A 72,089-nucleotide genomic window follows, 5' to 3' on the forward strand; every position below is an offset into this window, starting at 1 on the left:
AAAAATAACACCGTTCATTTCACTTCACTTAAGTCTCATTTTTACTAATTACTTCTATTCGATTAATTCCTCAAAGTTACTACTATCCTCATTAAATATTCATTCACTTCTAAATTACTAAAACACCCTTCACTCTCAAATTACCAAAATACCCTCAATTCCTCGATTTCTAATACAAACCAATTAACTCAACAATTCAAACACATCAAACAAACAAATAAATAATAATAATAATAATAATAATAATAATAATAATAATAATAATAATAATAATAATAATAATAATAATAATAATATCCTGAAAATCGGAATGTTACAAAAATGACCCTATGGTTACCAACCATGGGTTCGTGCTGATTGAGAATTTGGGATCGATTTCCGACCGAAACCGACCGATGTCCAACCCTAATGAAAAGTAGTAAGTGATAGGGTTTCTAGATGAATGGTGGAGATTTTTTGGTAAATGATTAAATATAATTTTTTAGAGTTTTTTAAAAGATACAAACAAACTCACCATTTTAGAGTTTTTTTTTTTAAGCTATAACAACCTCTAAAAAAAACCTATAACAAACGAACTCACCATTATAGAGTTTAAATGAGACAAGCAAGGGAAAGTTGAAACTTCTTCAAATTAAGTTTCCTCTAATATATGATATGATTCCATTAGAAAAAAAAAACATGATATGCAACTGAAAATTTCTATTTCATTAATTTTTTTACAATAATTTTTAATTCAGTAATAGAAAATGTCTTGCTACGCAACATTTCAAATGATGTCCTTTTGAACTTTGTTAGAGCTCCAAATTCTCATGCGATTAGCTGTTTGCTCTACCTGCAGTTCATATTCCATATAAACTATAAAATAAAATAGCAACAAATATTGTACCAAAAAATAAAATAAAAAAAATAGCAACAAATACTTTAGGATTGAAATTTATGATCAAAAAGTGTAACATTGCTAAACTCGAGTATGTACATCTAAAATTCAGAAAACATCAATACAATGGTTTAAAGTATTTAGTTTAGTTTTAATCCATGAAATGTAGGTGAATTTGACATAATCTCGTAACTACATCTCAAATGGTAAAAAATATGTGATCTACCAACAAAGTGTAAGAAGAGTTGACAAAATAGCTCTACTAAAAAAGAATCTAAATTTGAGTTCTTTAGTCATTAATTTGGGAGCCCTAGTATGAAAAAATATAAGATGTTTTGGTGTCGACTCAGAGAATTAGTCCCACATCAAGTTCAAAGAGTATAAGCTGTTAGAATACCTTAAAAGTGTTTGCTCTCTGAAAGCCCAAAGTTTAAATTATAGCGGGTTAAATTTTAATTTTTTTAGATGATCTATATATATTATAAACACTAAAACATACATCAATTAACAAATATTACCGGGATTAGAACCAAAATTTTATGCTTTAGACTAAAGTTTATTTATTACGATAAAACAAATATATATGCACGGACCAGATCAACAAATTGACTGACCCAATTTAGAAAGAGATAGACACAAAAATTAAGTGGTGAGTTCTACCACTAAGTGAGTCCCACCATCATTAATTATTTTTTACTTTTTTTGTGTCTCTATCTTTTCAAATGGAACAAATGGAAAAAGTTATAAATGGAGAGGATTTAAACCCGTGTTGCATACTATATGCAAGGGTAGAGGTTCGAACTTCGAACACCCCACAACTACACATTTAAAAGGTGTGAGCTCCAGCCACTAAATTACTTGACAAAAATAAGAAAAATATATTGTTTAAACCGTTTAAAAATTGAACATGTAGTGGTGATAGTTTATCGTGTCGGTCTGATTAGGGTCCTCTTTATTTCTCAAAATAATTTCATTTAGAAAAGGATAGACAAAAATAAATTACAAAAGATTTAAGAATAATTAATCATTGAGAGATCCACGTGATTATATGATTTATTATCTATTTTTTGTATCTATCTTTTTTCAAATACAATCTTTAATTTATTTTGTAAAATAGAGAAGATTTTAACTCGTATTGTTCAAAAGTTTCGAGACGAAAATTAGAGAAAAAAGAATTATGTGCAAAACTTGAATTTAAACTAGTTGAACATAATTACCTCATTGGTCCAGTTGGTCTTGTATATAATGACTACGAGGACTAAAATCTGAAGAATATTGCCGCACATTGTGCCTCCCCAAAGACCCTATAACACATAGATGTAAATTTGTAAAAGAAATCATAATATAAGATAGGGTAATGCTAACTTGTGCTCTTAGGATACATGTTAAGAATTTTATAAATTGTAAATATTTATTACAAAACATTAATTTTCAATTTCCAGAAGAATAAATTGGTACAATTTCTTAGATTAAATTTCCACTTTAAACTTCTTAACATGTGCTCTAAGAATACAAGTTAACATTTCTCTATAAGATAAGTTGGACATCAAAGCCATAGTGCTTTTCCAAGCAGAGTAAAGGTAGAATGACAAACTTAAATGTAAATCTTTTAAATAGAAGCACTTTTTTGGGTAGATAAATGATATTTAGGACTCTATTGGAGATTCTAAGGCTCTCATTAAACTGAGAGATATTTGGAGAATTCCATCAAATGCTCTTAGATAGGTGATTAAGAATAATACAAATCACACATTGAAAGGGATATGATTTCAACTTTTAAAAGAGTTTATCAAAACTGACTTCCTTGCATTTTTGTTTATGAAAGGGATTGACTTTCTCACCTTAAAAATCAGTTTTGTAAAAACGAGTTGGTTTTAATACAAAAACTTAATATGATATTTTGATTCGGGTCAACTACCATATTATCTCGGCATGCTTAATATAGCGTGAGTAAGTGTATATATTAGAAAAATTCAAGTATCATAATGAAAAGTAATAAAATTTGAAAGAAATTTTTAAAGTGCAACACTCAACATATTACAAACCAATTTTGTAAGATGTAAAAGACATAATATAGAAACTTAAATAGAAATATAGGCAACTTTAATGATTTTGGGAAGATACAATTTAGAGCAAGAATAACTTTATACCTTCACCCCCAAATGCTGGTTGAAACCAAGGAAAATTCCAATAGGGAGTCCAACAATGTAATAGCATGCCAAGTTTATGTAACCAACCATAACTTGCCATCCACATCCAATTACCACGCCTATATAAATGTCCAAAAAGTTCGATTTTGAATACGAGAGACTATTTTCATTACTCTGATAAAATAAAAGGGATCAAAACTGCAATTAAACTTTTTCTAGTCCAAAAGCAAGTAAATTATAACCTGATATAGTTTGTGAGATACTATTGATAACCATGGTTATACCAAGAAGGTATGCTAATTCACTTGCAGCATGTATCAAATCATCACTGTTGGTAAAGATGAAGGCAAACTTTTCTTTACTCAAGAAAATAACAGTCATGAAAATGGTTCCAATGAGAAGAGACTGAGACATTGCCACCAAGAAAGAGTACTTAGATGCTCTTGGATGTGACATTCCAAGTGTATTAGAGAGACGAACACTTGCAAGGTATTAGAATCAATCATCAACCAATAATTAGTTGGAGCATTGAGAAAAAAAATATGGAAAATTATATAATCAAAATCAACATCTCATACGATCTTATTTCATTTTAAATTTTAACTATTTTTTTTAGAATAAAAGTTTAGATGCCTATGATTATAATGTGTCAACTTAGGGTTAATAGATTTGTCATGTAGCATCAAGGAGGGAAGTTCAGATTCTTTTAATATAACAGTTTAAACTAGTTATTAGTGCTATTTTAGTTAAATTTGGTTGAAGATAAGTAAGTATACACTAAAAAAAAAAAGACAATTTTTTTTTTTTTTATAGTTCTTGAAATAATTTTTAAATAGGTTTTTGAGAAATTGTGACAAAACTATGAATAATGTAACATACTAATACATAAACATTATGCAAAACTACAAGTATGTTTAAAAAGAATTGTAATAAATATCTTAAATACTAATTAAATATAGAAGTAAGTTTCCCAAACAAATATTACTCCCTCCGTCCCGGTTTAATTGACCTACTTTGGTTTTTCACACAGATTAAGAAAAGTGTATAAATAAAGGGGAAAGTGGAATATATTGTATTGGGAATGATAAAAGTAGTATTATTTAGTGTTATATTGTATTGGAAATGATGAAAGTTGTATTGAAAATTGAAATGGGTCAGTTATTTTGGGACACTTTTTTTTAGAAAATGGGTCAGTTATTCCGGGACGGAGGGAGTAACTTAAAATATAGAGAACTGACTCAATCCTAAACAACTAAACATTAGCATGAAGGGTCTTGTTAACGAGTGTCCCTGGGCCACTCTTCAAGAATTCTAAATTTAAAATATATTTCTCAAAAAAATCAAATATTACAAATTTCAATGTATTGATTACACAGATTTTGGTAAAATCTTGCTATTAAAGGTGCTTAAAGAGTGCCCCGAAAGCACTCGTTAACATTTCACCATCATATTATCATATAGTCAAACCCAAAGGGATATTGTTACCTACAATGTACAACTCTAATATATACGTTGAGTTTATAGTCACTCACCTTAGTGCTGTACTTAGTCCAAGAAGCAGCATGGCGTTCCAACCTTGAATATTAAGGCTAAAAATATAAAAGTTAAAATTTGAAGAAAACCAATAAACCAAGATGTATTGATATTAATGTAAGAAAAATATTTTAAAATTAAAATTTGATTCATATAAACTGTCGGTGTAAATATTATTTACACTATCAATCAATTATGATTGTCAAATGATTAAAAATGTTAATTTTATACCGTGAGCTTAACTCAGTTGGTAGGGATATTGTATATTATATGCAAGGGTATGAGTTCGAGCCCCGAACACCCCAGTTCTCCACATTTAAAATGTGTGAGCTCTAACCATTAACTACTCGATAAAAAAAAATCATAATTACATTTTTTTAAAAAGAATCATAATTACTTCTAAAGAGCAAATTAAAGTGTAAGAAGACAGAAACAAAATTTATTATCTTATTCTTACCAAATTGAATAGGAACCAAGAGCAATCACAGGATTATCAAGGTAGCCAGCAAGAAGGATAATGATTGTAGTATACCACTGTTCTAAACAAATCATTACAGATGAACCAAAACTTAGCTTAGTAAATTCCCATAATTCTCTAAATGCCATCCAAGACAATCCATTCCATCCTTCTTTACACCAACCAATGGCATAAATTAGTTGAGCAATAGCAAATCCCCATCCTGTGATATTACTTGCCATAGCTAAGCCAGTTATTCGCCAATCAAATACACTGATGAAGATATAAAGTAGACCATTTTGTATTAGCAATATCACAATTGCTATGTACATAATAACTTTGACTTCACTTTGTGCTTGAAGAAATTTCTGGATGGGTAAATTGAAAGCAATGGAAAACATGCTTGGAATTATAAGAATAGCATATTTGCCAGCTAGGTCAGCTATTTCTTGTTCTTGGCCAAGAAATTTTAAGATTGGAGTTGCATATATATTAATAGGCAAGAGGAGTATACAAGTGGTGAATAGTATAATACATGATCTTTGAACATAAATACCAGCATTTTGAAATTGCCCAGCACCATAAGCTTGGCCACACAGTGTTGCTATTGCAGTTGACATACCAAACTGCAATTTTACATGTGAAATTTAGTTCATCATATATATTTTATGAACAAATGTTATTGGTTAATTTCTATGAGATATGAGAATTTGTTAGCAATAAAGATTGAATCATGAACCTCTTTCTCAAAGCTAAATTAACCCACCCAAATTGACACTAAAGAGAATGGAACGAGAATCGAACATGAGACATTGAGGAGGAGCATACTCCCAGATCCCAAGCCAGTACTACTAGACCAACTCAAGTGGTTTATACAAAATATATATTTTATAAACAAATGTTATTGGTTAATTTGTTAGGTGATATGAGAACTTGCTAGCAACAAAGATCGAATCATGACCCTCTTTCTCAATATACCATCAATGTCCCAACCCATACTATTGTACAACTTCAAAGACTAACTTATCATATACAAATCAAGGATGGCAAAGCGGGCGGGCTCACCCCGCTTAAGGCCGCCCAAAAATGGGACGAGATGAGCCGGGTTAATTTAGTTGATCAAGTTCAAATTCCCACCTCGCATCGCTAAGTGGCGTGTTGTTGGACCGGCCCCGTCAATAAAATAAAAACATTTTTTAATCCATTTTTTCTTTTATAAATTTTGTTGTTATAAAAAACAAAGTTATGAGAGAAATCCAACACCTCCAACAAATTAAACAACATAATTGACAAATTCAACATCATAATTAATAGCAACGCTTGATGAGTCATTATTTAGCTAGTTTTTATATATTATTTAGTTTCGTTTTATTTAGATTTTATTTTAGTTTATTTTAATATTGATTCCTTTTTGAGCTATTTTACTTCAATTGCATATTTTTATATTTCATGAATGAATATTGGATGGAAGGAGTCTTGGAGCAAAATAAAGGAGTCTGGAGCGGATTCAGAGTGAAAATGCGAAAGATTCGGGAACACAAATATATTTCCCCAAGTCAGAAGTTTGGCACGGCTCGTGCCAACATGTGGTACAGTCGTGCCACCTCCCAAAAGCTCTTTTTGCTGCTTTTGCTTAGGGCCCAAGCTACTCTGTTTTAGTTTTACCAAATAGCCCTTGTAGTTGCTTAGATTTAGCAAAATAAAGGAGTCTGGAGCTGATTCGGAGTGAAAATGCGAAAGATTCGGGAACAAAAATATATTTCCCCAAGTCAGAAGTTTGGCACAGCCCGTGCCAACATGTGGTACAGCCGTGCCACCTCCCAAAAGCTCTTTTTACTGCTTTTGCTTAGGGCCCAAGCTACTCTGTTTTAGTTTTACCAAATAGCCCTTGCAGTTGCTTAGATTTTAGGTCGATTGTAAACTATAAATAGAGTAGCCTCCCATCACAAATATTCATCTTTATTTCTTGGAATTCAATAGTGACAATTGTTTTCTTAATAAAGTTCTTTTATTTCTTTACTTTCTTGTTATTTATTTTATGCTTTCTCTCTTCTTCTCTATGTCTACGATGAGCATGAGCGAGTAGGCTTCTTTGTCTTGGGATTGTTGGATAAGTCTAATGACATAATCCGGATCAATCCAAACCATTAAACCTTAATTTTATGTAACCCTAATTTCTAATCTAGATTCACTGTTTTAACATGAATTAACCATTATCAAACTGCAGAAGCGATAGTGGAGGGTTTTATAATTGTTAATCCATTATTCCAAATATCAATTCATAAAACGAAAGTGGTGTTTTGATATTCGAACAAGTGAATCTAGACAAGGATTGCAAAACATGAAAATAGTCCAGCAAACCTTGAGACACATAAAGTTTCGAGCTTCAAGGATTCCAAAGGCAATCACCCATGAAAATAGGTGTGGTTGTTGGAGGAACACACTCACTGAGACCGAAAGGAGATGTGATAGGCCAAAGAGAAACTTGTCTTTAGAAATTAGGACTAACGTGAAATTATAAGTTTAAGGGTTTGTTTGTGAAGGATTCGTCATTACGATGAAACGAATAATCCCAAGACTCTCTTTTTATTATTGTATTTCTTTTTGATCAGCTGAACTTCCTACTTTATAATCTTTCTTCTCCTCTAATCATTCTCTGAAAGTTATTTAAGTTGAACAACTCCCTAGCGGAACGATACTCTCTTTTATTACTACTTCGATAGACCGTGCACTTGCGGTTTGACCTATCAAGTTTTTGGCGCAGTTGTCGGGGAGTTAACTAATTTGATTAACTTTTTCTTTTTGATTAGAATTCCTTTTCTTTTCTTTTTCTTCTTTTACTCTTTTCTTTTCTTTCTGTTACCGTTAACTTCTTGGGTTCTCAATCTTTTATACGAAAAACCAGAAATCGTGTGGTTTTTACATAAAAGAAAGAGAGACGCACGAAATAATATCGCCATGGCCAATCGCACTCTCAAAGAGTATGCAACGCCGTCTACAGCTAAGCCACAAGCTATTATTGTGTACCCAACGGTTGAGGATGACAATTTTGAAATCAAGCCTGCCCTACTTAACTTGGTGCAGCAAAATCAGTTTTCGGGATCCCCCAACGAGGATCCCAATCTTCATATCTCTGTTTTTCTAAGAATCAGTGGAACCATAAAAGAGAACCAAGAAGCCGTAAGACTTCATCTCTTTCCCATTGCCTTAAGGGATAGAGCTAGCGCTTGGTTCCATTCCCTTGAAGTCAATTCCATTACTTCATGGGATCAAATGAGGCAAGCATTCCTTGCCCGATTCTTTCCCCCCTCTAAAACTGCTAAACTAAGGGACCAAATTACACGGTTCAATCAAAAAGATGGGGAATCTCTTTATGATGCGTGGGAGCATTTCAAGGAAATGCTTAGACTTTGTCCCCACCATGGTTTAGAGAGTTGGCTCATAGTCCACACTTTTTATAATGGCTTGTCTTATACCACTAAGATGTCTGTTGATGCAGCTGCAGGTGGAGCTCTAATGAACAAGAACTACACAGAGGCATATGCCTTAATTGAAGATATGGTTCAAAATCATTACAAATGGACTGACGAGAGAGCCATCACCAACTCTTCACCCTCCAAAAAGGAGGCAGGTATGTACGAAGTCTCTAACTATGATCACCTTGCTGCTAAGCTTGATGCACTAACTCAAAAATTTGAAAAACTAAATGTTAGTGCCATCGCTTCTACTTTTGCATCTTCTTCTTGTGAAATCTGTGGCATATCTGGTCATGTTGGTGTTGATTGCCAACTCGGTAGTGCTATTAATGGTGTTGAGCAAATGAACTACGCTCAATACAACCAAGGGATGAGGCAAAACCAAAACTTTTATAAAAACCCTCAAAATCCCTATGGACAAGTAGCACCACCTAGCTATGCAATCAACTAGAGAGTCGCTCAGAAATCTAATTTGGAAATTTTGTTGGAAAACTCATTGCAAATCAATCTAAACAACTTCAAGAACTCAAAAACCAAACTGGATTTCAAACTGATTCTCTTTCCAAACTCAATACCAAAGTTAATTCTATTTCTACTCATTCTAAAATGCTTGAAACCCAAATCTCCCAAATAGCCCAGCAAGTGGCTACCCTTTCTCAAACACCGGGAGTCTTTCCTGGTCAAACCAAAGCCAACCCTAAGGCCCATGTTAATGCTATTTCTGTTGAGGGGAATAAGTTAGGAGAAACTATTGCTAAGGTTAAAAACATTGAGAAAGAAAGTGTCAAGCTTTTAGGTGAGAAAACTGAGAAACCGCTTGATGTGACCCAAGCTCCTTCCCCTTTAAAACTTTCTAAGCTCAACTTGGAGGGTCAATTTAATAAATTTGTCAACATCCTTAAGAAAATTTGCATTAAAATCCCCTTTGCGGAAGCTTTGTCTCGGATGCCTCTATATGCTAAGTTTTTAAAAGAAATTTTTTCAAAGAAAAGGGCTATAGAGCATAGTGAGACGATAACTTTAGCTAAGGATAGTATTGCAATTATCCAAAAGACACCCCCTAAGCTTAGAGATCCAGGTAGTTTTGCCATACCTTATATGATTGGGAGTGAGACCGTTGACAAGGCCTTGTGCGACTTAGAAGCTAGTGTTAGTTTGTTGCCTCTGTCCCTCTTTAAGAGGATGGGGATAGGAGAGTTGAAACCAACCGAGTTGGTCTTAAAGTTAGTTGATCGCTCTAGTATTAATCTAGTCAGTTTTGTTGAAGACAAACCTGTTAAGATAGAAGGGATATACATCCCGGTTGATTTTGTGGTAGTTGACATTGAAGAGGACGATGACGTCCCTATAATCCTAGGTAGACCTTTCCTCGCGACTACGGGAGCTCTTGTTCATGTTCAAAATGGTAGGATTATCTTTCAAGTGAGTGATAAAATGCTAGGCTTTGAGTTGGAGAATGTTTTGAAAGGTCCCGCTCTTTATTCTTGTTGCATGCTTGAAGACCATGATGTGAAAGAACGCTTCATAACATCATCTACACAACATGATCTCTTTGATCCATTCTAAGGACTCTTTCTAACCGTCAAGCTAATGACTCTAAAAGAGCGCTTCGTGGGAGGCAACCCACACATTTATTTGCTTTATTTTGTTTGTTTTCCGCTGTTTTAAGTGTTTTGTAGGTAATTGTCCGAGAATGATTCGAGAAAGTTGAAAATTTTTGAAGCCCCTATGTCCAGAAGGTTGGCACGGCCCATGCTCCCAGCTGGCGCGGTCGTGCCAAATAATAAGCCAAAACATGACCAAACTCCAGAAACTTGGCACGGCCCGTGCCAATATGTGGCACGGCCGTGCCCGATCTCTAGTCAATTATAACCTAAATTTTTTTCATCTTCTTCCTCATTCTCAACCACAAACATCTCTCATCTTTTAAACTTCTCTCTAAAACCTCCATAACCATCCACCTTCATACCTTCATATCTCCCTCAAAACTTCACCAATTCACTCAATTCTTTCACCAAATCATTCTAAACATCATTCTAAACAAAACCCACCAATCAAAAACAACTCTCATCCACCCAAACCCATAATTCACCAAACCCTCATCCCCCTAAACCTAAACCAAAAACCACAAATTCTTAACCCATTTCCACACCTAAACTCATAAACCTTACTAAAACATAAACCCCAAACCTAAACCAACATTTTCCACCAAAATTCTTTCCAAACCCAACCTTCACCAAAACACAAAGTCAACCCAAGGTCAAGGTCAAATGGCTTCAAGGACAAGTGGAAAAGAACCAGCAAGCTCTTCAGGAGGACCTCCACAAAAGAAACGAGCACCAGCTAAGAATCATGGCATCGTCTTCATAGATAACAACCAAAAGGATATGTATAAAGCTCTTATCTCTAAACCTTTACATCCTAGTAGGTACCCTGACTCTCATACTCTGAATGTGTTAGAGATTAGGGACAATGTTTTTGAACTGCTGAATAGGTTAGGATGGGGTGAGATGCTTAGACCTATGAGGGGGTATGAGAACTTCATTTGCGAGTTTTTAAGTTCTATCCAATTCAAGAAAGATAAGGTGAATTTCTATGACCCCGATCATAGAGTCTCCTTCCTGCTTTTGAATATTGATTATGAGATGTCCCTTGAAATTTTTTGCAATGAAATGGGCTTCGCAAATGCGGGGTTCATCCATGACTCTTGGAATCAAGCTCTAAAGCCGGAAGATTATGACCCTGCTAGCTTTTGGAAACGCATCACCGGTTTAAGACAATATGTTTCACGTTCCAACAAAGCTAGTAACATTCACAACCCAGTGCTTAGGTACCTTCAAAGAGTAATGGCTTGTACCATTTGGGGTAGGAAGGAAGTAGGAACATGTAGGACGGATGAACTCTTCATGCTTTCAGCTATGCTTAATAATAATCCTGTGAATACTTGTTTTTACATGCTTGACTACCTTGCCTCCATAGGAACTAAGCCTAATCATATAGCTGATATAGTGGTGGGTGGTGTTATTACATTCATTGCTAGGAAGTTTGGAGTAAGTGAGGATGAGGGGATAAATCTAATTGAGGGCAACAATAGGCTTAACATAGAGACACTAATCTCTATGAACTTCATTAAGCATCGTCCACCATTGCAATATGCCCTTAAACTCGATGTACCTATTCAATTTTTTCTTTCTAACCTATCTCGGACTAACACCGAGGTGGAAGAAAATTTGTTGTATGTTGATAATGTCCAGGTACATGAGGCACAAAATCTTGATGAAGGAGAAGGTGCTAACTTGCACCATGAGGGAGAGCACCATGACCAAGAAGCCGGTGAGCTAAATAACAATGAAAGATGGGCATGGATGCGAACCGAGGTTGAGAGGATAAGCACCGAGCAACAAAGGCAAGGTGTTCAATTGTCGGGGCTAAGGAATGATGTCCAAAGGGGCAACCACTTGAAACAAGAGAACAATGAAATGCTCCGACGAATGATGCAACATCTTCATCTCCAAGGTCCTCCTTATGGACCTCAATGAAAAATTGTGAGCTTTCCTCTTCCTGTATTCCCTTATCTCTCCTCTCATTCTCCTACTCTTTCTTCTGTTCCTCCTCATTCTTCTTCTTCTTCTCCTTCTCTTTTCTTTTAATTTCGTTTTTCTTTTGAATCATTGAGTACAATGCTTCTCCTAAGTGTGTGTGGGGGGGGGGGGGGAGCCTAATAAAGTGTCTAGAGTCGTTGTGTTCCAAGCTCCCTTGAACTTTATTCTTTTGTTTTGTTTTTATAGCGAAAGACATGATTAAGTAGCTTGTTCTTTATTGGAAATTATGGCATAATTTTTTTTTTTTGTTATTGTCTCTTCTTAAAAGGTTGTTTCTTGTACATGAAAGTGATCTCTTGTGTTTTTAGTGTTCTTGCTATACCCACATCATGTTTTACTGCGAAAAATTCTCCAATGAGAAAAAGCACTCAGTTGCAATCTTTGAGTAAGTGTATGAGTAGGTATTTTAAGGAACACGCTCTAGCTTTAATGGTAACTTAGACCCTTAAAAGTCTTCAGAGTAAAAGTAGTATAAGTTTGTGTGGGAAATAATGTGGAGGAAAGGACACCCTCTCTCTGACTTCCTAAATGTGGCGGTGACTCCCTAATTGAACTTAAGTTCCAAATCCCTTAAAAGAGGAAATAAATTCATCAAAGCTTGGGGGAAAGGACACCCTCTCCATAAAGACTTCCTATGAGGATAGATAGCCCCTAAGCAATCTGCAGCCCCTTGTGCTTAATTTGTTAATTTAATTTAATTCTAACTAAATTCCCATCTCTCTTATATGAAATGAAGAAAGGACTTTTCTCGGTTACTTTAGTATTAAGGATAGAACCTGCTCCTCATAATATCTGTCTTATACAGAAGCAAGAAAAGGGTTGGACTGCACACACACACACACTCACTTGAGACTTGATGTTGGGTTGAATAGGTTCACAAGGAATACTTGAGATTGTGATTAGTGTACTTCGAAATAAAACCTTAAGGGAGACATGAGTTTTCAATTGTGTTGCCATGTTAAATCTTTTTGTTGCTACTATGTCTATTGCCTTTTGCTTGAGGACAAACAAAGATTCAAGTGTGGGCGAGTTTGATGAGTCATTATTTAGCTAGTTTTTATATATTATTTAGTTTAGTTTTATTTAGATTTGATTTTAGTTTATTTTAATATTGTTTCCTTTTTGAGCTATTTTATTTCCCTTGCATATTTTTATATTTCAGGAACGAATATTGGATGGAAGGAGTCTTGGAACGAAAGATTCGGGAACAAAAATATATTTTCCCAAGTCAGAAGCTTGGCACGGCCCGTGCCAACATGTGGCACGGCCGTGCCACCTCCCAGAAGCTCTTTTTGCTGCTTTTGCTTAGGGCCCAAGCTACTCTGTTTTAGTTTTACCAAATAGCCCTTGAAGTTGCTTATATTTTAAGTCGATTGTAAACTATAAATAGAGTAGCCTCCCATCACAAATTTTCATCTTTATTTCTTGGAATTCAATAGTGACAATTATTTTCCTAATAAAGATCTTTTATTTCTTTACTTTCTTGTTATTTATTTTATGCTTTCTCTCTTCTTCTCTATGTCTACGATGAGCATAAGCGAGTAGGCTTCTTTGTCTTGGGATTGTTGGATAAGTCTAATGACATAATCTGGATCAAACCAAGCCATTAAACCTTAATTTTATGTAACCCTAACTTCTAATCTAGATTCACCGTTTTAACATGAATTAACCATTATCAAACTGTATAAACGAAAGTGGAGGGTTTGATAATTGTTAATCCATTATTCCAAATATCAATTCATAAAACGAAAGTGGAGTTTTGATATTCGAACAAGTGAATCTAGACAAGGATTTCAAAACATGATAATAGTCTAGCAAACCTTGAGACACATAAAGTTTCGAGCTTCAAGGATTCCAAAGGCAATCACCCATGAAAATAGGTGTGGTTGTTGGAGGAACACACTCACTGAGACCGAAAGGAGATGTGATAGGCCAAAGAGAAACTTGTCTTTAGAAATTAGGACTAACGTGAAATTATAAGTTTAAGGGTTTGTTTGTGAAGGATTCGTCATTACGATGAAACCAATAATCCCAAGGCTCTCTTTTTATTATTGTATTTCTTTTTAATCAGCTGAACTTCCTACTTTATAATCTTTCTTCTCCTCTAATCATTCTATGAAAGTTAATTAAGTTGAACAACTCCCTAGCGAAATGATACTCTCTTTTACTACTACTTCGATAGACCGTGCACTTGCGGTTTGGCCTATCAACGCTCTTCTTACCAGTAAAAGTAATTTTCAGTCTCAACTCTCTAATGATTGGCGCAGTTTGGTGCACAAGGCCGATTGTGATAAACAACAAGTTATCTCAGTTGTTATGCAGAAACATGAGGAGTCGAAGGCGTTTGCTTGTGTTCATTGTGAAAAAAGATACAATTTCATGTTGGAAAATTCCTGCATAATTTTCCTCCTCCGTGAACTCAAAATAGGCATTAGCGGAAACGTCGTAATGACACAGAGAGAATTTTAGCGTGGAAAACCTTCTCAATGTGAGAAAGGGAAAAACCACGGGACCCTTAGGCCCCTTAAAACTTCCACTATAATGATAATTGGAATACAACAACTTCACCCTTAGGTGGATCTCACTGCAATATATCTCTCAATTTGTAAGGAACACTCTCACAAATTGGCTCACTATTTCTCTCATAAGAAAACTCTCTATGAGGATGACTTTTCTCTTGAGCAAGGATCTCTTTCTCTCTTGCCTTTTGTTGTTCTTCTCTTGTGGTGTGTTGTGAATGCTTGCTCATGGTCCTATTTATAGGAGAAGCAAGCCAAAGTTGCCTTACATTCATGAAGACACTTGTCATTTACCTTTCATGCAAAACACCAAGTGTCTCTTGCAATGCATGAACCACACCATGTGTCTCTTGCAATGCATGCACCATGACATGTGTTACTCATACACTACACCATGTGTTACACATATATTACACCATATGTACACCATGCACCTTGATACTTGTCATCACACGCAACCTTCCATCCTGTCAAATGTATGTTGGCCATGTGGCAATGGCTGGACCCACATTTCTCACCCTCCAGCCATAGGGGAATGCCTTGATTAGTTTGGGGTTGCTTCCAATCCAGCAGCTTGTTTGCAAAACTTTATCTTCTCTTTTGGTAGAGGTTTTGTCATCATGTCTGCTCCATTCTCATTGTTGTGAACTTTCTCTACTTTCAACAATTTACTCTCCAACACATCACGAATCCAGTGATACCTCACATCAATGTGATTTGATCTGGAGTGGTATGTTGAGTTTTTGCTGAGATGAATCACGCTCTGACTGTCGCAATAGAGAACATAGCTTTCTTGATTTTGACCTAACTCTTGCAGGAACTTCTACATCCACAGGATTTCCTTACAACCTTCAGTGATTGCGATGTACTATACTTCTGTGGTACTTAAAGCAACACACTTTTGTAGTCGTGATTGCCAAGAGACAACCCCCCCTACAAAAGTAATCAAATATCCTGAAGTAGATTTTATGGAATCTACATCTCCTGCCATATCTGCATCTACATGCCCAATGAGTGATTGATTTTCATTGCCAAAGCACAAACTTTGTTTGGCAGTTCCTCTTAGATACCTCTGTATCCATTTCATAGCATTTTAATGCTCCTTTCCTGTATTGGACAAGAATCTACTCACAACTCCTACCACTTAAGCAATGTTTGGTCTTGTGTAAACCATTGCGTACATAAGGCTACCCACAGCTGAATAATATGGAACCTTGCTCATTTCTTCTTTTTCCTGGTCATTATATGGTGTTAGCCTATATTTTTAAAGAGCTATCAATAAATGCAGTCAAAATGAGTTGACCTTGTAATCGAAGAAATGAAGATTGTCTCTTATTCTTATCAAACTTGGACTTGCTGGAGATGCTCGAAGCACGTGTTTCGGTTCGACAGGCGAAAGTTATCGAAGGGCAGTTTTTGTTTCAGATAAGGTCAAGCAACTGATACTTCCAAAGACACATTCGAAGTTCAAATAGAATGGATAAGTATTGTTAGTTTACTACAGTTATAGGTTTAAATTCGAATCTAGGTAGTTATTTCTATTTGTATAAATAGTAGTTTTTCCCAAGGGAAAAGGGTCACAATCCAATCATACACAAAACTTACACTCAAATTATCTATATGGAAGCGGTAAACGAGTCACAAGTTGCAATGTATGAACATGTGTACCAATTTACATTCAATCAATGCAATTTAACTTTGTTTTCTTAAATGTGTTTACAATTTACTTTTTTCTTTTGAGCAATTCATTTGTTTTCATCCAAACTTTACTTCAATTGAATTCAACCGGGTTGAATTCGAGTTGAATTCGATTGCTTTATTTACTTTTGTTTATCTAGTTCTTCAAGAACAACAATAACTTTCTAGGAAATAATGAAGCACAATATGTCCTTAAGATTTACTGGTTGATCTTACAAGTAACTATTTTTAAAGCAGTGGTTGTTTACCAAAAATCAGTGTAAACATATGGAAATTGTGTCTTACTAAATTTCAAATGACCAGGTAACGGAACATGCACAGGTTTTGCATTATGCATGTTGAACCTTTAAAGAACTTTCTTGATATAGTCTTCTTGTGACATCCACAACATTCTTTTAGAACAATCTCTAACGATCTTCATTCCAAGAACCTTCTTCACTGCACCCAGATCCTTCATAGCAAAAGATTTTCTCAATGCTTTCTTGAAAGCAGCCATCTTTGCCTTATCTTTTCCAACAATAAGCATATCTTCAACATACAATAAAAGTAAGATGGATTCTCCATTTTAATAGTTCTTCACAAACACACAATGGTGTGTTGACGTCTTTGTGAAATTGTGTTGGGTCATCAAGAGATCAAACTTCTTGTACCATTGTCTTGGAGCATGCTTTAAGCCATATAGACTTTTCTTCAAGCGACACACGAGGTGTTCTTTCCCTAGTTCAATGAAACCTTCAGGTTGCTCCATGTATATTTCTTACTCTAGGTCTCCATGCAAGAATGTTGTTTTAACATCAAGATATTCTATCTATAAGTCTAGTTTTGCAGCTAGACCAAGGATTGCTCTAATGGATGTCATCTTCACCACCGGTGAGAATATTTCTTCAAAATCAATGCCTTTCTTTTGATGGCACCCCTTCACGACTATTCGTGCTTTGTATCTAGGATTTGGGTTGTTCTCTTCAGACTTGAGTTTGAACACCCACTTGTTTTTCAAAGCCCTTTTACCCTTTGGTAATTTCACCAAGTCATATGTCTGGTTTTCCTTCAGCCATTGTAATTCTTCTTGCATGGCTTGCATCCAGTTGTCCTTGTCATCCGTCTCAATGGCTTCCATGAAGCTTTGAGGTTGTCCTTCATCGGTGAGAGTGACATATTCACCTGAGAAGTACCTTCTTGATGGTTGTTTGGATCTTGTTGATCTTCTCAATTGAGGTTCTTGATCCATCTCATCATTATCATCATTTTCCATCTGCTCTTCATGCATTGCTTGATCTTGTTCTATCTGATCAGGCTGCTCCATCTGATCAGGTTGTGTTGGTTGATCACGATCATAATTCATCTGAGGAATATCTCCCCATGAGTTTTGTACCACAATGGTATTTGGATTCTTTGATTGAATGTCGTGGATTGTCTGATCTCCATAGAATACCACGTCTCTGCTTCGAACAAGTTTCTTAGTAGCAGGATCCCATAATCTAAAGCTCAGTTCATCTCTTGGTGAACCAAGGTATATGCACTCTTTCGTCTTAGCATTTAGCTTTGCTCTTTCATCTTTTGGAACATGGACAAATGCTTTGCATCCAAAGACTATTAAATGACCATAAAAGGCTTTCTTTCCATACCATACTTCATCTGGAATATCTCCATTTAAAGGTATTGAGGGAGACAAGTTAATTAAATCAACTACAATTTTCACTGCTTCACACCAAAATGATTTAGGAAGTTTTGCTTGAGAAAGCATGCTTCTGACTTTCTCTAGAATCATTATGTTCATCCTTTCAACTATTCCATTCATTTGAGGAGTCTTGGGAGGTACCTTCTCATGTCTTATTCCATGAGATTTACAGTAGGCTGCAAATAGGCCTATATACTTTACACCATTATCTGTCCTTAAACATTTCAGTTTTCTTTCGGATGTTCGTTCTACATAGGCATGGATCTCTTTGAAAACTTGAAGAACTTGATCTTTCCTCTTCAATGGATACACACACACTTTTCTATAGTGATCGTCAATGAAGGTAACAAAGTATTGTGAACCACCAAGGGACCTTTCAGATGTAAAGAAAACATCTGAATGAACAAGATCTAGGATATGCTTTCTTCTTCTTGCATCATCTGATCTTTGAAATGATACTCTGTGTTGTTTGCCTGCTAGACAATCTTCATATGATTCAAGTGGTTGACCCTTGATGGTTGGAAAGATGATTCTTAGCAGGAATATCCAAACCTTTCTCGCTCATGTAGCCAAGTCATTTGTGCCACAATTGATATCTCCTTTGTTTATCGTTCCCTGCATCATAAACAGAGAGCCTTTCTTTTTACCATGAGCAATGATCATGCTTCCCTTACTGAGCTTCCATCTACTAGCTCCAAATTGGTTTATCATCCCAACATCATCTAACTTTCCGATCGAGATAAGGTTTAGACACATGTCTGGAACATGTCTAACTTCCTTCAACACGAGCTTATAGCCATTCTCTGTAACCATAGTCACCTCGCCAATTCCAACAATCTTGCTTGTGACTTGATTGCCCATCTTCGCCATACCAAAATCTTCTTTTTGATATGATGAGAAGAATTCTTCATGAGGGGTTACATGAAATGATGCTCCTAAGTCAATTATCCAAATGCAGTCATTAGACGCTATATTTAGATAGTTCTCCTCTTCAACAAGAAAGAAATTGTCGTTAGTTGCTACGACTGTTGTCGTGGTTTCATCTTCTTTATTCTTATTTGGGTTTATCAAATCTGGATGAACTGTTCCAGCCTGTTGATCTCTCTCTAAGAATTTGCACTCAGGTATTCTATGGCCCGGTTTGTCACAATAATAACAACTTAGTCTTGTGCGGGACTTGGATCTAGCATGTGATCTCCCACGACCTCCTCTTTCATGATTCTTACTCCTTCCTCTTTCATGGTGGTTGAAGCATTTTTCCCTCCGTCTTGATTCTTCACTTAGCAAAGAATCCGTAACAGAATCCATGACATGTTTCCCATCTGAAGCAGAAGAGTAGAAGAGTTTGTAACTCATCATCTATCTTCATGTCAGCCTTCGTTAGTTGATTCACAATACCTTTGAAGGTATTCAAATGCTCGATTATGTTTTGGCCATCTGAGTACTCCAATTTCACCAATCTTCTGACAAGGTGGGCTTTGTTTCTTGGCATCTTCTTTTGAATCAAGGATTCAAGTTTTGTCTATAACACATACACATTGGTATAAGTTGACACATGCTCGAACAGACTTATGTCGATATATTTTCTGATCATGGCTACTGCCTTCCGATTTTGAAGCTCCCACTATGTATCGGTCTTCTTCTCGGGTTTATCCTTTTGGGTGATTGGCTCATGAAAGTCTTTGTAATACAAGTGGTCTTCCATCATTGGCTTCCAATATGAGTAGTGTTTAGCAGTTATCTTGAACATATCACCATCATGGTTGATTGAACCCTCCATCTTGAGTTACGTAGGAAATAGTTTACGGTTGCTCATATGTAGCATTTAGGTTGGGGTTTTGAGGGCATGGGTTGAAAGTGGCGTCATGGTCGTTTTGCTTTTGGGGGTATTGTTGTGTGCTTCTAGATAGTGTTGTTTTTCAAGTTGGTTTGGCTGGTTGTAGGTAGTGGCAATTGTCATATGAAAAAGTGTGTACTATTTGCGAAGTGTACCATCTGTTGACAAAAGTCAAACTTTCCAATCTTGGCGAATATCAAGACATCACATGGAAGAAAATAGTCCCGTTAAAATTCTCTATTTTTGCGTGGAGGCTATTTCTGAATCGTATTGCAACATCAAATAATTTGGTCCGCTGTGGGGTTATTCAACCGAATCAGGGTGCTTGTAATTCAGGAAGCGGTATATGGGTTTTCATTTTGCAGTGAATGGGTATTTTCGATGTGATTCCCTTTCATCGTTTTTATCGTGCTTTAATGCTTAATTCATTGTGCGGTTTTTCTCAAAGAATGAGGGCTACAATGCATGTTATTTGGTTAGCTAATGTGTGGGTCATGTGGAGCAAAAGTAATTTTCGCTTATTTCAGCAAAAGGATGAGGTAATGCCTAAACTTTTAAATAAAATTAAGTTACTCTCCTTCTGTTGGATGAAAGCCAGAAATCCTGGTTTTGATTTCGATATTAATGACGAGTGGGGGAGTGACTTTTGGTTTATATATATATATATATATATATATATATATATATATATATATATATATAATTGCATTTTGACTTGTAAAAAAAAAAGAGTAAATGTATTTAAGTAATAGTTATTTTTTTATTGGGCCAAGTTATGATGGGCCGGTCCACTTCTTTCAATTTTGTCTGACCCAATTAACAAAATAAAAATTAAAAATTGACATATATGTTATGTAATTCACAGACCGGCCCGCTCCGGCCCACATCTGCTCCATTTTCTCAATGAGTTTGGTGCGGCATACCAACTAGATAGGATGAGCTCGATGCTCCAACTCAACCCCCAAAAGTAGCAAGCAAAATGGGCTGGGTTGATGGGTCGATCCATTTTTCCACCCCTAATAATGAGAATAATTACATACTATTTGTCATCACGTGGGAAAATGAAAATTTCAAACCTTTATTTATTTTATTTATTTTTATTAAATCAAATATCATCTGCACGCAATTGCATAAACTAATTCCTAGATATGGGTATAACCACGATGGACAATAAAGATCTCCCTCGTGAGTTTAAACCTTGATGAGCTCGTAGACTTAAATTTGAACAAAAAACCACTAGTTAAGTTGAAAGTGTTACAACATACATATTCAACTAGAGTTAGTTAGTTTAATTAGTACATTGTTTAAGAGGTTGAAGAGTTACCTAGCTTAATTCTTTCTATAAATAAGGTCCTTTGTATTTGTACTCATGTTTGAATCAATCATTATGTTTAATAGTGGGTTTCACGTCATGAATACTTGTTTGCTCTCTTTCTTGTCGATCACTAAGATTTTTATCCTTCCTACCCTATGCTTCATACGAACCATCTCACTGAAGCACTCAATTGATTTTTTACTCTTTCTTGCTAACATCAATTTTCTCTATATAGTGTTTGATAGGAGGGATCGCAGATTCACAATGAAGAAAATAGAAGGGGAGCAAAATTTATCATGAATCAATTTCAACTCGGTTTCAATATAAAAAGAGAAAATAGGATGTAAATTTTTAAGGGTTTATCAAACATGTGAAATATTATCCATGTTAAAGGAATTAAAAGTAGAAACAACACTCAATTATTAAAAAGTTATACATTTAATATAGGCTTAATAGCAGTTTTCGCCCCCTAACTTTCACGAAGTTGTGATTTTGGCCCCTTAAGAAAAAAACTACAAAATCGACCCCTAAGTTTTGCAACTGTAAGAGTTTTGGCCCCCCTAACCTGCATGAATTTAAAATAAAATAAAAATAACACCTGGCATCTCACTTAGGGTGCCACGTCAGCGTAGACCGAGTCAAAACTGCCACCGATTCAAAACTTAGGGGGCTGTTTTGTAGTTTTTTTTCTTAGGGGGTCAAAATCACAACTTCGAGAAAGTTAGGAGGTTAAAACTGTTATTAAGCCTTTAATATAAAAGACACAAATTTTAAAACAGACTTATTATTTTGAATTTCTTAACATGTGTAAATTTATGAATGATAGGAAAACCCCTATTTTTAAATACTTAGACTAGTCTAGTTCTCATGAGTCGATTTTTAAATTTCTCATGAGTCAATTTTAGTACTAGGATATCCTTATGTTAAATGTTAAAGTAAATATTATGTATATAGTTTCAAAATGTGATATGAGTGTATTTAGACGGAGAGTTAAAGTATATTTCCTTCCACTAGATTTGTCTCCTATAGTTCCTTTTATAACCAAGAATAACATAATTAAAATCTCTCTACTCTCCTCTCATCCCATCCATTGATATGAGTATATTCGGATGGATGGTTTTGGAAGACAGAGAAAGATTTGCTTTTCTCTTTTAATTACTGACATTATAAAATACATGTCGTATTTTTGCAATGTGCATTATTGACATGACTTACTTTGACCATATTTTTTAACTAACATATAAATACGAATGTTAGCATGTTAGATGTTGTTCGAGTTGTTTCGATAAATATTTACAAAATATTAAATTTTTATAATATTTTAGATATTTGAAGATATTAACAATCAAAGTTGTACATTGACATGTATATGAAGTGATTGACTGCGACATGTATTTTGAAACGGAAGGAGTACAATATTTTCTATTACCTAATTTTTGGAGTATTTTTAAAATCAATTAAGTGTAATTAAAGTATTATATGATCACTTATCATGTTATTCTTTTAAAAAAATTAGATATATAATATAAAGTTATCCATCTAAAAACTCCCAAAACCCCTCCCATACATAATAATTTGCAATTAGACAAATCTCAAACTACTTAGAATTTCTATATTAAAATGTAGAAAAATATCTACAAGTTGGTTTTAATTCCTAGTACAAATTTTTGAATGAATAAGAGTTATGAGGAAAGTAAAAACTAACCAGCAAAGAATAGATGCAGTTGAGGACACTTTGATAAAGAGAGAAAGAAGAGAGTTCAATATCTCCAAGATGACCAGCATAGATGGAAGTTGAAGTGTTTGTGAGGTACTGAAACAAGTAACACAAAGCCACTGGAAGTGCTATCTTCCATATCTTCATTGCCTCACTCCATAAAACATGTTTAACATCCTTCAAACTTTTCACTTCCAAGTAATCATTTTCTGAAGCAAATCTTTTGGTCAGCAATGGTGTTTCCATATTACTTAGATTCTACTCCACAAATTGATACAATGGAGTAGTATTATTTATAAGATTAGTAGTAGTATTGCGTAAGAATTTGTCTTTAGGGAAATGTAATTGCATGGTCTTTATTTTTTTGGTTGCGTGTAATTAATTGTTTTTTGTCCTTTAAAGTCAAAGTGGGGACTCGACTAGGAAAGCTTTGTCTTTTAATATGTACAATATGAAAAGTCATTCTCAACTTCCTTAATGCGTGTTAAAATTTTCACATGATTGAATGATTCGGTCGTACTATCTCTTTGGTACAAATTGTGTAATTAGTGGAGGAATTCTTTTGTAATCACATACACAAATGAATAATCTTTGGACATACACATTAAAAGATTTTTTAATATTGAAAAAGAAATTGATAACAAAATGATTTAATATTTTATGGAATAACTTTTTTATGTGTGTGTGATTAAATACTATTTATTTGTATTTGTGATTATGAAAGAATGTCTCGGAATTAATGATATTGACAAAATAAAATATCATGACATGTATAATTAGAAAAACCCTTGAAAAAATGTATAATTAGAAAACCCTTTAAAAAATGTCTAATTAGAAAAATGCATTAGTGTCTTCAATTCAAGTTGTTATAATTTTCCTGAGGTATGACTTATGGTGGATCATGAGTTATTTTTTTGGGTATCAAACTCTTGTGAATTATACATTAAACGTATGGATCCTCTCTATCACTAATTGGTCTAGTGGCTTATTTTGCTTAAAATTTAAGGTAGCATGTGTTGGAATAAAATGTGTTTAACATTATCACCTTTAAGTTTTGATGATAACACGGTATCAAAAAGTCAATTGGATATGCTAATATTTGTTCAAATGTGCAGGACCATAGAGAAAAATTTATGTCTTAAAACAAAGTATTGGTTCTGAAAGAACAAAGAGAGCAATGAAATTTGCAAAGAAAGCTTATGTTGCAAGTCTGAGTCTGAAGACCATCCGAGTCTGAAGATTTATCAGAAGCTGACTGCCAGGGTCTAACATTATCAAGCATTTGAAGACCATCAGAGTCTGAAGTTCATCAGAGTCTGAAGTCAAGAAGCTGGAGTTAGTTAAAGTTAGTTATTATGAAGACACATGATTGCCGAAAGAATAGAAGCTTGTAGCAACGACTATTTCAGAGGAATTAGAGGCATTGAATGTTTATCCATTGAAGAGCGCATGGAAAGGACATAGTACAATTGTACAACCACGACTCCACTATTCCAATATCTTGTCTGCAATAGTACAAGCTACAACTGTATCTACGCTGGTTATTTCTCCAAACAAGGAATGAATTTCAAATTATTCTCTCCTAGCTCATTAACCAAATCAAGCAACAGATCATTGGTGATGATCAAGCTTTAACAACGACTCTTTTGATGTGCTGGAAATCTTCAACCTATCTCTCACACCTCTATATAAAGGAGTCAAGTCTTGAAGATTTGAAAGAGACTCAACAACGTTTTGATAGTGTCAAAACTCTGCTGAAATTGTTGTGCATCACAAACTTATAATTTCTTATAAACTTTCATATCTTATAAATTCTATAGTCTTAAAAGTATAATTTGATTTGTATTGTGAACACCACTGATAGTATATCAAGTGTTCAAACCCAAACATATTTCGTATAATTGTGTTTGTTTAGAAGTCTCTTGCTTTTGTGCTTGAGCATATGAAATCTCTTGCTTGTGTGCTTGAGTATTTGGATGTCTCTTGCTTGTGTGCTTGAGCATTTGTAATCAGATTCTGATTTTAGTGAACTCTCCTTGAAAGTGCAAGGGGAACAAGACTACTTTCGGATTGAGGAAAGAACCTGTATAATTGCTTTGTGTCTTTCTCTTCTCTCTCTATCTTTACATTATACGCTGCATTAGACTCTGAACATTGTTCTAGAATCTGAACTCTATTAGACTCCAGACTTTGGACTTAGTTTAAATAGAAGAAAAAGTTAACACAATTCAATCACCCCTTCTTGTGTTTTTCTCACCTTCAGGATGAGGGTGCGGGGTTCAAATCCCCATAAGAACTTTTTTTAATAAAATATTAAAAATACAATAGAAGTATAAAACGATGATGGTGGAAGTATCAAACACGCGACCTTTGTTTTAAGGGAAATCTTAACTAGTGTCCCCGGGGCACTGGTTAAGGAATCAAATGTAAAAAGTCTTGCATTGAAATTTGTGTTGTCAACTCATCAAAAGCTTAAAAAGTGTTATTTTTACTTTGAATTTTTTTTTTAGTTTCCTTAACCCTTGTTTTAATAGCAATATTACGCTTAATATTGTGTGTGTATATATATATATATATATATATATATATATATATATATATATATATATATATATATATATATATATATATATATATATATATATATATAAAACCTGGGGTGCCATAGCTTCCATTGGTCTCAAGGAAAATCCTCGACAATTAAGAGCAAAATTATGCCTAGCAACTATGACGTGATCTTTGTTCACATCAAGTGAACATAAAAATAATTCTAGTAGACAATGAATTAGATTTGTCTGTATCAAGTTAATTTAGTATATTTGTTATATATGTTTTTTTATGTCCAAACTTCATTTAAATAATAAATTTGCAAATTCAAACAAACTTTTCTCATTGAGCATATTTCATTTCAAACTGTTCTTTAATCAATAAATTTCAAAAGCTCTTCTATAGTTATGATAAATTTAGGCTTAATTGCACTTTTGGCCCCCTATCTTTCTAAAACTTGCGGTTACAGCCCCCTAACTAATTTAAATACAAAACAGCCCCCTAAGTATTGAATCTTTGGTAGTTTTGGCCCCCAACGCTGACGTGGCACCCTAAATGAGGTGCCACGTGTCATTTTTTTTTATTTTTTTTGGCCTTGGGGGGCCAAAACTGCCAAAGATTCAATACTTAGAGGGTTGTTTTGTATTTAAATTAGTTAGGGGGCTGTAACCGCAAGTTTTGGAAAGATAGGGGGCCAAAAGTGCAATTAAGCCATAAATTTATATCATCATCATTATGAAAATCGATTATAACAAAATAATAGTTTGAAAGAGTGGCATCAGCAACATTCCCAAAATGTGGAAGGCAATCTTCTTGAGGCGAGGGATATGATGACATTTCTGCTTCAACTGACCATCGTAGCGGAAAAGCGATTATTCCTCTGAAGGCAGAAAACCAAAGCTGATATGTTGGCTCAGCTCAAAGACCTCAAGGCTGAACTCGCTTTGCTGTGTTGCTAAGTTTACACGAACAAGAAGTATTTGCCACTTGATCTTCACTCAAAGAAGATTAGGGCCATTTGAAGAAGGCTCCCCAAGCACCAGGTATTAAACTCTTCTATTCATGTTTGATTGTTATTTACAAGTGTATAATTTATGTTAAAGTTCATTGTTATAAACATATGCTCCAACGTATCTTTGTGGTTTTTGCTTTTGGCTGCGTCAATGCATTTCATTGTTTTTTTCTTTATATTTTGATGTGACCATAAATTGGTGTATATAAGCTTTAATGAGATCTCTAACATGATGCTTTAGAATGATCTGATTATGTCCTTTGTGAAATACAGTGCTTGTGTCCTTGAATTATAAACACAGTGTCCGTTGTTTATTATAGTTTCATGAGTGTTGTAATTCTGCTTAAATAGTTGATTATAACATATGCATTAACTGCGTGAGTGAATTGCTGCAAATTACATCAGTTAAATTAGTTGCTGCAAAATAGTTGATTTTTTTTTTATTTTCTTTTTATTTTATGCGAGAATCACCATTGGGTGTATTCAGCTTGATCATTCTTTGGATATTCAATCTTACTTGAGTTTAGTCTTTCCTTGTAACCTTTATAACATCCTTTCAAAGAGCTCATATTTTAATGTAAAATTTAGGTGTTATTATTTGGCTCCTTCAACTGGTTGAATGCTATCCACTTTCCAGACTTTCAAGAAATGAGTGTTGCTGCTCAAAATTTTTACGGTGGCAACTAGGAGCAAAAATAATCAAGGAGAAAATGAAATGGAAGGCTGATAATATGGTCGCGAAAATAAGTGCAAAGGGAAATTTTAGAGCACATGTTACATTGGATGAAAACTTTTAATCATTTTAGTATGTAATTCAGCTTGTGTTGCATAATTCATTTCCATTATGAAATCAAATTTCAAATGTTTGTTTGAGAACATATTTGGAGTTGCAAATCTGAATGAAGTTTGATCTAATATTGGTTAATTCAAATATGACTGAAGTCTAAGCAAAGACAAATTTGGTAAGTTCACAATTTTTGGTCATCAGTTAAGTCTTAGTTTGTGACTATTTGCAATGAAGATACACAACTGAATGCAAATGTGTGGATTCTACTATGTTGCCTTAAACCTTGTTTTAATGTAATTATGTTTTGAATCATTGGGTAAATCAAAAGCAAACTCTATTTGACAAGAAAACTCAGTAAACAACCATACCAAACATAACTTCATAGTCGAAAAACTTCATACTTCAGATGTGAGAGTTTCTTTTCCCATTCAAAAAACATTATATTTAAAAAAAAAAAAACCATCTTTTAATTAAAGTTTGTAACTTCATAATCAATCTTAAAACCCAATAAAGAGACAACACAATATGAATTCTCAATACACTATAACAAGTAGGGATTAATAAATTATATATAAAAAAAAAATCATAATTTGTCAAAGGTCACATACCTTTTTTGTATAAGCTGAAAAATTAAGAGATTGGTAATTGACCCATCCATTCTTTTACAATAACCCTGCAAAAACAAACATCAATGTCAAATTTTGAGTTGAGTTTGTAAAAAGGTGTGGTGATAGATAAAGTATGAAGGGATGAGTGATGAGAGGAACAAATTCCACTATAATCAGTCACACACTCACCAAAGAACAAGAAGTTAAGCAAGAAGGTTAAATCAGACAGTGGATTGAAAGAATCAGAGGTAGCAAGAAGAAGACGTTGTTCTCGATTAGAGGAGAAGGTTGAATCAAACAGTGGATCAGAGGTATGTGAACGAATCAGTGTTTTAGAGTTTCTGTTAATCTGGAAGGAGCCAAATCGATGAACAAAGTTAACAGATGAAGGGCATGGTCAAGGTAATCGGTGAGGAAACTATGAAGCATGGTGATTAAACTTAATCCATGAAAGGCATGGTGAGAAGTTAATATGTGAAAAGTGATTTAGTTCATTGTTGGTGTTTGATAGATCTCTGGCAAGTGCACCAAATACTATCGAAGTAGTAAAAATATCGATCCCACGAGGACTGTTTTTAACTTCAATAATTCAATCGCGTTATAAAAATAGGATGTATAAAAGTTTATTTTTGTTTGCCACTAGGCAGTAGATTGGGTTTGATTTTATGAAATCAAATAAAAGAATAAGATTTGATTAAGAAAATATGGAGAGAAGTGAGATCAGGTCTTCGAATCCTCTATGTTTCCCCTAATTGGTTACTGCACCTATTATTACTAATGATTTTCTAGTTTCACGATAGTTAACAAATTAGCCCTAATCAATCCCTTGAGTTAGGACCCTCTTCTTAAACTACAGCCCCTAATTCCTTAGGTGGTCTAATAATCCTTGAAGGTTTTATGAACGTTAACCTAATATCACTAACAAACGATTATCTATTCCTAGACTAACCATGTTTATCAGAACAATTTAATTAGGTCTAAGTCGAAAGCTATGGTCAGTAGTCATTCGATCTCACGAAATCATGTTTATATTTGATCAGGATATAAAAAGCATTAAGAACAATTGAATTGAATAAAGACTAGAAATTCATTAATAAACAATAGAGTTTCACAGCAACATAATATCAATTAGGGTTACATAGGTTCATCTCCGACCTAATCTCTAAGAGATTTAGCTACTCATAATTGAGTTTACAAATAGCATAATCAATGAAAGAATTAAAACATACATAAACTGGGTTAGAGATGATGAAATCCTCTCCGCTGCAGCCTTCTGGGTGTTAAAATCGCACTTTAGCTCTCCAAAATCGTACTCCTATGTTTGAGAGTGACTTCAGCTTAAATAGGCAACTTCTGGATCGCCCAAAATCGCACCACGATTTAGAAATCGTACCACGATGGTCTCTTTGAACCCTAATTTCCTTTAAAGCCCTTCTTGAAATCGTATCACGATGGCATGGATCGTATTGCGATCCAACTCCTCAAAAAACATGCTCTCTGACTTCAAGAAATCGTATTGCGATTAGCAAATCGCAGTACGATTGGCTTCTTCCAGTTCTTCCATATTTGATGCTTTTAACTGCTCTTGGACACTTAATGTTGCTTAGAACTCTATCAAAATGTCAAAATAAGTCCTAAAAATTACGTAATGACAGCATGTCATCACAACCCCAAACTTAAACCATTCCTTGTCCTCAAGGAATTTGCTTGCAACAGTGACAAATGACAGTAAAATAACAGTTACCTGACAAAATGATAGTACCCAAAAGTTCATTCTCCTTCTAGCTAAAGATGAGCTAGTTTGACTTGTTCGCATCCACCAATTCACAACTCCACGCATCAATATGAAATAGGGTTCTACCAGTCGACATGCAGGTCTACATATTACCATACGCTTGAAAAGTTTCTAAATATCAATCAAAGTCAATATCATTACACACTTTTGAGGTCTTTAGGGTTATAACGGGGCTTAGGTGAAAGGTGGGATATATTTGGATAAGTAGGCTATACAAAATTTGAGTTAGGCATTCCTACGGAAGTTAAAGCACAAAATTCATTCCTTCATTCATTCACCTTGTGGAACAACAATCAATGTAAAGGTACTAGAGAATATTTTTAACATTTAGGGACACTCGAGTTTGAAGTTACTCGGATTTTCAATGTTTTGTCCCTTTTTCATCATTCAATTTTTTTTTTTTTTATGATACACCATTTTTGTATGTATTTTGCATGACAATTTCATATTTCTTTCATTTTTGTTCTCTTATTCTCTAGTACCCCCACCCCAAACTTAGTTGGTTGCAAATTCCAATAGCAACCCCAAACTTAATCTTTAGCAACATTCTACAATGCCTTAACTCAGAAAATACATTAAGGGACAAGTCCTAAAAGTCTCTAGGCTTGTAATGTAGTTTGTCACCGAACAAAAAGTTCTAATCCTACTGGCTCACAATTGGTTAAGAAAGGATAAATTCAACAAATTAAAACAGGGTAGGCTTCAAAAAGGCTCACAGGACCAAGCACTTTTGCCTCAGTGTGTAATTGACAAAGACCAATCAATAATAGAGAAACAATGCAAGTTCTAGAAATGTAGTTGCATGGAAAACTAATCTAAATATAAGTAAATTGAAAAACAAGATTTGGCAATGAACCTTATGGCTGAGATTTGTGGGAGTATGTGACTACCTAGCAACGCCGTACACTTCGCCTTTGAATCAAGTCACCCCTCCTTTAGAACTTTTGGAATACCGTTTCATCAAACAACTGTTACTAAACTGGAATAGGTCACATGAAACAAAACAAATTCATTAATAATAAACAAGTGCAGGAGCAATTACAATAGGGAAATAAGTTCAATGGACTTTGACATTAAAAAGAAAATAAAAACTGAATGTATTGAAAAACAAAGTAAATCTAGTGGGTTGCCTCCCACCCAGCGCTTCTTTATTGTCACTAGCTTGACTGCTAAGGATCCTCAGAGGTCCTTCAGAATGAGTGCCACCCTTCCTTTAGGTAGGTCGCCACCTAGGTATGGTTTAACTCTTTGTCCATTAACTTTGAAACTTCGATCTCCTTCAGGTGTCACTAGTTCAACAGCTCCATATGGTGACACACTTTGACCAAGAATGGTCCAGACCATTTTGACTTGAGCTTCCCAGGAAACAGCTTCAACCTGGAATTATACAACAAAACTAGTTGTCCACAGTTAATATCCCTAGGCACTAAGTTTTTGTCATGATACCTTTTTGTCCTGGCTTTATAGATGAGTGCATTTTCATACGCTCTAAGCCTCATCTCCTCAAGTTCATTAAGTTTCAAAATTCTTTTCTTACCAGCGGCTACTTGATCAAAATTCAAGGCCTTAATGGCCCAATAAGCTTTATGTTCCAGCTCGACTGGAAGATGACATGCCTTCCCATATACTAACTGATAGGGTGAGAACCCAAGATGGGTCTTAAAGGCTGTCCTATATGCCCACAGTGCGTCATCTAATTTCCTAGACCAATCTTTCCTATTTGACGCAACTGTCTTCTCCAGAATCTGTTTCAGCTGTCGGTTTGAAACCTCTGCTTGACCACTAGTTTGTGGGTGATAGGGAGTTGCAACTTTGTGCTTAATGTTATACTTTTTGAGCACATTTTCAAGAAAATTATTGCAAAAATGCTTCCCCCCATCACTGATCAATACTCTAGGGGTTCCAAACCTAGTGAAAATATTCTTTTGAAGGAAGTTGACAACCGTTTTGGCATCATTAGCAACACATGGTATCGCTTCAACCCACTTTGTGACATAATCAACACAGACTAGAATATGGAGATAAGAGTAAGAGGAAGGGAATGCTCCCATAAAATCAATACCCCAACAATCAAATGGTTCAACTTCAATGATTCCTTTTAGGGGCATTTCATTCCTCTTTGATATGTTACCTGTCCTTTGGCATTTGTCACATCTTGTGACTAAGTCGTGGCAATCTTTGAAAAGGGTGGGCCACCAGAATCCACTTTGCAAAATTTTTGCAGCTGTTCTTTCTCCACTGTGGTGGCCTCCATAAGCTGAGCTATGGCAGTGCCACATGATACTATGTGCTTCCTCACCTGCAACACAACGTCTAATCAAACCGTCAGTACCTACCTTAAACAGATAAGGGTCATCCCACAAGTAGTGGTTTGCATCTTTGAAGAACTTTTTCCTCTGAGGGTAGGTCAGATCATCAGGAACTATGTTGCCGGCCTTAAAGTTTGCCATGTCAGCAAACCAAGGTCTTTCTCCAATAGCAACCAGCTGTTCATCGGGGAACTCGGCCTTGATGGCCTTCTCCTTCTTTGTTACCTCGTCATTCTCTAGCCTTGAGAGGTGGTCAGCTACCACGTTCTCGACTCCCTTCTTGTCACGAATTTCAAGATCAAATTCTTGCAATAATAGGATCCACCTCAACAGTCGAGGCTTTGAACCCCCTTTTGTTAAGAGATATTTGAGAGCTGCATGATCTGTAAAAACAATGACTTTGGAGCCTATTAGATAAGAACGAAATTTTTCCAATGCAAAGATTACCGCAAGCAATTCCTTTTCAGTTGTGGAATAGTTAACTTGATTTTCATTTAAAACCTTGCTTGCATAGTAAATTGCATGAAAAAATTTGTTCTTGCGTTGGCCTAGGACTGCACCAACAGCATAATCACTTGCATCACACATAAGTTCAAAAGGTAAATCCCAATCAGGTGCAATGATTATTGGTGCAGTTACCAACTTGTTTTTAATCAAAGAAAAAGCATTTAGACATTCAGAATCAAAATTAAACTCGTTTTCTTTGACCAAGAGGTTACAGAGGGGTTTGGAAATTTTAGAAAAGTCTTTTATGAACCGCCGATAGAAACCGGCATGCCCCAAGAAACTCCTCACTCCTTTAACATTGATTGGTGGAGGAAGTTTCTCTATAACCTCTATCTTAGCTTGGTCCACTTCAATGCCTTTAGCACTTATCTTATGCCCCAAAACTATACCTTCGGTTACCATAAAATGACATTTTTCCCAATTCAAAACAAGGTTAGTTTCGGTGCATCTTTTAAGTACAGCATTTAAATGGAACAAGCATTGATCAAAAGACTTACCAAAAACAGAAAAGTCGTCCATAAATACCTCAATGTTCTTCTCTATCATATCAGAGAAGATGGAAAGCATGCACCTTTGAAAGGTTGCCGGCGCATTACACAGCCCAAAGGGCATCCTTCGATAAGCAAACACACCGAATGGACAAGTGAAGGCAGTCTTTTCTTGATCTTCCAGAGCCACTGCAATTTGATTATACCCTGAATACCCATCCAAGAAGCAATAAAAGGCTTGGCCAGCCAGTCTCTCAATCATTTGATCCATGAATGGTAATGGAAAGTGGTCCTTTCTTGTTGCGGTATTCAACCTCCGGTAGTCTATACACATTCTCCAACCAGTGACGGTGCGGGTAGGTATCAATTCATTTTTTTCATTTGCTACCACCGTCATTCCTCCTTTCTTGGGTACCACATGAACTGGACTTACCCATGAGCTATCTGAGATAGGGTAGATCATACCTGCATCTAGTAACTTCAGCACCTCTTTCTTTACCACTTCCTTCATTGTTGGGTTAAGTCTCCTTTGAGGTTGAACCACCGGTTTGTATTCAGCCTCCATGTGTATTTTATGCATGCAATAAGCTGGACTAATACCCTTTAAATCAGAAATGTTCCACCCCAAAGCTCCTTGATTGTCTCTTAACACCCTCATCAATTTTTCTTCTTCCAAAGGTGTCAAGGTATTGCTGATGATTACTGGTTTAGAGGCATCCTTAGTGAGAAAAACATATTTCAAGTGAGAAGGGAGTTCTTTTAATTCTGGATTTTTCTCTCCTTCTCCACTCAAAATAGGAGCATCTATAGAGTGCTTACCCATTAATTCTTCTGTTTTTACCGGACCCAACTCTTGCTTGCTTGCTGCTAGTTGCTTCACACAATCACTTACTTCAAGATCTTCATCATCTTCACCTTTTTCTATAGAATTCACAATTGCACGTTCAAGAGGGTGTATTGGTTGATGTTCACAAGAGTCATCTTTAACTATTTCTTCAACAATGTCAATCCGGTAACACTTGGGATTTTCATCTTTGTGCTTCATGGCCTCAAATATATTAAACACTACTTGCTCCTTATGGAATCTCAACATTAGCTCTCCTTTCTCAATGTCAATCAAAGCACGGCCAGTTGCAAGGAAATGTCTTCCTAGAATGAGTGGCATATCCTCATCTTCAGCCATATCTAAGATCACAAAATCTGCCGGGAACACCAAGTCATTAACCTTGACTAGCACATCTTCAAGCACACCGAAAGGATAAGAGATTGACCGATCAGCTAAAGTAATGGTCATTCTTGTTGGTTTTGGTTCCCCACACTTAAGCTTCTTCATCATTGAAAGAGGCATCAGATTTATACTTGCTCCCAAGTCACATAAAGCTCTTCCAATGTCTACCGGTCCAATGGAACAAGGGATAGTGAAAGCACCAGGATCCTTCAACATAGGTGGCAGCTTCTTTTGAAGAATAGCACTACAATTTTCAGAAAGTGCTATGTTCTCATCATCCTTAGGCTTCCTTCGTTTGGTTAACAAGTCTTTCATGAACTTAGCATATAACGGCATTTGATCAAGAGCTTCGCCGAAAGGAATATTCACCTGAAGTTGTGAGAAAAGTTGCATGAACTTCTTGAATTGGCCTTCATCCTTTTCTTTCTTCTTTGAAAGGTGAGGGTATGGAAGCTTCACATATGATGGAATAACCTGTGGTTTGTCTCCATCTTTCAAAATTTGACTCTTTGACTTCCTCAAGATTGAATCTTCATCAATTAACTTCTCACTTTTTTCTCCCTCTATTTTTTTCTTCCTTTCGTTTTCAACTACTCCATGATCATTTTCTTTTTCAACTCCACCCTCATCACTTTTTTCAACTACATCATCCTCTTCTACCTCAACTACATCATCAACCTTCTTTGGAGCTTTTGGAACTAAAGGTGTCAAAACCTTTTTGCTCCTCAATTCAATAGCATTACAAGACTCATTCTTAGGGTTATCTTTAGTGTTACCTGAGAATCCGCCTTTACTTTGTTCAGCCAATTGCTTAGCTAATTGCCCCAGTTGAGTTTCAAGCATCTTCCTAGAAGCTTCATTGTTCTTTCTTTCAGCTTCTTGACTCTTCTTCATCTCCTCAAAGTTGCCTTGAGTCATCTTCATAAAATTCATCATAGTTTCCTCAAGAGCTGATGGCTTCCTTTGTTGTTGTTGAGGAGGAGTGAGCATCTGAGAGTTCAAAGCATTGTTGTTTGAGTAGCTTAGATTTGGATGCTTATTAATGCCTGAATTGTAGTATTGATTCTGCCTTTGATAACCTCCCATGAAGTTAGCTTCTTCATTTGACCCTTCTGGAACACATTCACCGTTGGGATGTTCTTCACCACATAAGTCACACTTGATTGCAGCTACTTGTTGTTGTTTATGGGCCAAAGTGAAGCCTTGAAACTCCTTAGTTAGAGCTTCAATTTGTTTGTTCATCGCTGCTTGGTTAGCAAGGATAGCAGTTTGCTCACTTACTCCAAACACTCCTCTTTCTTTCTTCTTAGCTTCAGCACGATACTCATTTCCAGCCATGTTTTCTATCAAAGCTTGGACTTCATGATCAGTTTTGCTCTTGAGACTACCTCCCGCGGAAGCATCTAAGAACATTCGAGTGTTTGGTGTTACCCCCTCAGTGAAGATTTGGAGGTATTGCTTCTCGGTGAACTCATGATTAGGGCATCTCTTGAGAAGCAAATTGAATCGCTCCCAAGCATCATACAATGATTCACCTTCTCCTTGCTTGAAGTTAGAGATCTCCATCTTCTTGTCCCAATACTTAGACATAGGGAAGTATTTCTCCAAGAACTTCAGCTCTAACTCTTCCCATGTTTGGACAGTCCCGTTTGGAATTGTTAGCAACCAATCTTTTGCTCTTCCCGTCAAGGTGAAAGGAAATAGCCTTAGCTTGTTTTGTGCTTCAGTCACGGTGGCTGGTTGCACACAAAACTCGCAGGTTTCAGCAAAACGGCTCAAGTGTTCATGAGGACTCATAGCTTCAGTCCCATCGAATTGCTTGTCCCTCAAACCGTTGAGGACAGTTGTCTTGATGTCGAACGCTACGGGGTTAGCTGGTTGAAAAGTGTGGGTCAGTTGACCGCGATGAGTGGCTAACCCGTAGTCTCCAAGCTTAGGTCTCGGTGGTACAACTCCTTCTCCTTCCATAGTTGCAGATTTAGGAGAAGAGATTGTTTCAGATTCACTTGAGAGTTGCTCCGGTACTTGTTCTCGAACACCCGGTGGAACGGACTGAGCTAACCTTTGTGATCGGACGGCTTTCCGAAGTGCTCTAGCAGTCCTTTCAATTTCCGGATCGTATTCTAAGTCGTGTGAGCTCTGTTTACCTCGCATAAACAGCAAAATACCTTAGTAGCACTGCACAACGCAAAGTAATCAAGTGAATATGAAAACAGAAAAATAAAAATTAAAAACAGAAAAGTAAATTGCAAAAACCCTAAATTATAACGTAATTGCCTTGTTGAAATAATTCAACAGTCCCCGGCAACGGCGCCAAAAACTTGATAGATCTCTGGCAAGTGCACCAAATACTATCGAAGTAGTAAAAATATCTATCCCACGAGGACTGTTTTTAACTTCAATAATTCAATCGCGTTATAAAAATAGGATGTATAAAAGTTTATTTTTGTTTGCCACTAGGCAGTAGATTGGGTTTGATTTTATGAAATCAAATAAAAGAATAAGATTTGATTAAGAAAATATGGAGAGAAGTGAGATCAGGTCTTCGAATCCTCTATGTTTCCCCTAATTGGTTACTGCACCTATTATTACTAATGATTTTCTAGTTTCACGATAGTTAACAAATTAGCCCTAATCAATCCCTTGAGTTAGGACCCTCTTCTTAAACTACAGCCCCTAATTCCTTAGGTGGTCTAATAATCCTTGAAGGTTTTATGAACGTTAACCTAATATCACTAACAAACGATTATCTATTCCTAGACTAACCATGTTTATCAGAACAATTTAATTAGGTCTAAGTCGAAAGCTATGGTCAGTAGTCATTCGATCTCACGAAATCATGTTTATATTTGATCAGGATATAAAAAGCATTAAGAACAATTGAATTGAATAAAGACTAGAAATTCATTAATAAACAATAGAGTTTCACAGCAACATAATATCAATTAGGGTTACATAGGTTCATCTCCGACCTAATCTCTAAGAGATTTAGCTACTCATAATTGAGTTTACAAATAGCATAATCAATGAAAGAATTAAAACATACATAAACTGGGTTAGAGATGATGAAATCCTCTCCGCTGCAGCCTTCTGGGTGTTAAAATCGCACTTTAGCTCTCCAAAATCGTACTCCTATGTTTGAGAGTGACTTCAGCTTAAATAGGCAACTTCTGGATCGCCCAAAATCGCACCACGATTTAGAAATCGTACCACGATGGTCTCTTTGAACCCTAATTTCCTTTAAAGCCCTTCTTGAAATCGTATCACGATGGCATGGATCGTATTGCGATCCAACTCCTCAAAAAACATGCTCTCTGACTTCAAGAAATCGTATTGCGATTAGCAAATCGCAGTACGATTGGCTTCTTCCAGTTCTTCCATATTTGATGCTTTTAACTGCTCCTGGACACTTAATGTTGCTTAGAACTCTATCAAAATGTCAAAATAAGTCCTAAAAATTACGTAATGACAGCATGTCATCAGTGTTGATCCGTGAAAAGTGATTAAAGGAAGGGAGATGTGTCTAATGAAAAGTAGGGCTGGTTAGAAAACCGAGAAACGGGGCCAAACTTCCTTACCTGCGTGGCCCAAACCGCATCAGTCAAGTTAAATGTTAAACCGGTTTGAGCAGGGTTGAAGAAATTTGTTTGTTTTGTTTGTACTTGTCGATTTCGAGTGGGCAGATCCAACCCATCAAAAACCACAACCGACCGATACATTCAGCTACCAAAGGCTAAACTTATCTTGCATACTGGCCCAATATAGATGGAAGCCCATTTCAAGAATAGCCCAGTATATATAACCTAAGTTAAAGAGAAAGAGAAGAAAAACCCAACTCATTTTACAATAACAATACAACCGCTGCTTGTGTCTCCCCTCATTATATCCATCTGTATCCTTTCCGGAAATCATTATCCATTCTCTTTTCCTGTTATATCATCATCTCTAAACTTCAAATATCAAGCAAAACCACTTATTCTTCTGAACTCACGTTCTTAACTCAAGATTTTGTGTTCTTCTCCCTTCCTTTTTGTTGAACCGTTTCATCTTCTCTCCCAATCATCATCTCTTTCGTTTCACCACATGATTCAAAGCAAAACTTAATAGAACATGAATCTCAAGCATCATAAGAGAACATTTGTTTATGGTACTGTACCATAATCTCAAGCACCATGAATCCAATTTTAGAATTATTATCGGTCTGTACTGAAATTGTTTATCCTTTGGAATGTTAAAAAAATTAATACGCTGAATTCAAATTGACCATTCTTAAAATTAACGGAGTGAAGCCACCCGATTATCCGCTTAATCCGACTTAACCGGCACCGAGTGGGAATTTGGGCAAAAATTGTAACACCTAACCCCACATACAATATTTAATAAATAAATCAACATATACACACTGAAGTCAAGGTGCTACGTCATCATTAATCCAAAACAATCACATATCAACATAATCATAGCATACATCTCATAAAGAACTCAAAGGTTCCACGAACATAAAATCTATTAAATAAATAAGACTCCCGACATCCTAATCAGAGCACTGCGATAAAAATACCAAATATAAACGCATAGAAAGGATGAGTAATCATCAAGCCTTCCTCGGGAACTCACGCCGACCAAGCGTCCTCAACCTGCACGTCTAAACCACGAGGATGTAGGCTACCAAAAGCCACTATAGGATAAGATATACATTCAACATAAAGAATAGATGAACGCAAGCATAACATTTTAGGATTCAAATATTATTTATCAATACACATATTCATTTTTCTAAAATACTATAATTACATGCATTCTCAGCCAATTAATCAAATATGCATAAAATTTCTCAAATCATCATCACACAACATAACAAGTATTCACATCATCATTTTATCAACAAGTCGAATAATACATCATTCACACTTCATCATGATCATCACAATTACACAATTATAACATGGACACATATAGTCGTACACATCTCCACATAGGTTCACATAATCAAATACACGACCCTCACATAAACTCATATCCATGCAATGCTCTATACGACTCTATATGCATGTGGTATAATTTTGGATATCAAAGTTATGTAACTGAGTGATCCTTCATCTTTACATATTTGGATAATTCAGAGTTATGTTACTGGATTAATCCCTCATCATCGTGATTCTCATATTCATGATTACAAGACAATGCACAACAACGTAAAACTCTTCATTATATAACTCACACCATTATATAATATTTGACCACTAACACATCATTGCATCGTCAAATCAATACATCCATACATCAACAATTCATCATCACCAAAACAATCATATATCATAATATTCACATTATTATCTCATCATCATGTTTATCACTCCAACATTAATAAACAACATTTCTTCGTTTAGCCAATTCGCATAATCAAACCCTTTGTCACTTACACTTAATTAACTAATATTTTCTTCGCATATCATTAATCAATTCAGCCTAATATCATCACCTTATCATTATCATATAATCAACTACAAGCTAACATGCCATAATTCATTATTCCTATAGTTCGTATATTATTATCATGAGTTCGTCTATTTTTACACCTTACTCATAAACCAATCCACATCCATCATAAGTTAGGCTAATTACTTCCACACATTTTAATTAAAATTCTATTAATCAAGTTTAGGGGTTTGGGACCCATATACATGCCTTGGATACACTTTAAAAGCAAAAAAAAAAAAAATTGAAGTTTGGACACCCAAGGAAAAACGCATGGTCGTGCTTAAAAACGCACGGCCGTGCGTTTTTCCGAAACACACACTAGAACAAAACTTACGGTCCGTGCTCAGGTGGCGCTCAATCGTGCGTTTTCTCCAGGCAGGGCCTGTGCAGTTTTGTTTCTCTGTTTTGAACACGAAAAAATCACTTTTCGACTCCATTTTTTGATCCCAAACACGCCAAACTCGACCCAAATTATCCAACTACTTATACCCAATCACTTATACATCAATTTAACATAAATCAATTTAATTCCACTTCTTTTCAACATCAAATTGACTTAGTTATCCTCCAAAACAACTTGTCACTTAAAAATCCAATTTCACATAACAATTCATACCAAAACATAATAACAGTCATCAACCACATAACTCCATCACATACACATACCCAATGCTATAACAAAGAGATAAAACATAGATTGAGCAACATTCATCAACAACTTCATGGTTTTCAAGCAATCAAGGTAAAAACTCATAATCACCAACTTATCATACTCAAACATAGATTTTCATGCAACAACAACATGTTTTTATCACTCTTCACATATAAAATAACCACAATTAATGGAGTATGAAATTCAACTTAAATCAACAACAATTTCATGAAAATGCAAGAGCACACATGACCCAAAACCACACAATTGCTCATAAGTTCTAGATGGTAAAAATAACATTCCCTCTTACCTCTAAATCCAAATAAGCTAGATTATAAGCTCCAATTTACCTCTTCATTTTAGTCCTTCTAGCTTCCTCTTCTTTTTCCTATTTAGATCTTCTTTCTCCTCTTTCTCTTCTCACATGCTCTATTCTCTCTCTTGTGCCTCTGAGTATAAACTTACCAAATGATTTCTCAACCCTAATTTGTGACTACTAACTCTCTTATATACTTACACCAATTGAGCTTGGTTCACTTATCTCCTACTGGGCTTAGTCATTTTTCTTACTCATAAAAATAACACTACTCATTTCACTTCACTTAAGTCTCATTTTTACCAATTACTTCTATTCTATTAATTCCTCAAAGTTACTACTATCCTCATTAAATATTCATTAACTTCTAAATCACTAAAACACCCTTCACTCTTAAATTACCAAAATACCCTTAATTCCTCTATTTCTAATAAAAACCAATTAACTCAACAATTCAAACACATCAAACAAATAAATAAATAATAATAATAATATCCTGAAAATTGGAATGTTACAAAAATGACCCTATGGTTACCAACCAATGGGTTCGTGCGGATTGAGAATTTGGGATCGATTTCCGACCGAAACCAACCGATATCCAACTCTAATGAAAAGTAGTAAGTGATAGGGTTTCTAGATGAATGGTGGAGATTTTTTGGTAAATGATTAAATATAATTTTTTAGAGTTTTTTTTAAAGATACAAACAAACTCACTATTTTAGAATTTTTTATCTTTAAGCTATAACAACCTCTAAAAAAAACCTATAACAAACGAACTCACCATTATAGAGTTTAAATGAGACAAGGAAGGGAAAGTTGAAACTTCTTCAAATTGAGTTTCCTCTAATATATGATATGATTCCATTAGAAAAAACTGAAAATTTCTATTTCATTAATTTTTTTTTTACAATAATTTTTAAGTCCGTAATAGAAAAGGTCTTGCCACGCGACATTTCAAGTGATGTCCTTTTGAACTTTGTTAGAGCTCCAAATTCTCATGCGATTAGCTGTTTGCTCTACCTGCAGTTTATATTCCATATAAACTATAAAATAAAATAGCAACAAATAATTTTTTTTTGGAGAAAAATAGCAACAAATACTTTAGGATTGAAATTTATGATTAAAAAGTGCAATATTGCCAAACTCGAGTATGTACATCTAAAACTCAGAAAACATCAATACAATGGTTTAAAGTATTTAGTTTAGTTTTAATCCATGAAATGTAGGTGAATTTGACATAATCTCGTAACTACATCTCAAATGGTAAAAAATATGTGATCTACCAACAAAGTGTAAGAAGAGTTGCAAAATAGCTCTACTAAAAAAGAATCTAAATTTGAGTTCTTGAGTCATTAATTTGGGAGCCCTAGTATAAAGAGTATAAGCAGGTAGAATACCTTAAAGTGTTTGCTCTCTGAAAGCCCAAAGTTCAAATTATAGTGGGTTAAATTTTTTATTTTTTAGACGATCTATATATTATAAACCCTAAAACATACATCAATTGACAAATATTACCGGGATTAGAACCAAAATTTTATGCTTTTGACTAAAGTTTATTTGTTGCTATAAAACAAATATATATGCACGCACCAGATCAACAAATTGACAGACGCAATTTAGAAAGAGATAGACATAAAAATTAAATGATGAGTTCTACCAGTAAGTGAGTCCCACCATCGTTAATTATTTTTTACTTTTTATGTGTCTCTATCTTTCCAAATGGAAAAAGTTATAAATGGAGAGGATTTAAACCCGTGTTGCATACTATATGGAGGGGTAGAGCTTCGAACTCCGAACACCCCACAACTACACATTTAAAATGGGTGAGTTCTAGTCACTAAACTATTTGATAAAAATAAAAAAAATATTGTTTAAACCGTTTAAAAATTGAACATGTAGTGGTGATAGTTTATCTTGTCGGTCTGATTAAGGTCCTCTTTATTTCTCAAAATAATTTCATTTAGAAAAAGATAGACAAAAATAAATTACAAAAGATTTAAGAATAATTAATCATCGAGAGATCCACTTGATTATATGATTTATTATCTATTTTTTGTATCTATCTTTTTTCAAATACAATCTTTCATTTATTTTGTAAAATAGAGAAGATTTTAACTCATATTGTTCGAAAGTTCCGAGAGAATAATCAGAAAACAAAGAATTCTTTGCAAAACTTGGATTGAAAATAGTTGAACATAATTACCTCATTGGTCCAGTTGGTCTTATATATAATGACTACGAGGACTAAAATCTGAAGAATATTGCCGCACATTGTGCCTCCCCAAAGACCCTATAACACATATATGTAAATTTGTAAGAAAGGAAATCATATATAAAATAAGTTGCACATAGCCATAGTGCTTTTCCAAGCATAGTAAAGGTAGAATGTCAAATTTAAATGTAAATATTCTAAACAGAAGCACTTTTTTTGGGTAGATAAATGATGCCAAATAGGCAACCACTACAAGTTTTAACCAACATATTTAGGACTCTAGGAGATTCTAAGACTCTGATTAAACTAAAAGATATTTGGATCATTCTATCAAATGCTCTTAGATATGTGATTAAGAATAATACAAATCACATATTGAATGAGATAAGATTTCAACTTTAAAAGAGTTTATAAAAACTGACTTACTCACCGTTTTTTTTAAAGGGACTGACTTTCTCACCTTAAAGATCAGTTTTGTAAAAATGAGTTGGTTTTAATACAAAAACTTAATATGATCTTTTGATTCGGGTCAACTACCATATTATCTCGGCAAGCTTAATAGTGTTTAGCGCGAGTAAGTGTATATGTTAGAAAAATTCAAGTATTACAATGAAAATAGATAAAATTTGAAAGAAGATTTTAAAGTGTAACACTCAACATATTACAAACCAATTTTGTAAGACGTAAAAGACTTCACATAAAAACTTATAATAGAAATATAAACAACTTTAATGATTTTGGGAATATACAATTTAGAGCAAGAATAACTTTATACCTTCACCCCCAAATGCTGGTTGAATCCAAGGAAAATTCCAATAGGGAGTCCAACAATATAATAACATGCCAAGTTTATGTAACCAACCATAACTTGCCATCCACATCCAATGACCACACCTAAATATTCTTATAAAAGTTATTATACTTTAAATAACGGTGTATCACTCTTGAGAATGAAGGCTTATATGTTATGGTATGCATCAAAGGTTTAGTAGCAATTTTTGGTCTCTTGTTTAATCACGCAAATAAAATAATTTTTTTAATTGAATTTTCCAATCCTTCAAAGTAATGTTATGCATCAAAGTTATGGTATCAATCCATACCTTTAACCATCAAAAGAAAAGGGGTGATTTTAGGTCTAAAAAATTGTGATTTAAAACCCGAATTTAAATCTTAGCAGAAATACTTATGGGAGCGAGTTTCACCTTTCTTTTGGGCAAAAAATCAATGTTATTACTTATTACCAAAATTGTAATAGATGTAAAAATTGAGGGTCCAAAATGTTCAATTTTAAAAACAACATTATTTTAATGAGATTGATAAAATAGAGACCAAAAGTGAAATTATGACAAAATATTTCTACTCACGAAACCAAGTAAATCACCTGTAATAGTTTGTGAAACACTGTTGATAACCATGGTTATACCAAGAAGGTATGCTAATTCACTTGCAGCATGTATCAAATCATCACTGTTGGTAAAGATGAAGGCAAACTTTTCTTTACTCAAGAAAATAACAGTCATGAAAATGGTTCCAATGAGAAGAGACTGAGACATTGCCACCAAGAAAGAGTACTTAGATGCTCTTGGATGTGACATTCCAAGTGTATTAGAGACACGAACACTTGCAAGGCATTAGAATCAAATCATCAATCAATAATTAGTTGGAGTATTGAGAAAAATATATGGAAAACTATATAATCAAAATCAACATCTTATAAAATCTTATTTCATTTTAAATTTTAATTATTTCTTTTAGAATAAAAGGTGCCTATGATTATAATGTGTCAACTTAGGGTAATAGTTTTGTCATGTAGCATCAAGGAGAGAAGTTCAAATTTCCTTAATAACAGTTGTAAAATAGTTATAGTGCTATTTTAGTTAAATTTGGTTGAAGATAAGTAATGATATACTAAAAAATAGCTAATTACTTTTTATTTTATAGTTCTTGAAATCATTTTTAAATAGGTTTTTGAGAAATTGTGACAAAAATGAGAATAGTATAACATTCTAATACATAAACATTATGCAAAATTACAAGTAAGTTTAAAAAAGAATTGTAATAAATATCTTAAATACTAATTAAATAAATATCTAGGTTTACAATGTACAACTCCTACTCTAATATATACGTTAGTTTATAGTCACTCACCTTAGTGCTGTACTTAGTCCAAGAAGCAGCATGGCGTTCCAACCCTGAATATTAAGGCTAAAAATATAAAAGTTAAAATTTGAAGAAAACCAATAAACCAAGATATTTTGAAATTAATGTAAAAAATAAAAATATTTTTAAAATTAAACTATTTTAAAATATAATTGTCAAATGATTAAAAATATTTAATTTTAATCATAATTGCTTTTTTTAAAAAAGAATCATAATTACTTCTAAAAAGTCAAGTATGATTGATTGTGATTTATTGACAATGTAACATTTTATTCATAATATATCAAAATTAAACTAACAAGAGTATATCAATGGCAAATTAAAGTGTAACTAGACAGAAAAAAAAATTATTATCTTATTCTTACCAAATTGAATAGGAACCAAGAGCAATCACAGGATTATCAAGGTAGCCAGCAAGAAGGATAATGATTGTAGTATACCACTGTTCTAAACAGATCATTACAGATGAACCCAAACTTAGCTTAGTAAATTCCCATAATTCCCTAAATGCCATCCAAGACAATCCATTCCATCCTTCTTTACACCAACCAATGGCATAAATTAGTTGAGCAATAGCAAATCCCCATCCTGTGATATTACTTGCCATAGCTAAGCCAGTTATTCCCCAATCAAATACACTGATGAAGATATAAAGTAGACCATTTTGTATTAGCAATATTACAATTGCTATGTACATAATAACTTTAACTTCACTTTGTGCTTGAAGAAATTTCTGGATGGGTAAATTGATAGCAATGGAAAACATGTATGGAGTTATAAGAATAGCATATTTGCCAGCAAGGCCAGCTATTTCTTGTTCTTGGCCAAGAAATTTTAAGATTGGAGTTGCATATATATTAATAGGCAAGAGGAGTATACAAGTGGTGAAGAGTATAATACATGATCTTTGAACATAAATACCAGCATTTTGAAATTGCCCTGCACCATAAGCTTGGCCACACAGTGTTGCTATGGCAGTTGACATACCAAACTGCAATTTTACATGTGAAATTTAGTTCAACATATATATATATATTTTTGAAGAAGCTAAATTAACCCACCTAAATTGACACTGAAGAGAATCGAACATGAGACCTTGAGGAGGAGCAAGCTCCAGATCCCAAGTCAGTACTACTAGACCAACTCAAGTGGGTTATACAACATATATATTTTATAAACAAATGTTATTGGTTAATTTGTTAGACTATATGAGAACTTGTTAGCAACAAAGTTCGAATCCTGAACCTCTTTCTCAATATACCATCAATGTCCCAACCCATACTATTTTACAACTTCAAAGACTAACTTATCATATACTAATCAAGGATGGCAAAGCGGGCCGGATCACTCCGCTTAAGCCCGACCAAAAATGGGACGAAATGAGCCAGGTTAATTTAGTTGATATAGTTCAAATTCCCACCTCGCATCTCTAAGTGGCGAGTTGACGAGTTGGTGGACTGGCCCCATCAAACAAATAAAAATATTTTTTAATCCAGATTTGTTTTTTAATGTTGTTGTTATAAAAGACAAAGTTATGAGAGAAATCCAACACCACCAACAAATTAAACAACATAATTGACAAATTCAACAACATAATTTATAGAAACACTCTTCTGGTCAGGAAAAGTTATTTTTCAGTCTCAACTCTCTAATGATTCTTACAATGTTTGAAATAAGAGTAAATGTTTGTGGAAGAAGTGGGATGTGTGGCACAGTTTGGTGCACATGGACGATCATGATTAACATCAAGTTAACTCAGTTGTTACACAGAAACAGGAGGAGTCGAAGGCGTTTGCTTATGTTCAATGTGAAAAAGATACAATTTCATTCTCCTTTACAAATATACCTTATGTTATGTTGTGAAAAGGGTTTGAGGTTTGTGGCATTTTGTCTGATGTTTACGTGACTACGAAGAAGAATATTCAAGGACAAATTTTTTGCTTTGTTCTCTTTGGTAAGGTGATGGATGAACGCAAATTGGAGGCAATGTTGAATAATGTTCTGTTTGGCAAGTATGAGGTGTGGGTTAGATTGGCATGTTTTGGACGTGATAGTAAGGTAGCCATTCAAAATAGTGTAGGGAAGGATAAGGAAGAGGAAATGAAGGTAGGGAGAGGGGAGGGACAAAATTGTGGGTGAAGGTGTGATTGCGGTGGAGGAGGGAAAAAGAAGGTTAACATGGAGGAGAGTGTTGTGAGGAGGATGACAGTTGGTAATGGCGGGAGTAAGGAGGAGAAACAAACTTATATGATGATGGTAAGGAATGGGAGCGGTGAGCGAGAAAAATGGGGGAGGAAGAGTAAGAGAGGTTATTGAGTTCTTTGTTTAAAGGTATGTTTCTAATAAGGATGATATGGAGTGGGAATTGAAAGGTATGGTTCGAACGGTGTTTGAAGAGGTAAATATAGTACAGTTACAACAAATAATTTATGAAGCATGATCTGAGGATAACTGGTGAGATTTATAGCCAAATATTTTCAATCCATTCTACTACTATCAATTCTTTTTATCATGAGTGTACCATATGGATGCTATTTTTGCTTGAATTTGCGGTCGTTCTTTAAGAACTATCGGTCATTTTATATTACGCATGAGACAATTTTTCTTTGGTACTTTGAGACTTTCAAGCCACCTTTTTATATTTTTATTATCCTTTGTGAATCCACTTTGAGCTTCCAGCTGCAAATTTCTTTTGTTGTTACGAAGTGACGAATAATGCCTTAAATGCAACCTATTTGATTTCTCTTGGAGTTAGATAGAATATTATTATGACTTGGTATGGTTTGAAGCTAAGCTTATGTTTGCTCTTTGGAATTAGCAACATTTTAAGTTTGGGATCGGGTATCAGTAGAACTTATTTCTAAAAAAAAAAATGAAAAAAAAGGTAGATTACCATGGGTGTACACCAAACAAAATAGGAAAAAAAAAATCAAAGAGCCTAAAAATATCAAAAAATTTGGTCTCTTAAAAAATATTTATTTATTTTGTTCAAAAAGATAAATAGTTCAACTTAGTACCCATCTTGTCTGAATCAAGTAAGGAAGGTTGTCAGTTCATCAATGTTTAGTAGGAATCCCTAGGTTGATAGTCTAACTCCAAGTTTCTTTGTTAGCCTACTATCCCAAATATATCCACCCTTAACCTTAACTAATTACTTCCTAGATAGATATATATTAATAGCAATATATAAATATCAAGATATAAGAATCAAGATAGTAATATCAATATTAGGCCATGTTATCCAATCTAAGGTTGTGCTACTACAGAAATAAACTAAATTCATAATAAAACTTAATAGCGAAAAGATAAATAAAATATAAATAACATTAAATTAAATAAATATCCAACAATAATAAATAGAGATTCATCTTAGAACTCTAACCTAAAAAGAATTAGTTACACATGGTAACTAAAAACAAATTACTAAAGATAAAAACATACCCTAGAAAATCAAAAAGAAGATAGAAACTCATCTGAAGCTCTATAATTTCCATACTCTTGAACTGCTTTAGTTCTGAACGAGAAATTCTTAATGAGGAAGGCTGGTATTTATAGTGAGAGTTTCTAACTGGGTTTTGGGCTTAAAATGTGGGATTTACCCACAAAAAAGCAGGAAAAGACGCTTGCGCCCAACACATTTTGGATGCTCGGGGCACATGCACCGTGCTCTAGGCGCATGTGAGAGTAGCCAAAACCATGCCCTAGGCTCATGGATATGCCCTAGGCGCATGGCTTGCAAAAACCATGCCCTAGGCGCATGGCACAGCTTCATGGGCCCAGTTTCTCTGCTTTTCCGTTTTAGGTGTTCGTCTTCAAATAACTTGCCTAGGAACTTGGGAACAGAATTCCTCCTGCTTTAAAGTCTCCTGAGGCCTCTTGAATCTTCATTCTTGGTCTTCCCAAAGTCTTCAAAAATCTTCGGATGTTCTTGATTTGACGATTTGCATGATTTCTTCGTGAATTACTTCAAAAAACCCCTAAAATTGCTATGTTTCGGGAAAACTAGAATTACATACTCAAATATAGAAAACAACACAAAAGTTTCAAAATCATATGCAATCGTTCTAATGCTCCTCCTTTTTGCTGTTAAAACCTAATGAACATAACTGAAAAACATGCTAAGAATAACGTAATATGACATGTCATCAATGATCCGAGAACAACTCCGAAAAGATATGTTTTTTGTGAAAAAATGGAAAGAATATAGTATGTTTTTCTTTCATTACTTGAGGACAAGAAACAGTTTAAGTTTGGGGTTGTGATGACAGGTCATCTTACGTTATTCTTAGCATGTTTTTTAGTCATTTTTAGTAGATTTTACCAACAAAATAGAGGAGTATTAGAACAATTGCCTATGATTTCGGGACATTTGTACAGTTTTCTATATTTGAGTCTGTAATTATATTCTTCCTGAAACATCGCAATTCTATGGTGTTTTTGATGTAATTCACCAAGAAATCATGCAAATCGGAAAAGCAAGAACATATGAAGATTGGTGAAGACCTTGGGAAGATCAAGAATGAAGATTCAAGAGGCCTCGTAAGACTTTACAGAGGGAGAAATTTTGTTCACAGGTCCCAAGACATCTTATATGGAAGCAAACACCCAAAAGGACGGAAAAACAGAGAAATAGGCCTGGTACACACTCACATGCGCCTAAGGCATGCACCTAGGGCATGATCCATACACATAGGGCATGATCCATATGCATAGAGCATGTCATGTGCCTAGGGCATGGTTTACATTGCACACTCATGCGCCTAGGGCAAGAGGTGTACACCCCGGGCACTGAATAGTGCGGGTCAAAACTGTTTTTTCCTACTTAGTTGTGGGAAAAGCCTGGTTTTTGGGCCCATCTTCAGGTAGAAACTCTCCCTAAAAATACTACATTCCTCGTTCACAATTTCTCGTTCAGAACTAAAGCAGTTCAAGAGGAAAGCGTGCACTAGGAGCTTTTCAAAAGGAGTTTTTCTCTCCTCTCCGAGTTTTTCTAGGGTATTTTTTTTTTTTTTGTAATTTGTTTTTAGTTACCATGGTAACTAAATCTTTTTAGGCTAGGTTTCTAAGATGAACCTCTATTTTATTTGTTGGATAATTATTTTATTTAAAGTTGTTTATTTAGTTATTTTTTATTTTCTATTTAGTTTTACTGTAGTGCGTAAGATTTGTCTCCTCTGGAGCGCAACCCAAGTTTAGGCACTTAGGTAGTGATAGGACCTAATATTGATATTATATTTGTCTATCTAGAAAGTAATTAATTAGTAGCTTGCGAACGATACCGAAAGTGAGTTGACCCTGGTAATAAGTACTTAGTAGGTGACATTACTAATATTGAGTAAAATATGTTGAACCTAGGATGTAACTAGTTAGTAATTAAGAAAACAAGCGTCTTCATGACTTAAATCAGTCCAGTAACTCCATTCGCCTCGCACATTGATAAGGTAAACGTTGATAGGGTTGCCCATTTGTAGAACTACCGAGAGGGAGAGTGTGTTATGTATTCCTAAAATTCATAGATGGGAAAACATTTAGGAACACTAGCCACCATACCTTGGTAATTTAGGTACGCCAACTTAAGTTTATGTTTCAATTACCCCTGAGGGAGTAAGACCCCACACGTAAGGATCACCGTGTGACCAATAGGTGTAACTCAACAGGTGGAGGGATAGACCCCGCACGTAAGGATCACAGTGTGACCAGCATGTGCAACTTGACAAACTGATTAAGTTACCACATCCCGACGGACTCATCACTTAGATAGTCTACTTAGAATAACTGAATGTGACTTAACTGTTAATTAATTCCAACAAAAGTAGCAACCAAAATGGGCTGGGTGGATGGGTTGATCTATTTTCCCACCCCTAATAATGAGAATAATTAAATACTATTTGTCATCACGTGTGAAAATGAAAATTTCTAGCCTTTATTTACTTTTTTTAATCAAATATCATCTGCACGCAACTGTATAAACTAATTCCGAGATCTGGATATAACCACGATGGGCAATAAAGATCTCCCTCATGAGTTTAAACCTTGATGAGTTCCTAGACTTAAATTCGAACACAAAACTTCTAGTTAGGTTGAAAGACACTTGAACCATTCTTACGACATACATATTCAACTAGAATTAGTTAGTTTAGTGCGTAGTTTAAGAGGTTACAGAGTTAATTAGCTTAATTCTTTCTATAAATAAGGCCCATTGTATCCGTACTCATGTTTGAATCAATCATTATGTTTAATAACGAGTTTCACCTCATGAATACTCTTTTGCTCTCTTTCTTATATCACTACGATTTTTATCCCTCCTGCTTCATACGAACCATCTCACTGAAGCAGTCAATTGATTTTTCACTCTTTCTTGCTAACATCAATTTTCTCTATATAGTTTTTGATAGGAGGGATCACAATGAAAAATTAGAAGGGGAGCAAAATTTCTCATGAATCAACTTCAGCACGGTTTCAATATTAATAGAGAAAATAGGTTATAAATTTTTAAGGGTTTGTCAAACATGTGAAATATTGTAATACATGTTAAAGGAATTAAAAGTAGCAATTTTTTTTATTGAAAAACAACAATTAATTATTAAAAAATTATATATTTAATGAAAAATACACAAGTTTGGAAACAAACTTATTATTATAAATTTTTTAGCATGTGCAAATTTACAAACGATAAAAAATCCAATTTTTAAATACTTAGACTAGTCTCCTAGTTCTCATGAGTCAATTTTCAAATTTCTCATGAGTCAATTTTAGTACTATAATATCCTTATATTAAATGTTAAAGTAAATATTATATATATAGTTTCAAAATGTGATATGAGTATATTTAGACTGAGAGTTAAAGTATGTTTCCTTCCACTAGATTCTGTCTCCTAGTTCCTTTTATAACCAAGAATAACATAATTAAAATATCTCTACTCTCATCCCATCCATTGATATGAGTATATTCGGATGGAGGGTTTTGGATGAGAGAGAAAGATTTGCTTTTCTCTTTTAATTACCGACATTATAAAATATTTTTAAAATTAATTAAGTGCGATTTAAATATTATATGGTAATTTATAATGTGATTCTTTAATTTTCTTTAGATATATGATTTAAAGTTATCCGTCTAAAAACTCCAAGAACCCCTCCCATACATACCCTTGGGTAAGGGTATAATTTGCAATTAAACAAATCTCAAACTACTTAGTTAAAATTTAGAAAAATTTCTAAAAGTTGGTTTTAACTCCTAATTCAAATCTTTGGATGAATAAGAGAGATGAGGAAAGTGCAAACTAACCAGCAAAGAATAGATGCAATTGAGGATACTTTGATACAGAGAGAAAGAAGAGAGTTCAATATCTCCAAGATGACCAGCATAGATGGAAGTTGAAGTGTTTGTAAGGTACTGAAACAGTGAACACAAAGCCACTGGAAGTGCTATCTTCCATATCTTCACTGTCTCACTCCACAAAACATGTTTAACATCCTTCAAAGTTTTCACTTCCAAGTAATCATTTTCTGAAGTAAATCTTTTGGTCAGCAATGGTGTTTCCATATCAGTTTAGATTCTACTCCACAAATTGATATAGATAAGACTTTAAGACTAATACTCCTACTCAATGGAGTATTATTTATGTAGATAAGACTAGTAGTATTGCGTAAGATTTTGTGTTTAGGGAAATGTAATTGCATGGTCTTTATTTCTGTTGGTTGCTTGTTATTAATGATTTTTGTCCTTTAAAGTCAAAGTGGGGACTCGACATGAAAAGTCATTATCAACATGATTGAATGATTCGGTTGTACTATCTCTATGGTACAAATTGTGTAATTAGTAGAAAACCCTCGAAAGTCCTCGTGAGTTTAACTCAGTTGGTAAGGACAATGTATAAAATATGTAAGATTTGGGGTTCAAACCCTGACTACCACAAAAAATAAAAAAAACTCTTGAAAAAACGTATAATTAGAAAACTCTTAAAAAAAATTCTAGTTAGAAAAATAGAATAGTGTCTTCAATTCAAGTTGTTATAATTTTCTTGAGGCAATGACTCATGGTGGATCTTGAGTTATGTTTTTGGTTACCAAACTCTTACGAATTATATATTAAATTGTTTAAAAAAGGTGTGAAAATCACTAATTGGTCAGTGGCTTATTTTGCTTAAAATTAAAAGTAGCGTGGGTGCAGGGTTCAAATCCCCATAAGAACTTTTTTCATAAAATATAAAAAATGCAATAGAAGTATAAAAAGGTGATGGTGGAAGTTGAAGGTGAGAAAATCACAAGAAGAGGGGTTGAACTGTGTTAGTTTTTTCTTCGTTTTCTCCTAAGCTGAAAACACTGATCAGAAGCAAAATATGAACTGCTTCTGAAGTGAAGTTCAATACTAATATGCAGCGGATAAAAAGAGAGAGAGAGAGAGAGAGAGAGAGAGAGAGAGAGAGAGAGAGAGAGAGAGAGAGAGAGAGAGAACGAAGAAAGACACAAAGCAATTATACAGGTTCCTTCCACAAACCGGAAGTAGTCCTGTCCCCCTTGCACTTCCAAGGAGAGTTCACTAAAAATGTAATATTTGATTACAATTGCTCAGTGCTAAAACTAGCAAGAGACTTCAAACTGCTCAAGCACACAAGCAAGAGACTTCCGATGCTCCTGAACACAATCAAGAGACTTCTATTGCTCAAGCACAACTGCAAGAGACTTCTAATCAAATAGAATTACACAGAAAAATGTTTGAGGTTGAACACTTGATATACATTCAGTGGTGTTCACAATACAAATCAGATACAGACTCTTAAGACTCTAGAATTTCTAAGATATGAACTTTGAAACAGAAATTCTAAGTGAACTTTGAATGCAGAACAATTTCAGCAGAGTTTTGGCACTTGTAAATTGTTGTTGAGTCTGATACAAAACTCTAAGTCTTCACTCCTTTATATAGAGGTGTGAAAGAGACGTTGTGAAATTGCTAGCACATCAAAAAGAGTCGTTTGAAGCTTTGATCAATCACCAATGATCTTTTGCCTGATATGGTAGTTGTCCTATGAAGGATCAATTTCAAATCCATTCCTATTGTGAAGGGACAACGTTGCAGGCAGAGCTGTATTTCAGAGCTGTTTTCTTGTCTTGTAGCAGAGACAATGCAGAGTAATGGAGGTAGTGGTTGTACACTTCGTACAATTGTACTTTGTCAACGCTTTTTGAAGATAAGCATCCAATGCCTTCAAATCCTTTCAAAATGACCGTTGCTTCATATTCCCAGTCTTCTGCAATGCTTAGACGAGTTCAAATCCATTGAACAACTATTGAAACTTTAAGTCTTGCATCTTCAGATGAACTTCAGCTTCTGGTGATTTTCAGCTTCTGATGAGGTTGCTTCTGATGAACTTGCTTCTGATGACGTCATCACTTCAGGAGCGCTTTGTCTTCATGAGCACTTTTATTCAGACGCTTTAAGCTTCCTTTTTGTTGATTTCTTAGCTCTCTTTTGTTCATCCAGAACCTATTTAAGATGTCAAATTTTGTCTATGGTCCTGTACACTTGAACAAATATTAGCTAGTCCAATTGACAATTTTTAATACCTTGTTATCATCAAAACACTCAAAGGTTTATTGTTTAAACACATTTTGTTCCAACAGAAGTATCAAAGACACGACCTCTGCTAGGTTGATAACCTACCTTTCCACTATGACTTGACAATTAATAGCAATATTACACATAATATGGTATATATAGAAAACATTGGGTGCCATAGCTCCCATCGGTCTCGAGGAGGATCCTTGACAATTAATAGCAACATTACGCCTAACAATTATTGTACTTGCAAAAGTACAATAATCGTAATTAGGGTTTGTATTGTATTGGTTAGGGGTGGACAGTCGGACGGCTAGGTTCGAAATCGGTTTCAAAACTTGAAACCGTTTAAACCAACAGTTGCTTATTCCTAAACCATTTCCGACCAACTTAAGCATCGATTTAGTCGGTTCGGCTTAAACGGTTAAGCCGGTCAAATGTGCAACTTAGTTTGGTTAATTCGGTTTTGTATACATCAATCCCTGCTTAATATATTTTAAAAATTTAATATAACCAAATTATAAGCTGAAATTTGGATTTTCAATAAAACCAAGAACAATAATTTGGCTATTCATATTAATCTTTATAGCCTGTCAGTTTTCAGTTTAAGTAAAAATCAAGAGCAATTTTATGCCATAATATATTACATAGAACTTGTATGAACCAACACCATTTGTAAATTTGTTCCAAACGTAAATTATATAACTTGTTTGCGTTGACTAACAGCAAACATGCACAACACAGCCAATATTAGTAAATATTACAGTTGTCCAACAGTATCAACAGTATAAGTATTATAATATATTAGAGTCATCCAATATTTGAGTAAAAGATGAAATAAATTCCACTGGCTTTAAAAGCACAGACTGCTTGCAATTGCCGATGCTACAACATGGCGAATCATGGAGAATGTTGTTGTAGTTGATGCTGCACAACAAAGGAATGAATATGACTGTTTAAAACAAAAACCTAAACAACAATATGTTTAATGTTCTAAATTTACAAATATGCATGAATGATATTTGAAAACAAACCTGAACTGCAGCCCTAGAAGTCTATAACAGCCAGTATCCCACTTAAATTGCAGCAACCATTTATGATAAACTGTAAATTAAAATCATATAGTAAATGATAATAATTTCACTAGATTAAAGAAAATTTCATTATAACAAAGAAAGCAAGTTTTATCAGATTACCTGCAAAGGGACATGCCATAGATAATACTTCAAAACTCTTCATTCTCTACGTCTCTAATGGCATAGGCATAGGCATACGTTGATAGCTTCACAACTTAATCCTAATAATAACCAAATTGATGAAATCTCAACTCAAATGAACAAAAATTAACTAGTATAACAATTACAACAGATCCACAAGCAGATTTTTAAAGAATTGATAATAATATAAACAAGCAGCTCAGTTCCACATACAATTGCTTACCAATAATTAAGCATTAATCAGTTTAACAAGCAGCTGAAACAGTTCCATCAACATCAAATCATGTCCACACTCCACAATCATCATGGAGCCAAGCAAATGAAGCATATAACATTCCATATCATTCAAAAGCAGATGCATGTGTTGTGCATTAGTATTGAGTCATATTTGACTCCCAAAATATCCAAAAAAGTCATTCCTGCATGACATTAAATCACTCTTAATTAGTAATACATAAATTAAATACTTTAAGTATGATAAAGTAAGATTAGTTAATAAACAGTATACCATTGAGTGGAATTAAACAGAAGGCCCAGTTGCTGGCGGTGAAACACCAGCAAGACCAACTCCAGAACCACTTAACACTTGTTCAATTTCTACAATGCATTCAAATCAATAAAAGAGAAAAAATTAATTTGTTACTCAATATCAAATACACAATAAATTTATAGACAAGCTACTAAATGACCTCCAACGAAATTCTCTAAAAGCTGATACTCTTCACTCAAATTAAGATCTTTGAAGTCAATGAAAGAAGGTTTTAGCCAATTTTGATAACATATCAAAGCTTCAGCCATTGTCGGACTCAAGGAGCTCCTATATGTGTCTAAAACTCTTCCACTAGTGCTAAATGCGCTTTCAGAAGCAACAGTTGACACCGGTGTGGCCAAACAATCTCTAACCATGGCTGCCAAAACTGGATATCTGACTTCATTTTTCTTCCACCACACAAGAATGTTAAACTTTTCATCATCGTTTTCAGGTGGGTCACTTAAGAACCTCTCAAGGTCATTTTGTTGAACAATGGTTTCCTTTGTTTTCAAATGTTGTTTAAACGCATCTGCCCTTGCACCAAGTGATGGATTTTTAGGAAGGGCAGGTTGTTCAACTAGTGAATTGTTGCTGCTAGATGGCACTTCAGATTTGTACAAATTGTACAATTTGAACAAGTTATCTTTCACACTTTTAGCCCTTTCTTTTGCCAACTCACTACCAACCCCATACAAATCACCAAATGACCACTCAATATATTCAAATTTGTACCTAGGGTCAAATATGACTCCAAAATAAAGCAATTGGTTCATTATCACAACATTTCCCCAATACTTATCATACTTTTCCTTCATATATACTCCCATTGAAGCCACAACAGTATTCAAGTTCATTGCTGCCTTTTGAAGCTCACACAATATAGAAGTTAGGTTGTGAAATACGGTATGCAAAGACACTTGTTGAGAGGATGAAAAAATCATTGTAGCATCATAGAAATTTTTTAAAAAACTAACAAAAGCTCTAACCTTTTCCCAATCACTAGAACTAGGCGGGCCAGCTTTACCAAACCACTCCTTATACCCAACAACCTCCCCCTCTAACTTCTCAATAGCCTCTTGAAAATTTATGGCGGCATCCAACATCAAGTATAATGAATTCCACTTAGTGGGAACATCAAGACAAAGGTGCTTTTTGCATGTTATCCTTGACATTTCTATGCATTCTTTGAATTTTGATGCTCTTTGTGGTGACGATCTAACAAACCTAACAGCATTGCGGATGCTAGAAATAGACAAATCTTGATCCTTTAAGCCGTCCATCACTACCAAGTTCAATATATGTGCCACACGCCTCATATGCAAGTGATCCCCTTCACCCATTAGCCCATTCATGTTCTTAAGTCTTCTCTTTAAATAAGAGACAGCCACATCATTCGCAGAAGCATTGTCCACGGTTATTGTAGACACGTTTCTAATCCCCCACTCCTTCAAAACCTCCTCAACTTGCTTACCAATGGTTTCTCCTTTGTGATTTGGTATAGGGGCGAAACTAATTATTCTTTTTTGATAGTTCCAACTATTGTCAACAAAGTGTGTGGTGATGGCCATGTAACCAAGGTTTTGAATGGACGTCCAACAGTCCGTGGTTAAGGCTACCCTTCTACAATCAGATTTGAAAAATGCCTTCAGTTTCAATTTTTCATTGACATAAAGGTAGAAACAATCGCGGGCAACTGTTCTCCTTGAAGGAGGGGTCATTAGTGGTTGTAATTTTTTACATAATTGCTTGAACCCCTCACCTTCTACCACTCTAAAAGCATGTTCGTCAAGGATAACAAAGTTGGTTACGGCATCCCTACAATCTTTTGCATTGTACCTTTGGCTAGCTGAAAGTAGAAAACCACCCTTCCCATTTATAAGATTTGTTTGCCTAGGGTCTTTTAGCATGTTCTCTGGTTTCTTAAGGCAGACTCTAGAGTGTGCTAACATGCTGGATGTCCCATTTAATTTAGAATCACAATGGTATTTTTTATGGCAGTGTTTACAAGCGGCTGTAGGTTCTGGTTCATTGGGTAAGGGATTAAAATCAAGCCAAACGGGAGAGGTTCTCCTATTACCATTGGCATTAGGTCTCCTACACCTAGTAGTGGGTAAGGGGGGAGCTCAACAACAGCTGAAAAGATTAGTAAAGTAATTCAGATATACATTTAATGTATGCCTCTAATGTAAAAAAATATTTAAACCAGAAAATAAACCATGATAAACCTCTAACGTAAAAAAATATTTAGCAGAAGTTTGAAATTAGAATGAGTATTATGCTAGCAGACTTTGACATGTAATCTTTTGTCATTTATAATCTATGACATGTAAATAATTAGTGTGTTTGGGAAAGACTTATGTTTGCATTAAAAAACAAGGGGGGAAAGACATGTAAATATTTCTAAAAATCATTAGACTTACGGTTGGCTTCAGCTTCAATCACCCCCTCCATAGCTGCAACTCCAGCTGCGCCCTCCATAGCTCCAACTCCAATTGCATCCCCCGTAGCTTCAACTCCAACTACGCCCTCCCTAGCTGCAACTCCAGTTTCCTCCTCCATGACTGATTTTAAGAGGAATTTTTTTTTAGATCAAAACAAAAATATGCATAATGATATTCCTTATACACTAGCATTGCTTATAGAAAATATGCATAATTATGTCACTTCAGAAACCGAAGTACATTTATAGTTTCGACACTTTAGTTAACACGTATAAGCACACAGCAGTTGAACATTAGCACTGTATAGAAATTATATGCACAAAGCATATCCATCTTGTTGGAATCCTGTCATGAATTTGCCTAAAATTAGCTGCCATTCTGTTTCGAATGAATTATAATTATATAATAAAACATCAAGAGAGAAAAAGATCATTAATATGTATAAAAATTATATAATATCCATCTTGTAGCACAAAGCAGTATATACTATGAAGCTGCAACAACTTTTCATAAAATACTTGAATGTTAAAATTAATTTAAATGAGTTAGGCTCGCCATCCCCAACACACTAGCAAAAAAATTAAACAAACTCAGTTTAGCAGTAGAATCTCAACTCAGCAACAAAAAAAAATCCAACCAGCAAGCAACACTTGAAATCTCCAATTAATTATAGTCAGTTGAACACGTATAATTTATTAAACACACACAAAAAAAGAACAAATTATATGCATAGAAATATAATTACTAAACACAACAAAAAAAAAACTAATTTCCAAATTTCCACTCACTGTTATCCAAAATTATAGTATCATTTCCTTCTTCAGCCTCCATGTTTCCAAAAGCCAATGAACCCTAAACATAAACAAGTCAAAAAAATAAAGATATCTGAATCTATCTAATTACAAGATTTACAAAACATAAACTCTAAAACACGGAAGCTTAATCGCCATGCAAAGCACAATTTCGAGATTAATAAATAAATACTATAAAAGCAACATACAAGCGAGCTTAAAATACATAAAATCCAAACATCTATTTACAGGAACAACATTCTCATTCACACGACTGGATCAACCACAAAAACTCACAATTTTTTCACCATAAAAAAAAATCGAAGCATAAAAGGAAAACGAAAAATAAAATTGAAAAATCTAACATCAGTTACGTAAAATCAAAATGAGCCAATGAACCCTAAACATAAACAAGTTAAAAAAAATAAAGATTTAATTAGAAACATATCGGTTATTTAAGGGTGAAAAATATTAATAAAAAAATGTATAAAAATATGAACAAATGTGATTGGATCTTACAAACCTTTCAGAGATCTTAGAAACTTGATTGAGATTCGGATTTATGTGACAAAAAACAAAGTAAGGTTGAAAATTTTGATTAACATAGTTGATTTTTGATTTTTGTTTGAAGTTTTTTGTGGAAAATGGAAGAAAAGGAACGATTTTGTGATCAATGATATGTGATTTGTGGGTTTTTTTGATGATGTTTTGATATGAAGAAAAAATGATTATGTGTGTAGGTAGAAGGAAAAGCAGCCGCAGCAGACAAATGAGAGAACTAGGGTTTCAATGTTCTCACACTAACTATATATATGTGGGCTTATTGGGCTGGATCTTATTAATGATATTATTCTGGGCTATATACCGGTTCGGTTCGGTTTACCGTGGGTTGCAAATTACAAACCGTGACCGACCATGTATAGTCATAGCAAACCATTGAAGCTGAACCGGACTAACCGTTTAACTGACCGACCCGACCCGTTAAGCTTCAGCCCACCCGGTTCGACCGGTTTGGGCCGGTTTTCAAAATCCTGTCCAGCGCTAGTATTGGTCATGCCTTAAGAAAGCTCTCAAGTAGCCCTCTATGGTCCTGATTTATGATTACTAAGGCAGTAAGCAATAGGGGAATTTAAGTATTTAGATCGAGCTCTAGAGGTTTCTAGAAGCTGGCTGAGGCGGTGCCCTGGGAAGGGCGCGCCTTGGACCTCAGAGCCCTTCTAGAGGGCGCTAAGGCTTCTAGGAGGGTCTAAGGGCCCTTCAGAAGGCTCTAAAGGCCCTTAAGGAGGACTTATAGGTCCTTAGGAAGATATTGATGGTCCACAGCCCCCCAAGCACGAGTCTTGGGACAAAGAGAAGTGATTTGTGATATCTTGGCGAGCTGATCATTGAGGTGTTTTTAAAGGCGAGTTCTCGGAGGCATCCGAGGCAGTTTTGAGGCGATTTCCTTGTTTTTTCAAGTGATCAAACGCTTCAAAATGTGTGACCATTTGATGGTAATGACATGTTCGAATATTGGCGTTTTTGCCACGTGTCTCCAATCGTAATGAAGGTGAGCGTATTTTTCAAGGCGACTTTAATTGCTATTCTATAAAAGCGTGATCTCGCGTCATTTCCTTTCCTTCATTTCCTCTTTTTTTTGCCTCTAACCTTTCTGTATTCGCATAAATTTTGCTAGCTGCTTTCTGGATTTTCAATCTCGAGTTCTTTAACTTCTCAGGTTCTTTTACGTTATCCAAAATATCTTAGCTTTTAGTTAGGGATGGTTCTTATTAGGGAGTGTGATGAACGGGTAGAGTGATTTCTCTAACTAACTCCATCGAAAGGGATCAACTAAGGATGGACTATTTAAGACATGCAACACAGCTGACTGGCTCGATTGATTTGGAGGCGTACGAATTAGGGTTTCTCGGTTGTAGGGTTTTGGGGGCTTTGTCCAGCGATAGTGACACTAGTAGTGATAGCTCTGGTAGTGATAGTGATTGTGTGTTTCTATATGCTACCTCAGGAGCATATCATAAGGGGGAAGTTGTCATGAAATCTGTCGTTATACGTCTTCCCCGTCTATTTCTACAAAAGAGGTACTACTTCTGACATATCCTTGTGAGTTCGAGATGGGTAATTTTGCTGAAGAGGTTCTTCGGGAGGAGTCTTTGTATCTAGACGTCTCAGTCGTCAATTTCTTCCATATCAAAATGGATATCTCTGCTACGGTGAATAAGGAAAATGTGGTGGTGACGCCCTGTGAGGTGGGCGAGTGAGTGTTCGATCAACGCCTGGTGGGCGCCTTGGATGAATCCTTTTTTATGTATATGGCAGTGTTGGAAGAATTTGGGGTAACAATTCCCCTTACGGTGTTTGATATGGATATGCTAAAGTTTTTGAATGTGGCGCCTTCGCAGATAAGGCATAACAGCTAGGTGTTCATCTGTGGGTTTAAAAATTTTTGCAAGCGTTAAGCTTGGAGCCTTCTGTCGGCGTCTTTTACCATTTTTATGGAATTAAAGATGTGAATAAATGGACGTGGATTTTGATTAGTGCCCATCCTGGGAAGAATCTTTTCCCTCCTCATGCTTGTAACATCAAGAAGGAATGGTGTGATTCTTTCTCTAGGGTGCAGGGGGTGCCTGAATGCTCAAGTTTGTCGGTGATGGTTGAAGAAAAACCAAAGTATCCTTTGTTCTTGACTAGTTCTCCGGTTGTAGTGATGGGGTATGAATTTAAGAAGATGTCACTTTATGAGCAAGGAATTGTGTGTTTTTTGGATAAGTTCTTACTGATGAACATTCACAAGCTTATGAACCGAGAGGGTGATTCCAAGAGTCTTGATGCTTACTTGCGTGAGTGTTGTTTTGATTTACTTTTACTTTTACTTTTAATGACTGTTGCATTTCTGACCTCTTTTACTTGTGCTTTTGTGGAGACAATGATGCCTTTGTCCGGAGCAGAGAGAAAGAAATACTTGGCTGATTTGAACGCCAAGAAGGCTACGGAGGGGTATTCCGCCAGCGACCCCGCCGACGTTCTCCATAGGAAGTTGAAAGGAAAAGATGCAGCCTCTAAAGCGAATATGATGGTGGGAAGTTCAAAGATGGACGTTGACACTGAGGCGACAGGTGATGGCGTTCTAGATGATCAGGTTGACTCGCAAAAACTTAAGAAGATGAGGATCGGGAAGGGTGAATCGAAGAAGGTGCTTGTTACTAGTGAGAAGGATGATGACAATGTTGAAACTACTTCACTGAATGCCCCGATGGAGGAGTCATTTTGGCATTCAGATTTCAACTTTCGTAGGTGCGGGAGTTGACTGTCGAATTCTTTTCTTAAATGTTGAAGTTTTGTTTGTCAAGTTTCTAATTCGTGAGATATGTCTTTTATTGTATGTACATGGAGGATAAGGTATCATTGGCGAAGGTTGATGTTGATGCTTGCGTCAAAGCCAATTTTAGCGATCTGGTGACAAATGCTGGAGTTTCGGCGCTCTGGGTCCTGTTAATAGGACATGCCATGGAGAAAAAACATGTTGCTTTGGATGAGAAGTACAAAGATGCCTCTGAAGATGTGGAAAAATGGAAACATAAGGCAACGGGTTTGGAGGGCAGGCTGAAGGATGCCTTGGCGGATAAAAAGGTTGCGAAAAAGGCAGTTACCGACTTAAAGGTGGAAAAAGAAGTTGTGGAGCTTGAAAGAGACTCGTGGAAGGAGAAGGCCGCTGGTTTGGAAAGTGATATCGTCAAAGCTCAGGCTGCCATGGAGGAAGGAAAGGGGGAGTTCTCTTTATACTTTGATAATGGGTTCGAGCAAGCAAGGGCGCGCATGTCCTTCATTTTAACCCCCGATGCGAAGTTTGTAAATGAAAACTAATTTTATTGTTTTGTCTTTTTGTTAAATGGATTTGCCTTTTTTTGGGAAGTTTGTAACTTAAACGTATTCTGGTTATTTCCTGGAGAGCCTTTTGGTGATTTGACATGTAATAACATGCTATTTATGCTTCAATATTTTATGTTGACCATTTATGTTTATTTTCGTGTAGTGTAATCACTTATCTTTGTTTCTGAGTGTTGTGTGCCTCGTTTGTAGAAAATGTTCTTCTTTGTTCTTTACTTAATCGTTTTTACTCTTCTTTTGAACGAAGATGACGTAAATTTAGAGCGTTGTTTGTAGTAGTGTTGTTCGTGATTTTGATGAATGTTGGATGTTTCTTTTGTGGGTGAACAAAATTTTATCACGTAAGTCGGTTGTAGCAACTCAAGTTTTTTGTATGGTATGATAAGTCTTATACTTCAAGGTCTTCTAGGTAAGTGTCCTTAATTCATAGTATTGTAGGGTTGATTTAAAATTGTTCAGAGCTCCTTAGGGTTGACAACGCGTTCAGGGCCTCGTAAGGTTGACGCTTTAGTTCAGAGCCTCATAGGGTTGACTTTTAAACTGTTCAGAACCACGTACGGTTGACACTTTATTTCAAAGCCTCATAAGGTTAACTTTTAAACTGTTCAGAGCCTCGTAGGGTTGACGCTTTAGTTCAGATCCACATACGGTTGACTTATAAAACTGTTCAGAGCCTCGTATGGTTGACAGTGCGTTTAGAGCCTCGTGTGGTTGATGTATTTGTAGTTATTCGTATGATTTGCGTGATGAATAGATAAATCAGAGGCGAGAGGAAATTGGAAAATAGGGCTCCTCATTAAAAACCCTGCCCTTGCAGGGGAAATGAGTGCCACCTACCTTTTCTATTAAAAACTAAAATGTCAAAATACTGATAGGCGACATCTGCATGATTTTGTGCTCGCCTTAATCTAATCTATAAAATAACATATATAGAGTTTTCAACTATAGTAGTGATGCAAGTTGACTACGTTCCAAGTCCTTGGAATTGGGCTACTATTCAACTCTTCCAGCTTATAAGCTCCATGTGACAGCTATTCCTTGATTCTGTACGGTCCTTCCCAGTTCGGCATCAACTTTCCAATCATAATAGGGTTGACTATCTGCTTCAAGACTAGATCGCCCTCCTTCATTTCTCAAGAAATAACCTTTGAGTTAAACTGGTGAACAACTCTTTGTTTTGCGGCAAACTCTCGGATGTGAGCATTTTTGCGTATCTCATCGATCATATCTGTAATGCATGTTAGGCATGTCTCATTAGCTTTGATAGAGAACCACTTGTTTAGTAGTAGGAAACTCAAAATGGGAACCATTAAAAATAAAGGGTTAGTGAAATACCTTCTTCAAAGAAGTTTGCATGTCGCCATGTAGGTGTGTTAATTTCAATGGGGAGCATGGCATCATCGCCGTAGACCATAGTAAATGGTGTTTCTTTGGTTGTAGAATGCAGTGTAGTATGGTAAGACCATAATACCTGTTTCTTATTTGAATAAACAGTTACATGTTTAAATATATGTTTTGTGATGAAAGAAACAAGAAGAATGTACATTTGTAGATGCGTTTACAAAAGTAGAAAATAATTGTGGAGTTATCGGGAAGTTTCATGGCGTTTACCTCACGCAGCTGCTCGGCCCAAAGGCCTCTGGCTACTTTTAGCTTTTTCTTTATTTTGTTCAGAATTACCTTGTTGGCGGACTCTACATTTCCGTTTGCCTTGGGGTGGATAATGGAGACGAACATGGTTTGAATCCCTAGATGCTTGCAGAAATCAACAACTGTAGTGCTAGCAAATTGAATTCTGTTGTCGGATACTATCTCTCTGGGTAGCCTGAAATGATAGATGATATTTTTCCAAATAAATATCTTGACTCTTTCTGTTGTGATTTTGGCGACTGCTTCACCTTGACCCACTTTGTGATGTAATCCACGCCCACTATCAAGAATTCTAGTTATCCTGGTGCCAAAGAGAAAGTTCCCACTATGTCTACTGCCCATTTGTAAAAAGGCCAAGGTGAGAATACTGAGGTTAATTTATGTGCTAGGACATGCTTCTTATTGGAGAATCTCTGGCATTTGTAGCATTTCTTAACACACTCAGCGCAGTCTTGTAGCAATGTTGGCCAATAGTATCACGCCCTTAACAACTTGGCTGTCAAGGCTCGCCCGCCAATGTGGCTTCCACGTACACCTTCATGAACTTCTAAAAGGACAAGTCTTGTTTTGTTTTCCCCCAAGCATCTGAGCATGGGCGTTGATTTTCTCATCTTGTATAGCTTACATGCTACCATGGTGAATTTTGATGCTCTTCTTTGTACTAAGGTGTCCTTTAGTTTATTTTTTGGGACAAAAGCTTTAGTTAAGTATTTAATTAGAGGAGTCATCCATCATTCTTCTTCTTCAATAATCATGTCAACCTCGACGGCTTCTGTACTTGGTTCAGATATTACTTCGTGAATTACCGTTCTGTTGTTTCCAGGTTTTTGGTACTGGTGATTTTGGCTAGGAGGTCTGCTCTGGCATTTTGTTCTCTAGGTACAAAGATGGTTTTGAAGAACTTGAAATTGTTTGCCAAGGTTTTAATTCTGGCGAGGTACTTGGCGAGTTGGGTATCCTTTGTTTGTTATTCCCCTGTTATCTGACTTGTCACAAGTTGAGAGTAACTCCGCGCCCTTAGGTTCTCTACGCCCATCTCTTGAGCTAAATGCATTCCTACAATCAGGGCTTCGTACTCTAGCTGATTGTTGATGGCCTTAAATTTGAACCTGAGAGATTGTTCAATGAGCAGATCCCCGGTCCTTCTAAAACAATTCCTGCTCTGCTTCCCTTTAAGTTGGATGATCCATCAATGGATAGAAGCCACACATGATCCATCAATGTGACTTCTACCACGAAATCTGCTAGGGCCTGAGACTTGATGCTTCCTCGGGGTAAGAATTGGATATCATATTCTAATAATTCAATGGACCATGCTACCATTTGCTCGACGAGATCTGTTTTACTTAGAACTTGCTTGATTGGATAGTTGGACTTGACGACGATTCTGTGGCCTTAGAAGTATGGGCGTAACTTTCTAAATGTGATTACGACGGCGAGGGCAAGGCGTTCAATCTTCTGATATCTGAGTTCAACTCTTCGGAAAACTTTGTTGATGAAATATATGGGCTTTTCTCCAAAAACGGAGTCTTGAAATAATACGGAACTCATGGCATTGTCTGATATGGATAAATACAAGAAAAGAATAGCACCTGTTGTTGGGCAATGTAGGATGGGCGGGATGGATAAAAAAGACTTTATCTTGCTGAAGGCATCCTCGCACTCAGGCATCCACTCAAAACTTTCTTCTTTCTTGATAGATGCGAAGAAGGAAAAAGCTATGTCACCTGCGCATGAGAGGAATCTAGATAGGGCTGCTAGTCCTCTTGTCAATTGTTGAACTTCCTTGATATTGGATGGGCTTCTCATGTTTGTAATGGCATGACACTTATCCTAGTTGGCCTCTATATCTCTTCTTGTTAGGAGAAAACCTAGAAAATTTCCCACTTGGACGTCGAAAGTACACTTGGCAGGGTTCAGACGCATGTGGGATTGTCTCACTTGCTGCAGAATCTCCCTCAAGTCTTCTGTGTGACCACCTTCTTCCTTTGTTTTAACTACCAAGTCATCTATGTAGACCTCAAGATTTCTTCTGATCTGCTTTGCGAAGGTCATGTACATGCATCTTTGAAAGATGGCGCCAACATTCTTAAGGCCGAAAGGCATAACTTCATAATGATAGTTTTAGGTATTCATCATGAAAGTAGTTTTTGGAGTGTCTAATGGATCCATTTTAATCTAATTGTAGCCTGAGTAGGCATCCATGAAACTGAGGGTCTTGAATACAGGGCCGTTATCAATGAGATAGTCTATGTTGGGTAGGAGGTATGGATCCTTTGGGCAAGCCATGTTGAGGTTTGTATAGTCTACACACATTCTCCATTTTCCTGAAGCTTTCTTAACTGATAATATATTAGCTAACCATGCTGGATACTTCATTTCACTGATAAAATGTGCATCTTTCAATTTTTTGACTTCTTCATCTACTGCCTTCCTTCTCTCCTCTCCTAGCTTGCGCTTTCTTTGTACTACTGGCTTAACCCCATGATTGATGGCGAGATGACGACATACCACACTTGGATCAATTCCTGGCATATATGATGGCTTCCAGGCGAATAAATCAAACTTATCTCGAAGCAGTGTTGTCATGGCGAGTTCTTCTTCTGGATGCAGTGAGGTACCCATTTCGTGACTTGGTGCAGTTCGTGGCCTATGAGTACTTCTTTGCGGTCTTCAGTGGGCTCAATGCAATCTTGTTGACATTCTTCTCTGGGATCGAGATCGATCCTGTTGACGCTAAGGGGTTTTTCCTCTATGCTTGCTTTCTTTTTTCCTTTTTGTAACCTCAAACTGTTATGATAACACTATTAAAAATTGTCAATTGGACTAGCTAATATTTGTTCAAGTGTACAGAACCATAGTCAAATATTTTACATCATATATGGGTTCTGAAGAACAAAAGAGAGCTTAGAAATCAACAAAAAGGAAGCTTTAAAGCGTCTGAAGAAAAGTGCTCCTGAAGTCAAAAGTGCTCCTGAAGACAAAGCGCTCTTGAAGATGACGTCATCAGAAGTTGAAGTTCATTAGAAGCAAGTTCATCAGAAGCGACTTCATCAGAAGCTGAAAATCACCAGAAGCTGAAGATTCAAGATTTAATACTTCAAAAGTTGTTCAATGGATTCGAAAGTAATACAGAAGACTGGGAATACAAAGCAACGGTCATTTTGAGGATATTTGAAGGCATTGGATGCTTATCTTCAAAAAGCGTTGACAAAGTACAACTGTACGAAGTGTACAACCACTATCTCCATTAGTCTGCAGTGTCCATACTACAAGACAAGAAAACAGCTCTGAAATACAGCTCTGCCTGCAACAATGTTCCTTCACAATGGGAATGGATTTGAAATTGGTTCTTCATAGGACAACAACCATATCAGGCAAAAGATCATTGATGATTGATCAAAGCTTCAAACGACTCTTTTTGATGTGCTGGCAATTTCACAACATCTCTTTCACACCTCTATATAAAGGAGTGAAGACTTAGAGAATGGTATCAGACTCAACTACAATTTACAAGTGCCAAAACTCTGCTAAAATTGTTATGCATTTCAAAGTTCATTTAGAATTTCTGTTTTCAAGTTCATACCTTAGAAATTCTAAAGTCTTAAGAGTCTGTATCTGTTTTATATTGTGAGCACCTCTGATTGTATATCAAGTGTTCAACCTCAAACATTTTTCTTTGTAATCTTGTTTGATTTGAAGTCTCTTGCAGTTGTGCTTGAGCATTAGAAGTCTCTTGATTGTGTTTAGGAGCATAGGAAGTCTCTTGCTTGTGTGCTTGAGCAAATTGAAGTCTCTTGCTAATTGTAGCAGTGAGCAGTTGTAATTTGACATTAAATTTTAGTGAACTCTCCTTGGAAGTGCAAGGGGGACTGGACTACTTCCGGTTTGTGGAAGGAACCAGTATAATTGCTTTGTGTCTTTCTTCCTTCTCTCTTTTTGTTTTTATCCGCTGCATTTACATCCTGAATACCACTTCAGAAGCAGTCTCAATTTGCTTCTGATCAGTGTGGTTTAGCTTAGGAGAAACGAAGAATTTTAAAACACAATTCAACCCCCCTTCTTGTGTTTTTCTCACCTTCAATCGGTATCTAGAGCCTTGGTATGTTGTTTTAACACTTAACAGTGTAACAGAAAAAGATCTGAGAAAAACATGTCTGGTGATACTTCCCGTTCTGGATCTGGCCACAACAACAACAATGTTGTTCCACATGATTATGAGAGCAAGAAATCCAATTTTGGAAAGGTTCCTAAGTTCAATGGAGATCCTGAAGAATTTTCTTGGTGGAAAACCAACTTCTACAGCTATGTCATGGGTTTTGTGACACCCTAAATCCCAAAGCAAATTATTACTATTATTTAATTAAAAATAGAGTTTGATTTGCAGCGGAAAGTGTAAAATAAAAATTGCTCTATTAATATAGGAATTCTTCCACAAGATTTAGGATATCACAAAGACTCAAAAACATAATTCACATTTTACTTCCTTGAAAATCATAATGATATTAACATCGAATCTTTTGTTTTTGAAAAATACTTTCTTTTACATCATATACTTCTACAAAACTAGATAAGTAAGCATATCCCTTTTCCTGTGTCACTATCAGAGCGTTTTTTTGTCCCCAAAATAACAAATGACACAAGACAAGTCTTCATGGAAGGCATGTACTTGACTCCCAGACTCATAACCTATAAAACTACGGTTTCGCAACCGCAGGGCCAAGCCAGCAAACACAAACAACGAAGGGGTGAGTTTCGAGAACATGTAATAGTATAAAATAAATGAGAAGAACACGTAAGCAATTAAGTCAAAGTCGTATCACATCACAAACATAATATTCAGAACCTTGAATAATATATTATATCAACTTAATCAACATTAGTAAAAAGAAACATCATTACAGCATTAGAACCAAAATCTTCACAAACACAATGTCACAGTTCATTTCCAAAATAGTCATAACACATAGTCACCAATAACCATCTTCATAAAAACATCAACAGATAATCACCTTCAAAGTCTCACACAGTCACACTTATTCATCAAATACAAATCATCATCAATTTTTATGTATATGGACTCAGTCCTAAGACCTATATGAATGTGGTACCACACCTACTCATCGTGTTGCCAGAGTTATATTACTGGACTTTTCTCAACATGGTTGCCAGAGATATGTTACTGGACTTTTCTCAACATAGTTGCCAGAGATATGTTACTGGACTTTTCTCCCACATATGCAAGACTTATGCTCTAGACTCTATATGGACACGAACCATTAAATTCCGCAAGTATTACACATATACACTTAATCACATAATCCACATATTAATGCAAGACTGCCCCTAAAATGCACGACTCTAAAGCAAGCACACAAATCATCAACAAACTCATCATCATCATAGATAACATCGTCATCATGAACATACATCGTCATTCACACCACAAATTTTAATCGACATCATTATTCTCATCATCAAGCAATTTTAAGCATCATCATTTACATCATCATTATAATGTATATATCGTACATCTCATCTTCCATAATATATTATAGATAAGTCATTAACCACACCATTATACATAAATATATTCACTCCTCTTCATTTAATTCCTTATTGTACTACTCACATCTTTCTTTAAATTGTCTACAGCACCTTTAAACTTTTTCTTGCATTGATTTCATCATGGATTTAAGGAACTATTCCTATGACACCTAATTAGACTCCTCTCGTTTAATTTTATTAATTTAGGACCTTATTATACATCTTAGGAACATATTATCTAGCAGGATCACCATTTCACTATCATTAATCAAAATTCACCCAATTCCTATAAGATTAAAAGAGAATCATGTGTAGCAAAATTAGCTGAGCTAGACAGCAAAGATTCATCCGTAAAATAAAGTGTCATTACAGCTAGTCAATGTTGCAATTATAGCATCATTATATTTCACATCAACCTATTTTCCCTCCATGGCATATATGGCTACAAAATGATTTTAATTCTTAGTCCAGGCGCTGATCAATATTAAATTTAAAAGCGCTGATCAATATTAAATTTAAAAATGAACCTATGTTCTTTACTAAAATGTGACATGCTATACTTATAAGAAGCTGCCCTGTGCAATTATAGAATCAGATTTCTACATGTTACTCTAAAACTAGTAGCTACCTGCAGTATAAATTTAACATAGTAATGTCCAAGGGAACCAACATTAATCTAAACTAATAGGATCATAAATCACTTCACTCCTATAATTTCAACAGACTATACGTCCTAAATAATTAGCGGGGACCTAACTTCATCAATATTAAAATTATGCCCAGTTCTCACGTAACCTTTTCCATTAACTAAGACTCACTATCAATCTCTTAAATTTCATCACCTAAAATTACCCAAAACCACAAGATTTAGTACCTACACCACACTAGGGAGTTCATCTATTACAGTCAACATCCAATCTAAAAGTTTCATCTATAAATCCCACTATCAATCACGTATCAAATCTTTATATATAATCCAAAGGTACATAATGCATAACCCTAACCCTAAAAATTTGGCGCCCTCCCTCTTACAAATTTGAATTTCAAATTCCCTTCAACTTATTGTTTGCATCGGAAATAACATAAATCATTTTGTCTCCCACGTTACTTTTTCTTCATTTTCCAACAAAGCAGAATTTTTCTCTGTCATCTATTCAAGTCCATCTTTTATTTACCGTTCCATCAGTCTTTCTCTGATTTTTCTTCATCTCTCTTCTTCCTTCCTCATCCCCTCCTTTCTGGATCATCTCCTCACTGAATGCCCGCCACCATTTACTCCTCTAATTTATCCCTCGCCTGCGTCAAGTCTTGCTTGCTGTTGATTAGGTTCCGCCGGTTGGATTGTAAGTCTTAAAACTCATTCTGTTGTGCGCATAGCTCTATCTTTCTCCAGAAACTTGGTGGAATTTCGAACAATCAAAATTCGGCGAAATTGAAATGATTTGAGTGTGAGAATTAGATCTATATCTTTCTTTCACTCAATTTAGTAGGGTTGATTTTAATTAGAGA

General features: G+C 35.3%; 4 protein-coding genes, 1 long non-coding RNA gene and 2 other non-coding genes across 8 annotated transcripts in view; 2 read left to right on the forward strand and 5 right to left on the reverse strand.

Annotated features, from left to right (window-relative positions):
* Window positions 1–596: 596 nt before the first annotated feature.
* LOC146915035 (protein DETOXIFICATION 35-like) lies at window positions 597–23,126 on the reverse strand. Its single transcript, XM_085717597.1, has 7 exons — window positions 22,848–23,126; window positions 5,018–5,643; window positions 4,560–4,616; window positions 3,270–3,508; window positions 3,028–3,146; window positions 2,095–2,181; window positions 597–832 (listed from the first exon to the last, which is right to left on the reverse strand). Exons 1-7 carry the CDS (start codon window positions 23,103–23,105, stop codon window positions 767–769), a joined length of 1,452 nt encoding a protein of 483 aa, XP_085573723.1. The 5' UTR covers window positions 23,106–23,126; the 3' UTR covers window positions 597–766.
* On the reverse strand, window positions 8,339–8,445 carry LOC146915036 (small nucleolar RNA R71). Its single transcript, XR_015017074.1, has one exon. It is a non-coding gene; the product is annotated as a small nucleolar RNA R71 (small nucleolar RNA).
* A 12,482-nt stretch (window positions 23,127–35,608) lies between the features above and the next one.
* On the forward strand, window positions 35,609–35,715 carry LOC146915037 (small nucleolar RNA R71). The gene has a single exon (XR_015017185.1). It is a non-coding gene; the product is annotated as a small nucleolar RNA R71 (small nucleolar RNA).
* A 5,685-nt stretch (window positions 35,716–41,400) lies between these two features.
* On the reverse strand, window positions 41,401–52,554 carry LOC146915038 (protein DETOXIFICATION 35-like). 2 transcript variants are annotated; one of them, XR_015014468.1, is made up of 7 exons: window positions 52,247–52,554; window positions 45,327–45,952; window positions 44,950–45,006; window positions 44,166–44,421; window positions 43,577–43,695; window positions 42,793–42,879; window positions 41,401–41,609 (listed from the first exon to the last, which is right to left on the reverse strand). XR_015014468.1 is itself a non-coding variant. In XM_085717595.1 (7 exons), exons 1-7 carry the CDS (start codon window positions 52,502–52,504, stop codon window positions 41,544–41,546), a joined length of 1,452 nt encoding a protein of 483 aa, XP_085573721.1. In that variant the 5' UTR covers window positions 52,505–52,554; the 3' UTR covers window positions 41,401–41,543. The 2 variants fall into 2 exon arrangements, 1 of the variants encoding a protein (XP_085573721.1); XM_085717595.1 differs by having other exon boundaries at window positions 44,183–44,421.
* A 2,829-nt stretch (window positions 52,555–55,383) lies between these two features.
* LOC146915039 (zinc finger BED domain-containing protein RICESLEEPER 2-like) lies at window positions 55,384–58,215 on the reverse strand. The gene is made up of 6 exons (XM_085717603.1): window positions 56,424–58,215; window positions 56,243–56,331; window positions 55,958–56,153; window positions 55,714–55,814; window positions 55,552–55,621; window positions 55,384–55,444 (listed from the first exon to the last, which is right to left on the reverse strand). The coding sequence occupies exons 1-2, from the start codon at window positions 58,213–58,215 to the stop codon at window positions 56,255–56,257; spliced, it is 1,869 nt and encodes a 622-aa protein (XP_085573729.1). The 3' UTR covers window positions 55,384–55,444; window positions 55,552–55,621; window positions 55,714–55,814; window positions 55,958–56,153; window positions 56,243–56,254.
* On the reverse strand, window positions 58,055–60,326 carry LOC146915040 (uncharacterized). Its single transcript, XM_085717602.1, has 4 exons — window positions 60,022–60,326; window positions 59,496–59,559; window positions 58,687–58,827; window positions 58,055–58,399 (listed from the first exon to the last, which is right to left on the reverse strand). The coding sequence occupies exons 2-4, from the start codon at window positions 59,536–59,538 to the stop codon at window positions 58,230–58,232; spliced, it is 354 nt and encodes a 117-aa protein (XP_085573728.1). The 5' UTR covers window positions 59,539–59,559; window positions 60,022–60,326; the 3' UTR covers window positions 58,055–58,229.
* Window positions 60,327–71,738: 11,412 nt separating this feature from the next.
* LOC146915041 (uncharacterized) overlaps window positions 71,739–72,089 on the forward strand; it is a 3,473-nt gene continuing 3,122 nt past the window's right edge. The window contains exon 1 of the long non-coding RNA XR_015013235.1: window positions 71,739–71,923. This is a non-coding gene — a long non-coding RNA (uncharacterized LOC146915041). The remainder of the gene's footprint in view (window positions 71,924–72,089) is intronic.

Source organism: Medicago sativa, chromosome 6 (genome assembly GCF_051527215.1).
Source record: "Medicago sativa cultivar Bolivia chromosome 6, Bolivia_mono, whole genome shotgun sequence".
Lineage (NCBI taxonomy): Eukaryota > Viridiplantae > Streptophyta > Magnoliopsida > Fabales > Fabaceae > Medicago > Medicago sativa.

Coding starts and splice junctions, on each gene's coding strand:
- LOC146915039 (XM_085717603.1), bottom strand. CDS start 58,215: ATGTTAGCACACTCTAGAGTCTGCCTTAAGAAACCAGAGAACATGCTA. Junction 56,332..56,423: donor TTTAGAGAATTTCGTTGGAG/GTCATTTAGTAG, acceptor AATGCATTGTAG/AAATTGAACAAGTGTTAAGT.
- LOC146915040 (XM_085717602.1), bottom strand. CDS start 59,538: ATGGAGGCTGAAGAAGGAAATGATACTATAATTTTGGATAACA. Junction 58,828..59,495: donor TACTATAATTTTGGATAACA/GTGAGTGGAAAT, acceptor TCTTAAAATCAG/TCATGGAGGAGGAAACTGGA. Junction 58,400..58,686: donor GATTGAAGCTGAAGCCAACC/GTAAGTCTAATG, acceptor TAATCTTTTCAG/CTGTTGTTGAGCTCCCCCCT.
- LOC146915038 (XM_085717595.1), bottom strand. CDS start 52,504: ATGGAAACACCATTGCTGACCAAAAGATTTACTTCAGAAAATGATTAC. Junction 43,696..44,182: donor TGTTTCACAAACTATTACAG/GTGATTTACTTG, acceptor AAGAATATTTAG/GTGTGGTCATTGGATGTGGA. Junction 41,610..42,792: donor AGACCAACTGGACCAATGAG/GTAATTATGTTC, acceptor TATAAACTGCAG/GTAGAGCAAACAGCTAATCG.
- LOC146915035 (XM_085717597.1), bottom strand. CDS start 23,105: ATGGAAACACCATTGCTGACCAAAAGATTTGCTTCAGAAAATGATTAC. Junction 4,617..5,017: donor CTTGGTTCCTATTCAATTTG/GTAAGAATAAGA, acceptor TTATATTTTTAG/CCTTAATATTCAAGGTTGGA. Junction 2,182..3,027: donor ACCAGCATTTGGGGGTGAAG/GTATAAAGTTAT, acceptor TATGTGTTATAG/GGTCTTTGGGGAGGCACAAT.